At 42.8% G+C, this 55,242-nt stretch overlaps 3 protein-coding genes and 1 long non-coding RNA gene across 13 annotated transcripts; 2 read left to right on the top strand and 2 right to left on the bottom strand.

Moving 5' to 3' along the window:
• The first annotated feature begins 5,324 nt into the window (after positions 1-5,324).
• On the top strand, positions 5,325-19,309 carry LOC140587364 (lamin-B1-like). 4 transcript variants are annotated; one of them, XM_072708626.1, is made up of 12 exons: positions 5,326-6,092; positions 12,322-12,478; positions 13,688-13,813; positions 15,825-15,995; positions 16,653-16,778; positions 16,973-17,193; positions 17,284-17,349; positions 17,577-17,802; positions 17,969-18,073; positions 18,185-18,304; positions 18,404-18,514; positions 18,801-19,309. In XM_072708626.1, the coding sequence occupies exons 1-12, from the start codon at positions 5,731-5,733 to the stop codon at positions 18,840-18,842; spliced, it is 1,833 nt and encodes a 610-aa protein (XP_072564727.1). In that variant the 5' UTR covers positions 5,326-5,730; the 3' UTR covers positions 18,843-19,309. The 4 variants fall into 4 exon arrangements, with proteins under 4 accessions (XP_072564726.1, XP_072564727.1, XP_072564728.1 ...); XM_072708625.1 differs by lacking the exon at positions 18,801-19,309 and having other exon boundaries at positions 5,325-6,092; positions 18,404-18,794; XM_072708628.1 differs by lacking the exon at positions 17,284-17,349 and having other exon boundaries at positions 5,327-6,092.
• Positions 19,310-19,878: 569 nt separating this feature from the next.
• Positions 19,879-50,989, bottom strand: LOC140577539 (E3 ubiquitin-protein ligase MARCHF3-like). 4 transcript variants are annotated; one of them, XM_072708630.1, is made up of 6 exons: positions 50,760-50,966; positions 42,802-42,869; positions 31,379-31,644; positions 25,728-25,929; positions 23,430-23,639; positions 19,879-22,986 (listed from the first exon to the last, which is right to left on the bottom strand). In XM_072708630.1, exons 3-6 carry the CDS (start codon positions 31,585-31,587, stop codon positions 22,828-22,830), a joined length of 780 nt encoding a protein of 259 aa, XP_072564731.1. In that variant the 5' UTR covers positions 31,588-31,644; positions 42,802-42,869; positions 50,760-50,966; the 3' UTR covers positions 19,879-22,827. The 4 variants fall into 4 exon arrangements, with proteins under 4 accessions (XP_072564731.1, XP_072564730.1, XP_072564732.1 ...); XM_072708629.1 differs by lacking the exon at positions 42,802-42,869; XM_072708631.1 differs by lacking the exons at positions 42,802-42,869; positions 50,760-50,966 and adding an exon at positions 50,050-50,070.
• Positions 34,460-42,173, top strand: LOC140587365 (uncharacterized). Its single transcript, XR_011989081.1, has 2 exons — positions 34,460-34,733; positions 34,847-42,173. It is a non-coding gene; the product is annotated as an uncharacterized lncRNA (long non-coding RNA).
• A 170-nt stretch (positions 50,990-51,159) lies between the features above and the next one.
• On the bottom strand, positions 51,160-53,851 carry cunh5orf63 (chromosome unknown C5orf63 homolog). Of its 4 annotated transcripts, none has more exons than XM_023845296.2 (4): positions 53,751-53,851; positions 52,031-52,151; positions 51,831-51,887; positions 51,160-51,391 (listed from the first exon to the last, which is right to left on the bottom strand). In XM_023845296.2, the coding sequence occupies exons 2-4, from the start codon at positions 52,142-52,144 to the stop codon at positions 51,209-51,211; spliced, it is 354 nt and encodes a 117-aa protein (XP_023701064.2). In that variant the 5' UTR covers positions 52,145-52,151; positions 53,751-53,851; the 3' UTR covers positions 51,160-51,208. The 4 variants fall into 4 exon arrangements, with proteins under 4 accessions (XP_023701064.2, XP_023701063.2, XP_023701061.2 ...); XM_023845295.2 differs by lacking the exon at positions 53,751-53,851 and adding an exon at positions 53,404-53,538; XM_023845293.2 differs by lacking the exon at positions 53,751-53,851 and adding an exon at positions 52,673-52,933.
• Positions 53,852-55,242: the final 1,391 nt, after the last annotated feature.

The following is a 55,242-nucleotide window of genomic DNA, read 5'->3' as shown; positions in this document are numbered from 1 at the left end:
TGGAGAGCAAAATACAAAAACAGAGGTGGCGGGATTCAAACACAGGACAGAAGGATACACAGACAACCACATGCTCAACCCATTGAGCCACAAGACCATACAGGTAACAGGGGAGAACAAAGACTAACACAAAGAATGGGATGACCAGCAACACCTGCTGGTCAAACAGGGAAGGGACACGGAAGGACCACAGCAGGGGCTGACCCTGACAGTAGGCAACAGTTTCCAGGTGTCTTGCAGCAGTAGAGAAAAGTTCCGCCTCTAAAAGAAATGTAATCCTGGGCAAGAAAAAAATGCCACAAAAATGCAAATACGACGGGATTGGCCAATGGGATGGCCAGGTTTCAGTCTAGGACGGCCACAGTCACCCCTTGCCACACCCCAGGCCTGCATATGGCAAGGTTTAGCTGTCGGACAGATGGCCTCACATTTGTCTCTACAGTACATTGGTATGCAGAGGAGTTCATGGTCGATTCAATGACTGCAAGGTGCCCAGGTCCTGTGGCTGCAAAACAAGCCCAAATCATCACCCCTCTGCCACTGCGCTTGACAGTTGGTATTATGTGTTTGTGCTGATATGTTGTGTTTGTTTCTCGCCAAACATGGCACTGTGCATTATGGCCAAACATCTCCACTTTAGTCTCATCTATCCAAAGGACATTGTTCCAGAAGTCTTGTGGTTTGTTCAGATGCAACTTTGTAAACCTAAACCATGCTGCCGTGTTCTTTTCTGAGGGAAGAGGCTTTCTCCTGGCAACCCTTCCAAACAAGCCATACTTGTTCAGTATTTTTGTAAATGTACAATCATGAACTCTAATATTTAATATGCTAACTGAGGTCTGTAGAATCTGAGATGTAGCTCTTGGATTTTTTTTGTAGGTTTTCTGAGCATTGCGTGTTCTGACCTTAGGGTGAATTTGCTGGGACGTCCTCTCCTGGGAAGACTGGCAACTGTCTCGAATATTTTTTACTTGTGAATAATCTTTTACACTGTAGAATGATGGACTTCAAATAGTCTGGAAATGGCCTTATAATCCTTCCCAGATTGATGGGCAGCGACAATTGCTTCTCTAAGATCATTGCTGAAGTCTTTCCTCCTTGGCATTGTGGTAACACACACCTGATTGCTCCAGACCAGCAAACTGCCAAAACGTCTGCTGTTATAGAGCTGGTCACACTTGCTGATGATCAATTAATGAAGTGCATTTGATTAGCAGATCCCTGGTTGCTACTTACCCTCTTAATTCCTATGGAAGCAGTAAAGGCACATAATTTTTCACACACCACCTTTGCATTTTGACTTAGTTTTTCAAATAAATATTGACAGGATGTAATATGTCATGTGTCGTTGTTTGTCTGAGGTTGTATTTACCTCATTTTAAGACCTGCAAAGGACCAGATGATTTTTTTATTAAGTCCTGATACGAAAACCTTAGAATTTAAGAGGGGGTGCACTTTCTTTTTCACATGACTGTAAAATATATTAAGTCTAATGTATCCCCCTTCCACCCAGGATTAGTCCTTTGTAGTCAATGTAGCGTATTGTAAATTCTCTTATGTTAAGACGGTAACACAGCATTTCTTTCGACTATTGTGCCATATCTCGTCCCAGTATCAATGACATGTACATGTATTGGCAAACACAAGAGTTTATTTTGAACAATTCAAATTGAAAACCCAAAGTGTGGGGGACGACGATTGTATTGTGCATTAACCTGCTTTGCAGAAAGAGTTGCTGATAAAATTGCATGGTCAGTTTCATAACTTTAGCTCTTGTGATGCGTATGTTCTTTGAGCTGTTCATCAGGTCAGAGCAGCTGAAGAATTCAAAGAATGTGGAATGTTGGTACCGTAACCACAAGTGAGTCTGGGCTCAGTTCTCTGAATTCCTTCTGTTTTGTTGTCTGTTCTGTATATTATTTTATACTGTTGTGAACAGATGTTTGACGCCGCATGGATCATGAAATTATTTTCCTTCTTTTCTTTTCGCTTATTTTTTTCTGCAGGTGGTTGATTAGCCTAATTTTCTTTTGTTTTCATAGATCTGGGAAGCAGGCACGGGGCCAACTACTGTGTAATAACAGCTATAATTTGCCCACTGCTTCTCCAAAAACTACGTGGAAAAATGCAGCAACATGGCATGATTACAAACCTCCCGTGTCTCGTTCACTCCCAGCAGTTTTAAATAAAGCACTATAATAATGCGGTTAGCAAGAAAAGTGCGGCGACATATGCATCTACCCTCCTGCAGCCCTGTTGTTTGTGACCAGCACGTCAACACACTGTCATAACTGGATTCGATGGCTGTATTTTTAGGCAAACAATGCATCCTTATTTTCACTGGTGACATGAGTTATATTAGTATGATGAGTGACATTGGATTACATTTGGATGAACCATATTCACATTTTATTCATTTAGCAGACACTTTTACCCAAAGTGACGTCTGTTTTTCAGACAGTCCCTGGAGTGACTGGGGGTTAAGGGCCTCACTCAGGGGCCCTGCAGTGAAATCACTCTGGATATGACCCTTGGATATGACCCTTGGATATGACCCTTGGATATGACCTAGTCACCTTCTGATCACAAACACAGCATTGCAACCTACTGAACCACATACTGGCATCATATTTATTAATATATATTTTTTTGGCATGAGACAGATATACTAATGCCTGGAGGAAACCGGAATGAACTGGTCTTTTTCCAGAATCTTGAATCATATAGGGCTGGGACTATTTATGAACCATTAACCCAGGAGGTGTGAGGTGACAGCATGGTGCCTCATTGGCATATATATATATATGGATATCCATCCATCCATCCACCCATTTTCTGTAATCACTTATCCTATTCAGGGTCGCAGGGGGTCCAGAGCCTATCCTGGAGGCTACAGGCGCACAGCAGGGAACAGCCCAGGATGGGGGGCCGACCCGTTACAAGGCAAACTCACACACCAATCACTCACACGTGCACACCTACGGGGAATTTAATTCAAACCCAGATCCCAGAGATGTGAGGCCGCAGTGCCAACCACTGCGGCGCTGTGCCACCCCGTTATAAATAAATAAATATATATGTGTGTGTGTGTGTGTTTATATACAATCTTCCCATTATAAAACTGACCAGAGGAGAGAAATGTCACATTCACCTAATTCAAATACCCACAATACCACCCCTGACATGTCCAGAAAGTCTCAGTAATTAAACAGAATAGATATAAACCAAAGATTATAATGTAATAATGAGTTTTTAAAATATTTTTAATTCCCATATGTTTACATTTATTACAGGTCACATATATTTGAAGACCATAATTTGGGGAGAACTGTGGCCTCGCACAATCAGGATTTGGTGGGGGTTAATTCCCATCCAGTGATTTTATTACCCAAATTGCATGCTTTTCCTGTGTTTGTGTGCATTTCCTGCTGCAGTTACTAAATTCCCCTTCATGTGTGCCCTGGCATCCTGTCCAGGGTGTCCTCAGTACTTCCCAGCATCGACACTCTGAAGCAGTACTGCACAAGCTGTTCTAGAAGATGGATGGATGGAAATACAAACAGATAATTCATCAATGAAACAAATCCTGAGTAAAAGATCATGTCAATTAAATAGCAAATATTCCTACAATCTGTAGTTGCATTTTAATCACAACATTCTCACATTTATTCACTTCCTCACCTCTGCAAAACTGTGGTAATTTGTTCATTAACATTTAATCAAGTGATTTCATACCTAAATATACTGGTTAACTCCAGGAAATTAAAACCTTTTTGTCTAGGTCCCACAAGTGCATACACCTCTCACTTCGATGAATATTATTAATTTGCGAGTGACACAGATAAAAACTTTTATTCAGTATAGTTGAAACTGAGGTGGCTCATTGAGAATTAAGTGGTGTTCACTGGTTGTCATCTATTTGCCCTTTATTGTAGAAACATTTAGCTCAGAGGGTACTCATGATTGGGGTGGCATGGTGGTGCAGTAGTTAGCCCTGTTGCCTCACACCTTGGGGACCAGGGTTTGAGTCTGTGCCATGGCTCCATGTGTGTGAAGTTTGCATGTTCTCCTTGTGTTGTCATGAGGCTTTTTCTGGGTACTTCTTTTTCCCCCCACACTCTGAAAACATGCTGAGTCTAATTGGAGTCACCACATGGTGAGTTTGCCCTGTAATGGGTCAGTGCCCTATCCTGCATTGTTCCCTGAATGTGTCTGTACCCTCTGGGATATGCTCTGGATCCCCCATGGCCCTGAATAGGATAAATGGTTTCTGGAAATGGATGGATGAAACTTGTGATCCAAGCTCAGGTCTCATCACAGTAATGTCAAACTTAATTCTTCCCTACACAACAAGTTTGCCATCTTGGTATCACCAAAACAAAAGATTTTGTGTTTTCTTGATCCACATTTTTAGTTAATAGTTAATTGGTAAGTCTAAGCCTTTGTTTTTTTGTGATTTATTCCTTGACGAATTCAAAACAAACTTTATAACACCAGGAAACGTAGTCTTACTACGTTTACCAGGTTCTGGGGGATGCATTGTTTTTTATAAATATTCCTTCACCTTAATTAATATGAAAATGCTTGGAATCAAACTGATCTCTCTGTAGCCTGAAGAGCACATTCTGTCGCAGACTAATCACCCAAATGCAAAACTGCGCGCTTCAGATGCATTCTTACCCACTGACTCTTCTAAAAGCACTTGAGTTATGAACGGACTTTGAACTTATGCCATTTATACAACTGCCATTCGCAGCGTATCTGAAATAGCGGTACATTCTCTGCACAGTTAATCTATTTTTAAACACAGTTCTCTTTACATATTTATTGCCTGCTTTTCCTTATGTTATCCTTCGCCGTATTCCTACCTAAATGATCCTTTGTTGTATTTACTCCTTCTGTATGGAAGCGCATTGCACTCATAAAGGAAAAAATAGATACCATATCTCGTAATGACATTACAATCTCTTTCTTACGAGATATTAAGTCATAACCATTAGATGAGGAGTTTATTTTTTCTTTTATGGACGCAATGCGCTTCCATACTTCTGTGTAACTGGACATAAAATTTCCCTTCACGGACACATGAGTCAAGTTCTATATTGTATTAAATTCAAGGTGGAAAAGTAAGGCGGACATTAGTCGTGCAAATCGAGACCCGCATAGCCCGGGAAAAAAATCACAGCTTTTGACAAACCGCACGTGCGACGGGGGCTTACCCGCAGCGCGTTCCCCCTATTTTGAATTTTGTCCTGAGCCTTGAGGATGCGGCCCGGCGCGGTCTGCCATTGGTCAGTGGCGGCGCGTCGCCGTTACGCTGCGCGAGCGGCCATGTTAGTCAAGCCCTTTCTTTCATTCGGTTGGAAGACAAAGTGATAGACGCTTTCATGAGCTTTACGGTTTTTTTTCTTTCTTCCTCTTCCCCTTAGTTTTTTTCTTAGCATTTTAACTGGCCTGTGTCTGTTTAAATTAGCGGTGTGTTTTTCGAAAAGGTGCTTTTTTCCCTTCTTAGCACCGGCGTAGCTAAATCTCCAATTTACGACGAAGTAGCTTAGCTGAATACACATTTTTTAAGCAGACCTCTCTGTTGGCTTATGTTATTCTCGTCTTAATTCGTTACAGAAAAAACACTATTTTTGTAGAAGATTCAGTGTGGAATTTATATAGGCCTTTTCCCAGGAAAAAAAATATATTGGCCTAGATAATTTGCTACTGCATTTTTTTATTACAATGGCGACCGCAACTTCGACCCCGGCCGGGCAAAGAATAAGCACCCGCTCCACCGTTAGCACCCCGCTTAGCCCCACCAGGATATCCCGGCTGCAGGAGAAGGAAGAGCTGAGCAACCTGAACGACCGCCTGGCCGTCTACATCGACAAAGTGCGCAGCTTGGAGTCGGAGAACAGCGTGCTTCACCTGCAGATAACCGAGAAGGAAGAAGTGCGGAGCCGGGAGTTGTCTGGTCTGAAATCACTGTACGAGACGGAGCTAGCCGACACTAGGAGGTCCCTGGACGACACCGCCAAGGAGCGAGCACGGCTGCAGATCGAGCTGGGGAAGCTCAGGACCGAGCACGAGCAGCTGCTGCACAAGTAGGTCGCAATGCTGGACCGCTGTTTTGCTGAATAAGTCCGTCCCAGCGGTTTATTGTAAGTTATGTATGTATAAGTCTCTCAGGGTAATATGATCTTTAACATTGCCAAAGAGAGGGTTTCAAACGTAGGATTTGCAGTTACTTGGTGCTTGTTTTTCCTAAATTGGTGTTTGAATTTTTAAATAACCAGATAATGAATAATTAAACGGTGTAATTTTGAAGATCATTTTAGGTTTGTTTTCAGGTTTTTTCTGCCGTAAGCTGGTTTAAAGACAACTTAGATCGGTTTTCCAGTTCTCCAAGTGCCACACCTTTTAGATAGTGAAGGGGAGGAGCGCCTACCTTAATTCATTTGCTTTCAGTGGAGTTATGCAACACAGCGTATTTTTTTTACCCATATTGCATTGCAAATGTAGGAGTTTATCTGGCTGTGTTATTGATTCGAGGCTTTTTAAGTTTTGTTTCCTATCTAGGCATGGTGTGATTCCATTTGCTTTGAACACGTGCTTTGCTTTTATTTTAAGTAGTTTTTTTCTTTTGTTCTAAGTTACTGTTTTGTGGTTGTTGCACATAAGAGTCGGTTTTCTGCCTATTTGGAAAGTCTTGAAAAACGATATATCTCATAGTATTTTTGAGAATGTAACTGTAAGAATAAAATGCAAGTTATAGAATTGCCTGGCTTTCTAACTCGTAATATGAATCTGGTCATTCAGTACGAATTTGGTGACTCCTTTAAATCTTTTCCTCTGCATCCCCATACGTGTAAGATAAGCTTTTGGTCTTAAAATGGCTTTGTAAATAAAATCTTCACGTTTTTCATGCTTTTCTGTATGGTGAACCGTTTTCGCCTTCTGCTTTGATGACCCATCATTCAACTTTGGTTTGAATTCCGTTTCTTTTGTGCTTATATAACATATTGCAGTCACCCATTTGCTTACATTTAAACTTACTTTATGTTTTGTCAATCTGAGTGTTGATCTCATTTATTGCTTCTAGAAATACGTCATATATTCTGCATTCCCACTCTCCCATAAGAAAAGTCTTTCATAATACAGTTAAATAACAAATTACCTGGTCTGTTCTTAGCATCTAATGGCATCTAATTTTAGGTATTTGCATCTTATTTTGCAGAAAACATGCATGTGCAGTCATTGCTCACTGCAACTGAACTCCTTGCCAATACAAGACTACATTCTAAGTAAAAAGTAGTGGGTCTGACTGGAGCAGGTCGGTTGTGAAATGACTCTATTTTTAGATGCTAGAATTGCACCCAGCACTAAAAATACAGACTGTCAGAAGTAGCTGTATTGATGGTGCTTGTTAAATCTTCATGGCTGTGTGCTGCCATACAAAGGCAAAATGCCATAATATACATAAAATACATATTTTATTAAAATGAAATTATGACTAAAATTGTGTCTCTTAGGCTTTGTTTTCTCTCTTGACAACATATCTTGTCTACAGGGCAGACAGTTAAAGAACTTTGAAGCCTTTTTTTCCCCAGTTTCAGTGTAGTTGCTGTGTTTCGCCTATGTAGGGCAGTATAGTGTTTATAGAGGAAACAGATGGGCCAGTATTGTGGTGGATGACAGACTTGGTGCAAAGAAACTTCGTCTTCAAGAGCTCAGCCAGGAAATACCAGAGGACCCATGATATATGGCCAGGCGAGTGGGACACTGGAGTCATAATGGACTTTGTTGGATACCAATAGGGTGGAAAGCCCCCAAAACTAAATGAATGTGACTAGTCATATACAGTGGTACCTCAGAACTCGAACTTAATCCGTTCAGAACTCCGGATCGAATCCTAAAAAGTTTGAGTTCTGATCGAATTTTCCCCATAAGAAATAATGGAAAACCAATTAATTGGTTCCCGGTCCCCAAAAATTACACAAAATAGGTTTTTTTTTTTTTTTTTTTTTTTTTTTTTTTTTTTTTTTTTTACCATTTAAACACAAAATGAACCGGATAAAACAAGAAGAGCATATACTGTGCTAAACACATCTAAGCACATTTATCAAAACAGTAATTTGTAAATTAAGAAAATAAATGTATCCAAACAATGTGTCCTGCCCCGATTGTCCGCTCCTTCTGTGTGCCACGCCCCCTTGTTAACCCCATATGGAATCCCCGTGTGATCAGCTGTTTCTGGTTGTTGTCATTAGTCCTCTGTATTTATTCCGCGTTTCAGTTTGTTTCCCCAGTCTGGTCATTGTATTGTCTATCTGCGTTTTGCCTGCCTTACCTGTAATTAAACCCCGATACCCTGACGTCGGCGCCTTTGTCTCCGTTCCGTCCCCGCTGGGCACGACAATATTATTATGATTAAACTTATTAATGGTTTATTATTAATATTAAAATAATTAAGAAATCTTCATTTTTAAATGTATTTTATTATAGAATAATAATTACTGTTACTGTATCATTGTCTAAATGTATTTTTACTGTCAATATATGTATTCAGCTAGTGTGAACATGCACGATGCTATTACAGCAAATGCGAGGCTAAGACTGAAGCATTACCCTTTGTTTCCGCTGAGAGACATGCCGTGTGACTCATTTCCCCGCACGTACAAGTTATCTTAGGTCTGCGTTCACGGTTTGACTTCTGAGATTTAGATCGAGTTCTAGGTAATTTTTTTTCGAACTGGTTGGTTCGACTTTTAAGAAATTCGAGTTATGAGTTCGAGAACTGAGGTACCATTGTATTGGCATTCTCTTTCATATCATGTTCCCAGTTGTGGGTAAGGTCTTTACTTTTACCAAGGATAAGCTTACGAGGCGTATGCATGTGTAAGCCAGTACATCCTTACACAGCTGTGTTTATTGGTTTCTGCCTTGTCTGTCTGTGTCACCTGTCATCCTGCAAACCTAAAATGTTTTTAGAATAAGAAAGCATTTGTGAAATGTTATGGTGACTCAACATGTAACATTTGCTTCCACACGCATGAGAAAGAGCTCAGCGTTTGTGGTAGCATGTGAATTCATGTGCTTTCCAGAAACAACGGCACTTTTAACCAGTAACACTGGCTGAATGAGACCTTGTGAACAGCCATTTGACTGACAGAAGCAGCAAGTATGGTTGTTACACCTGTCTGTAGATTAATATATGGCAGATTTTTTTTTTTGTGGGGTGGAGGGTACCACTGAACTTATGAGTTCCTTTGGAATATACTGTAGAACTTTAAAAAAAAAAAAAATTTAAGAAAGCATTTCAAAGCTGAACTGCAAAGAATTTATTCGTCAGGAAATGCTAAATTCTCACACAAATTTTATGATTTTTCTAAATTGAAATATGGCTGCATGTTGGGGCTTGAATCACACTGGCTGTTTGTTATTGTCTCTGAAACACCAGTTGAATCATATTCACTCAGCCCAGCAAAGTGTGTTTCAGAGGCTTGCTGTCAGCTGTAAGCATGTCATGCGGCATGATGTCGTCTCTGTGCTCGTTATACCTCAGGGAAGGGAATGCATGCTTGTTTGTGGAGTGAAGAGGCAGATATTTCACATGCACATATGCAAACAGTTGGCTATAGCAAGCATTTATGAATGAGAAGGTTGTAGATGTGCAGCTTTTAGTGACTGGAGTGTAGAACTTAGCTCTCTTTTTTTTTTCTTCCTTCCCCTTTTCTTAGTGTAAATCCTTTTAAGACCTTGTTTGACATCCTAGGAGGTGTTCTCAGAACTGGACAGTTGGCTTGCATGGTCAGATGCTGTAGGCTATAGTTGGCTTTGTGGCATAAAGAGATTTTGATTCCTGGTGTGAGTGATTGAGCAGCTGTGTGATGTTGGTGGATGTCAACCTCCTCCCCACGCCATATGTCCAGTCTGCTCCTTGAACAAAATGTCCTTTTGTGTTCTTATAACATTCCATTTAGACACACTGTTCCTTATTGTATAGTTAAAATCTTAAACTCTGTTTTTTCCCGACAAGCATTGATTTTTGAAAGATTTATTTTTAAAAATGAGCTACATAAACTGTGGCTAACTCCTCTGGCCTCACCACCACCTCCACCTTAATATCAGGGTAATTGGGGGCAGTGTGTGGCTCAGCAGGTTCTGATGCCGTGCTTGTGATTGGAAGCTCGCCAGTTCCAGCAGAGTGGTTTCACTGTTCGGCCCTGAGCAATATCCTTCACCCTCCAATTGCTCCAAGGATCGTCTGATCCTGCTTTCTCAAAAAAGTATGCCACTTTGGGTAAAATTGTTTGCCAAGAAAACAAATTGTAAATCTAGTTATCTTTCAGGTTAGTTTTTGCCTAGCAGAATAGTTTCTGTCCAGCTGTCAATTAATTCCAACCCAAATGACTCGAGGCAGCCTGTGAAGTATTTCAGTTAATTTTGACAAGAATGTGTTCCGTTGTGTGTCTTATGGTGCGTTCGATTATTTCTCTCCGAGTCGGAACTCTGATGAAAACGTCACGAAACATCACGAAAAACGTCACTTCCTGTTGGAAACACGCCTCTTTTATGGCATTGATGTCGGACAGAATTTTCTTGTCTGAGTTTCCCCTGTGATGTAGTTTCAACATGGCGGCTTACACACTCAACAGTAATTCTATTTTATAAATCTTTAAAAATGTTTATTTTAAGCGTATTAATACTTATAAATGTAATTGCACGTGTTCGGTTTAGAGAATACCATATTATGACTGTAAACAGTATCCTATCATGCAATATCAGATTTGTTACCAGACTTGTTAGTGTCTTTGGTTTGTTTGTAGTTTGTTTGCCTCTCGAAAAAAGAATATCGCTATGAATGTACTAAAATATTTTATAAAGCTTTTAATGTGATTTGACTGGTTCGTGTTTCTTGTGTGTTTGTCTCTCGGAAAAAATAATCTCACTCCAAAACTAAAATATAAAGCAACAACACGAAGCAGCATGTTCATGGAGGCAGCCATGTTTGTTCAGGGATGTGGTAGCTCGGACGGGAGATTGTCGGACGTGATGTCACTGAACTCGGAATTTGTGAGTTCCGAGAGAAAAACGAACGCACCATTACAGCCGTGTTTGGGTGCAAACCATGTGGATTCTTGAGGTTTTTCTTCCATTCCTGTACTGCCTTTGCCCTGTTAAACTCCTCCCACCCATGTTTGTAGGCTAGGGAGTTATCTCGACCACCCCCCCCCCCCCCCCAAAGTAGGGGCACACAGAGTTACTTCTTTCAGACAGACATTATATCCGAGGGGTAGATGATAATCATTTGCTAATAAGCATTATAACTGTTGTTTAACTGTGGTGAATCCCAAAATGAATCCATTGACTAGATCAGAGATTTGTACAAAACCACAAATCCCTCCGAAGGATGTGGACTGACAGGCAGGAAATGAATCTTCATTACTTTAAGGCAGATTCTTCCCTCCAAAACATGTCATGGTCTCGATCATCTATATTGCTGAATATTTCGCTGGCGGCGTCTTTCTGGTTTCAGTCTACAATAATTTAACTTGGAAGACTTGCTTGTCCGTTGAATTAATTTTTTTCCCCACAAACTGCTACTCCTGAATATTCGTGCCTGGTTCCATAACCAGAATCATGCATTATTGCAGTCGGTTTGATTACGTTTACATTTATTTAGCAGACAAGTTTATCCAAAGAAGGGCGGGTCAGCCAATTCCTGGAGCAATTGGGCGTTAAGGGTCTTGCTCAAGGGGCCAATGGTGACGTCACTCTGTCAACTCTGGGGTGGTGACATTCTGAACACAGGCACAGCATCCTGACCTGCTGGGTCACAAACTGCCACATGTTTGTGTGTCACTGTATTGTCAACTTCATAGTTATGTAAATCTAACTAAATTTGAAGGGTTTTTTTTTTTTGCTACATCATTCAGGATAGGATATGTTTATGGTCCTGCTGATATCATCTGGGCCGAGTGTGTTGTTGTCTTGTCATAGTTGGTTTATTGGGCCACATTGTGTCCTGTTGTGGTAATTTGTTTTCATCTTGGTGGTGGTCAGTGATGCTTTGAGTGTTTTTATAGCTAATAGGGACAGCTTATTATTCTGTTCATCTCCAGATTGTATCTTTGCGTTTAAAAAGTCAATGAGAATGAATAATTAAACTGAATTGTAAGCACTTTTGTAGATATCTTGAATGGATTAATACTTTCAGGGAACTAATGAGGATTCCTTTACCCCTATTAAACTTAAGGCATTTGGTTTTCCTGTTCCTTACTTCCACTGAACCTCTCCAGCATTTTATATCGAACTGTTCTATATGAACAGCTATGCCAAAAGGGATGCTGACCTGGCCAACTCCCAGGCCCGGCTAAAGGAGCTGGAGGCCACGCTCAACTCCAAGGAGGCTGTCCTGGCCACTGCACTGTCTGAGAAGAAGGCCCTGGAGAACAGCCTGGCCGAAGCCCAAGAGCAGCTCCTTGAGGTAGGTGCTTTGCTCATACATCCAGTGTTTTTCTTTTCAACTATGGGTTTAACTTCATTTAAGATCATTTTCCTAATTTCATTATTTGAAAAGCATATTCTGTCTCCAGTAGAGGGTGCTGTGGCCAGTAGTTTATTTTGCAGGCCGTTGTTGGAAAAATGAGCAGGGTTCACAAAAAATGCTACAGAAGTATTAACCATGAGTACATTCCACTTAGATTATCGGGTGACTTTAATATGTCTTTTCTAGGGATGGACGATCCACATGTTTTCAGATCTGATTCCGATAGACAACTGCCAATACCGATCCAGATTCCGATACAAGAGCTGTTTTTACTTTCTTATACTTTATATATAATTTTTTTAAGCTAGTAAATATAGATGGCAAAAAATGTATGACAAAATATTTAATTAGCATACTACAAACATGCATAACGTACTGTTTCTCCTGTTTTTGCAGTTCAATATGAGTATCTTCAAAGCAAGTATACACAAGTGGCGAATGCTTATAATTTTTACACAATTTTTCTCCCATTGGTGTCAGCTCAGTTACACTTTGTTGTGATGGCAGCCCCTCTTGTATCACAAGCTGCAGCTAATTTGCAAAACAGTCCAAGTTAGCGACTCCCAAATCATACATTGCTTTTTTTTTGTCTCGCACAGTTGCTTGCGCTTTAAGTGGGATTGTCCATTAAACGCTATTCCCACCTCTCAAAACTTTATTTTACAAAGATTGCAAATCACTGTACTACTGGTTTCTGTTAAAAGCGTAAAATACTCCTCGTCCGTCATGCCTTATCTTACCCTTCGCAGTACGAGGAGTGTATGCGCATGATGTTACAGCAGGCGGAAGTTACTGTACTCACACCCACTGAGTAGCAACAAAGACTGAGGGACAGCGTTGGCGTTTAAATTTGAACGCCTCAAAAAAACATGTAAAATGGGAAAGAGCCATCGTGCAATTGATTGTACAAATAGCTCCTATTTCTTGTTAAATCTGTCTTTTTAGAGATTGCCAAATCTAAATAAGTAAGTATAGGATGTGGATCGGTCACGCATGGCCGGTATCCGATCCATCAAATAGGTCTGGATCGGCGGCGATCGAATATCGGATCGGTGCATCTCTAGTCTTTTCCTTAACCTCATCATCAGATGGTAGTCGTTTGCAGGTCCTGTCCCTGGTGTTGATCACATATCTGTACTTACATAGTTGGATGCCGGCCTGGCCTCGACCAAGAAGCAACTGGGCGAGGAGACGCTGCTGCGGGTGGACCTGGAGAACCGCTGCCAGAGCCTGACAGAGGAGCTGGAATTCCGCAAGAATATGTTTGAGGAGGTAAGACCCACACATTTGCTTCCTCAGCAAGCGTTTGCCGTTTGTAGTTAAGTTAATGTAACACTGGGCAGAGAACAAAGGTCTTCCATCCTGAAGTACCAGAAGGTTTTATGTTCATTGCTCATGATTTTTTGCACTAATGGGAAATCCCCGAAGAAACTCAGAGAAGTCATTATGAGGGCTCCCCTTTTGACTGCTGAGTGACTTGTGTCTGAACTGCTGAGGTAGGAGGTCATGTTATTGCCATTTACTTTACCCTGATGTGTTTATGGGGCAAGATGCTGGGAGTGCAGCTCCAGATAAGGAATCAGCATGGTGAATGGCTTACAGTCCACACTTCAGCTGTAACAGTCATTAGCTTGCTGCTAGTGGGGCATGAGTAATCTGTTTCCAGTCGGAGAGCAATGTGTGATCATACGTGGTGGAAACGCAGCGTATAGCACTCTTAGCGAATGTCTTGCTCCTGGTGCATATTGGCTGCCAGGCCATTGTGGGGGGTGATGGTGATGTTTAGTTTGATTCATCTCGCATCCTTTCTAGCACCTGATAGTGCACCGGAGGTGGACACAGCAGAGTCTTGTTTTAATTCTGCCAGAAATGGTAGTATTTGATGATAGCTGTAATTAGGTCGGAGAGATACTGATGTATTATGTGACGTTATAGAGTTTTTGGATTATTTTATGCAATTATTTGGATTAATTAACGCAAATCCTTCATTCAATGGTGTAGTGGAGGGTAAATGCACATAAACGCCATTTATGCACCTTTTAAATTTACAAAACAGCATTTACGTTAAGGATATGAATAGTTACCCTCCCTATTTATTGCTGTGCATATAGTTTACCCACCTTAAATTTCTTGTTACCACTACACCACTGTTTCATTTCTTCATGATAGAAATTCATAGTAATATCAAATGTTGTAGTACTCAAGGTCTCGATCTTGTCTTTGAATCAGCCGTATTTGTACTCGTTCTTGTCATGAACTTGGGATTTTATTTCGAGATCAGCCGAGACCACAACTCGGAAAATATTCCTGCTAATGAGCCATTTACTGTCAGATTGGATAACTTCTCACTTCAAGTGCAACCAATGACGTTACTGCCAACCTCGTTACCCATCCCACCCCTTCACACACGCACGTGTGCACATGAACACAGGTGAAGTCGTGGTTGTCTGGGAAAGATGTCAACACAATCGGCTATTATCAAATGTGGCTACATGTACCACAAAGTGTTTACCTTACCATTCCATTAGGGGGGTGCCCCAAGTTAATTTTATTTTATATATAGCGCCAGATCACAACAGAAGTCGTTTAAGGCTACCTTTCCTATAGAACAGGTCTATATCTTGTCCTTTTATTAAACAAACTAAATAGCCTTATCTTATCTTATTTACAGTTCATCACTGTACACAACCAGACACGCTTTGAAACTAAATTTGCCGCCTGCTGTTCACAGGTTTTTCCTCACCAATCGTCTTATTTGCACCATTCAGTCACTAAAGTCTGTGGCGTTTCACGAGAGCGCAAGCTGGTGCATTTTTAGCGTAAAATGCGTAAAAGGCTTTTTCTCTGTAATAAATGTTTACTTTCTTTGTCCGTAATAAATGCAGACACACTCCTTCGCGTGCTCTCTCCCCCCGTCACATATGTGTATCAACATTAACATTTGAGAATTATTTAATAATATTCTTAGTAGCAGCAGCGGTAGTCTGTGCTTTTACATTAAAAACTGGAGTACTGAATATATTATCTAAAGCACCATGCTGGTTGCACTCTATAAAAAAAAAAAAAAGATTTTGTTTTTCATTACATTAATTCAGCAGACACAAAAATTTAATTTTTCTGTACTCTTAATGTAGCATACATTTATTTTTTATGTGGGTTGCTGGAAACAACATTTGTACAAAAACAGCTTGGGTTATTGAAAAATGCTGGAAATCGAATTGGTTCGATTAATCGATTATCAAAATGATCGTTAGTTGCAGCCCTAATGACATCCCCATGACAGGAGATCAAGGACACACGGCGGCGGCACGAGACCCGTCTGGTGGAGGTGGACTCAGGAAGGCAGATGGAGTACGAGTTCAAACTGGCGCAAGCCCTGACCGACATGCGGCAGCAGCATGATGAGCAGGTGAAGCTCTACAAGGAGGAGATGGAGCAGACCTACCATGCCAAGGTGAGGCCCGCAGCACGTTGAATGCATCCAGATGTGTTGCCACCCACTAGGTAAAACAGAGATGGGCATGTCCAGCAAACCTGCGAAATCAGTTTGCGAGTTCATTTGAAGATAGCCTTCTGGTGTTCACAAGCTGCAGAAGGTTCTGTTGAGACATCAAATCTTTTATGACTTTGATAAGGGAAGTCGGAGTGCTCAGTCAATCATAATAAAGTAGCATTCTTGGAAAATTCTGGTCTTTTGTGCAAGCTTCATTGAGGTAAACTGGTACAAGTTCTGACATAAGCAATCAAGCTGCACGATGGATGGATTGAGTGGAACAGTGTTGACTTGCATAGCCTCTACAATGTTCTTTTCGTAAAGGGAAATGGGAGTATCCTTCAGGTTGGGAGCTGTATGCATTTCAGTCTATGGAGCTTGCATGTAAACATGCTCGTCCTGTCTGTTCGCTTTCATAAGGTCTGTACATTCGCAGCTTGGCAGCAGAGAAGAACAACTCGACTGTCGCATCCTGAAATGACTGATTTCCTGTTTTGCGGTTTGCTAAGATCGTCGGCCTGCTCTTGCCATGCCCAGTTCCTCATTTTGATCGTCCATCGCCGGAGTGCACGGTGACGCTTCATCTGTACTGACGGTACCCTAACTTGCAATTTTCAGCTCGAGAATACACGGCTGTCGTCTGAGATGAGCAGCTCTTCGGCCAGCCTGGCCCGGGAGGAGCTGAAGGAGTCTCGTCTGAGAGTGGAGAGCCTTGCTGCCCAGCTGGCCAGCCTGCAGAAGGAGGTGAGGGCTCTTCCAGGCGTGGCCTGTCACCAGGAGTGCCTAAATTTGCACTTCTGTTTATCTGTGCAAGTGCAAGAGTTTGAAGTAGTCTTGCAATACTTTTAATGCAGCTGGTTGTCGAGAGTTGCTACCCCGTAAAGAGCTAGGGTCAGGTTCCAGGTTCCCATCGATTCACAATCTCCCCATCCCTGCAGGCTCGTGGCTGGCAGGACCGTATTAATGAGCTGGAGACGGCGTTGGCTCAGGAGAGGGATGCAGGTCGGCGCACCCTGGCCGAGAAGGAGCGTGAGATCGCCGAGATCCGCGCCAAAATGCAGCAGCAGCTGGACGACTATGAGGAGCTGCTGGATGTCAAGCTGGCACTGGACATGGAGATCAATGCTTACAGGAAGCTGCTGGAGGGCGAGGAGGAGAGGTGATGTGGACGTGCGCCAACACCAGGGCCCCCTTGCTGCCGGGCCCAGAACCATCAGTCTCTTACTTCCCTCGATGTCTTTAAAAGCAGGGGTAGCACAGGGAAGCAGGTAGCGCAGACGTGCTGGTGCAAGTCCCAGGCAGGGCCTACAGCAAGGTACTTTACTGGAAGGGATTAACAATCCCGGGATGGGAATGGTAGCTAGACCGAGTGCTTATTCCCGGCGTTAAAGATCTGAGGGACCATCTGGTGTGGAGAAAGTAAACAATACCTCAAGCTTTTAGGTCGAGTAACTCCTGGATTGTGTCAAAAACATCCTATATGTATAATAGCAGCAGCCTTGTCTGTGTGTGGCTCACTGCTAAGGCCCCCCCCCCCCCCAGGCTGAAGCTATCCCCCAGCCCGTCGTCCCGTGTCACCGTGTCCCGCGCCTCCTCCAGTCGCAGTGTGCGCACCACACGTGGGAAGCGCAAGCGTGTGGATGTGGAGGAGTCGGAGGCGAGCAGCAGCGTCAGCATCGCTCACTCCGCCTCCGCCACAGGGAGCGTTTGCATCGACGAGCTGGACGTGGATGGGAAGTTCATCCGGCTGCACAACACCTCCGAGGAGGTGAGCGCCAAACATGCTTAGCCCAAACAGGTTTCTGTTTTGCCCCTTTCTGCACGCCCACCTCCACAGATGCAGTCGGATAACGTCCTTATCACTGTCACTGGTCTTACCCAGTACCTTGGAACATGAGTGATTTATCCTCAATGTTCTGACGCCTTCCTTGCAGGACCAGCCAATGGTAGGTTACGAATTAACCAGAACCATTGGAGATACCTCAGCTACCTACAAGTTCACTCCTAAATACCTCCTGAGGGCAGGACAGAAAGTCACGGTATGTCAGCGACCGTCTCCTTGCTTTTGAAAGGACCAATTGGCAACACAAATGTTGGCATCTCTATCCTGTGTAGTGGAGGCATCCATGTTATCCTCCATGTCTTATCAGATCTGGGCCTCTAATGCTGGTGTAAGCTCCAGCCCCCCCACTGACCTCATCTGGAAGAACCAGACCTCCTGGGGCACTGGCCAGGACGTTCGGGTGGTTCTGAAGAGCCCCCAAGGCGAGGTACGGCTTGGCTCCGCTCCACTGCCAGAGAGCTGTAGGCTTGGCCGGGTTCCTTCACCTGGTGCTTGGTTATAGTCTTGTGATGCCCTCCCTTCACAGGAAGTGGCCTTCAGAACCACTATTTTCAAGACTGCAGTGCCGGAGGAACGAGAGGATGAAGAAGATGAAGGTGAAGTTGAGGTAATTGAGGAGGACCTCTTTCACCAGCAGGTGAGTAACTCAGGGTGCACATCCTCTCTCTCCCTCCATACCGGAGATGTGGAGTAAAGAAGCCTTACCTCAGTGGGACGGTGGAATAAGGTCAAAAGTGTAATATGTGAAATTCGTATTTCAGATACTTTCTGAGTTTGCGTGATTCATGCACAGGAAATGATATCAGTTATTGACTCCTTGACATTTGAGTCTTTCTGAAACTCAGCTGGGAATCTGCCGGATCGCTGGCACATCACTGACCGGTTTGTGGTGACCATCTGACCAGGGTATCTGTCTTTTCCAGGGAGACCCCCGTGCCACTAAGAGAGGCTGCATCATCATGTGAGCCAGCAGCCGCTGCTCCTCTCACCCGGCGTGCTTTCAGCTGCCAGCCCAAATGGAGCTGAACTAATCTTTTTCTACTGTTTTAGTTCATATTATCAAACGTGTGTGAATCTTTTACTGCAGATTGTAAACCATTTTGATACATTTATTTTTGTGAAAGCAGAACACTCATGACTTGTTTTGTATGAACCAAATCTTGTTTTTAATGGAGGACGTTTTTGTAGGGTTAGGTAATGAAACTGACAGGTCTTTAAAAGCAGGGCAGCTTGCAGAATTATCCTCCAGGTGCTGTGACCTTTTTTTTTTTTTTTTTAAACAACTTCTCTACTTTTTTAAATAGTATTTTAAAGCCTTTATAGAAAGTGATTTTTTTTCCATTAAATGTAGTAGTTTAGATGGGGAGGACATTGCATATGTTGGAATGTAGATTATGCTTTTATGTAAACAATAATAAAGTTTGGAATCATGTTTGAGCCTGTATGATTTTCTTTAAAAAAAAAAAAAAAAACACCCAAGCGGTACTGCTTTTATTAGATAGGGGGCAGCATCTGCTGTCTGATTAGGGGGCGCTTGTGAATAATTTAAAATTGCATCAAAAAGTAACTTAAGTCTGTCTTAACTCATGGCAATCATAATTTAATGTTTAAGGGTGGAGGGTTTGCTATATTTCTGTAATGACAAATGAGTGACCACATGAAATACTTGGATTTCAGTTCTCGTGTGTGTGTGTGTGTGTGCACACACGCACACTCCTGAACAAACTGCTTGTATGATTGAAAACAATATTCTGGAAAAGAATGCAGATAACACACCCAGAATTCAGTGACTTGAGTTTGAGGATATAGAGCACAATGGGTCTCAAAGGGGAACTAGAAAACCCTACTGTTGAACTTGTGCTGAACTTGGTTTTAAAAGCCCATAGGCGGTAGCTTAATTTTTTCTTACTACTAGATATTAAGATTACAAGTTAGTTTAGTTGTATAACATATATATATATATATGTGTGCCATGCAACAGTGTATGAAGGATACCAGAGGTTTGACCAGAGGGTTTATTGTACATTTAGAAGCAGCTCATCAGGGCAAAGCTGAAGGTGTTGCAAAAAAGTCGGCTCTGTGGTCCAAGTACAACTAGGGAATTTAACCCCTAAATAAGAATTTTCTTCTTAATGAACCAAACGGTAGCTGCATCATCAGAAATTTGCCACTGAGGGTAAAAAAATCGATAGCACCTCCAAAAATACCCCGAGGACAACTCCGATTCTCCTTGCCGAAAGAAGAAACACTAGAGTGATATAGATTACAGACATACGATCAAGGCTGACAGAAAGAAGTGTGAAATTAATCAATACAGACACAATAGGGGAAACTCAGATTCGTTCAAAATCCAAACCAGAACACGTACATAGCAAACGAAAGCTGCTGCATACAATCCTTCATTGTGTAAACATTGAAACAAAACGTCCGCACTGAAAGTCTAGTGCTGTATTTTCAAAATGCGATGTTGGTGCCCTTTTGGCTTTATGTCGCTGCATTCACAGCATGAATCTTTCGTACTTTCACGGAGGTTTCCTTAAAATCAGCCGTAAGTGTGCCAGTGTCGCTTCTTTACGATGTGGACGCGTCATTATGTCTTTAAAAATAAACATGTCGATGACATTCAAGTACATTTTACTAGCCCGTCGAGCGGCTAGTAAACAGCTCCAATCATAACACACCGCAACAAATAGTGTTTCATAAAATACTGAGTTTCTGTGGGCAGGTATTCTCCATTATGGCACTTAAAACGCCGCCGCCAAGCTTTGAAGATCACACGGCTAAAAAATGTATTTTTTTTGCGAGGTTAAGGAACTGATCAACGCTGTTTCGGGCATTTGTTAAATTTCTAGCTGGAAAAACTGATATGCCCTCCCCAGTGTCAAATTTACAGCTTTAAAGTGTTTTAATCTGTTTTTAAACAGCGTTCCACTTAAAATTACATGAATTTTAATTCATGGTTTGGGGCAATAAACTCAATCCAACCTTGGGACGTTTACTCTCCATGCATATAATGAATATGTGCAGATTGGTTTTAGTTGGCCTATGCCAGTAATGTGTGTTAATTTAGTGTACTCAGCCAAATTAATATAGAGGAGACCGTGATTTTTTTTATATATATATATATATATACACTCACCTAAAGGATTATTAGGAACACCTGTTCAATTTCTCATTAACGCAATTATCTAATCAACCAATCACATGGCAGTTGCTTCAATGCATTTAGGGGTGTGGTCCTGGTCAAGACAATCTCCTGAACTCCAAACTGAATGTCAGAATGGGAAAGAAAGGTGATTTAAGCAATTTTGAGTGTGGCATGGTTGTTGGTGCCAGATGGGCCGGTCTGAGTATTTCACAATCTGCTCAGTTACTGGGATTTTCACGCACAACCATTTCAAGGGTTTACAAAGAATGGTGTGCAAAGGGAAAAACATCCAGTATGCGGCAGTCCTGTGGGCGAAAATGCCTTGTTGATGCTAGAAGTCAGAGGAGAATGGGCCGACTGATTTAAGCTGATAGAAGAGCAACTTTGACTGAAATAACCACTCGTTACAACTGAGGTATGCAGCAAAGCATTTGTGAAGCCACAACACGCACAACCTTGAGGCGGATGGGCTACAACAGCAGAGGACCCCACCGGGTACCACTCATCTCCACTACAAATAGGAAAAAGAGGCTACAATTTGCACGAGCTCACCAAAATTGGACAGTTGAAGACTGGAAAAATGTTGCCTGGTCTGATGAGTCTCGATTTCTGTTGAGACATTCAAATGGTAGAGTCAGAATTTGGCGTAAACAGAATGAGAACATGGATCCATCATGCCTTGTTACCACTGTGCAGGCTGGTGGTGGTGGTGTAATGGTGTGGGGGATGTTTTCTTGGCACACTTTAGGCCCCTTAGTGCCAATTGGGCATCGTTTAAATGCCACGGCCTACCTGAGCATTGTTTCTGACCATGTCCATCCCTTTATGACCACCATGTACCCATCCTCTGATGGCTACTTCCAGCAGGAATAATGCACCATGTCACAAAGCTCGAATCATTTCAAATTGGTTTCTTGAACATGACAATGAGTTCACTGTACTAAAATGGCCCCCACAGTCATCAGATCTCAACCCAATAGAGCATCTTTGGGATGTGGTGGAACGGGAGCTTCGTGCCCTGGATGTGCATCCAACAAATCTCCATCAACTGCAAGATGCTATCCTATCAATATGGGCCAACATTTCTAAAGAATGCTTTCAGCACCTTGTTGAATCAATGCCACGTAGAATTAAGGCAGTTCTGAAGGCGAAAGGGGGTCAAACACCGTATTAATATGGTGTTCCTAATAATCCTTTAGGTGAGTGTATATATATAGCCTGGACTCATATGTGTGTGTGTGTGTGAGGGGGGGGGTTGTTGGTGTTTTTTTGTGTTTTCCTGTGTTTAGTTTTATTTGGTTTGATGTGGGGGGGGATATATATATATATATATATATATATATATACACACACACATCTGCCTGAAAAAAACTGCTAAGAAAACTGCTGTAATGATCATGAATTTCTTTAACAAAAATTTCTGCCTAGTCTCAGCTTTGGAAATTGAGTTGTTAATATCTGATTTAAAACAAAAAAACAAATTCAATAGAAAATTGTGTTTTTTTCTGTCTTAAATGCACATAAATCTTGGCTTTAGTTGGTAAACTCTGACACTGCAGCCCTTTTGACAGCACAAACACTGAAGGACAATTTGTGTCACTTTACAAATTGCACACGTTACAGCCTCATGGGAATTCGGAGTCCTGTGCTCAGTGCACCAGTCAGGAGAGACAGTCTTCATGCTTCCAGACATATACGTATGCAGATTGACACGTCCTGCTGTGGACAGTCCATTTCACAAAAGTCAGCGTCCTGCATCGTCCATGATAGCTGAAAGTGGATTCACCCCCCTTAGCTGGACCTCATACGAGTGATTCCTTGGAGTGACGCTTTACTGGGGGTGGGCCAACCAGGGACTGCTGTGTCAGGGCCTCACCATGTGACCTGGGCAGCACAAGCACCACTCTCTGATTGGTTTGCCGCCATTCGTTATACAGCCGGCAGTGATACCTGAGTGACACCTGGGGGAAAGAATAATATTGATTCAGGAGTAGCCCTCCGATCCCATAGATGCAGTGTTGCCCAATCGAATTCTTGAGGTGCTGCAGTCAGTCCACATTTTTGCTCTCTCCCAGCTCCCAGCCAATCTAGATCACTGTTCGCCTGGTATGGGTTTATTGGGAATTGGGAGGGAGCAAAAATGTGGACTGTCTGGGGTCCTCGAGGACTGGATTAGGAAAATACTGCCATAGAGGAAGGCCGCCCATCCATAGTCCTAAGGGGGTACAGTCAAACTCTGCTCTTAATGGCTTTGTTGGAGAAATGATCTTTAACAATAAGTCACCTGGTATTTTAGGCGTTACAGGGCTATAATTAATAAGAAGTCATAGTCCTACAAAAGTCAGCCTTTGGGGATCCAGGTTTGAGGTTCAATTTGGTACGTGAAGTGATCTGAGGAACCTACCAGAGTCCAGAAGAGGTAAATGGTAAAGAGAGCGACGGTGAGAGCGATGAGGCCCATGGCCTCCAGCCGGCTGGAGAATTGCAGGTGGTCCACAGCCCCCCGCAGGCAAAGCCAACCCGAGATGGTGGCCAGGGGCGTGATGAGCAGGAAGCAGACCATGTCGCCAAAGAGCGTCCTCCTCTCCTGCTGCAGCCCCGGGTTGCGAATCCACTGCGGGGCAAGTCGGGGACAGGTTGGGCTTTCGCTTGGTGAGGCAAGTCAAGGCTAGTGGGCTTCATTTTCATGCCATGCAGATACAGGTACACAGTGGCTGGAAATAGCTTTTCCCCCAGGACCAAGGTGTAATATAGAAACCGGCAGTGACAGGATGAGGGCTTTCACAGGACTTAAAGTACAAAACACATGACAGTGCGAAACAGGGGGGCTGGACACAATGGCTTATATACATATGTGTTTCTAGATAATAAGAAATACAGCAATCAATGCCAGTCTGGGAAGGGGAGGGGGACCAGTGGTATATTCACACCTGTGATTTCAGATACTCATTCAAGTGCCATACAGCAGGCTTACTGCTCCTCTTCTGAGCATTTCAATCCTAAAACACAATCCTGACTGACAACCAGTCAGCCTGCCCCACACTGAAACTCAAATCTTAAAATTTGGACTGGATTAATTAGGACTTTGTCATCCTGCTCATTTGACTTGCTCTGCCGGCCGCTGGAGTCTGGTCCCTCCCAAGGTTTCTTCCTTCTAGGGAGTTTTTCCTTGCCACTGTCGCCTCTGGCTTACTCACTGGGGGCTTTGGCCAGGGATAATGTAAAGCACTTTCAGACAATGTAATGCTGTGAAAATGCGCTATACTAATAAAATAGAATTGAATTAAAAACCATTCTGGGGCTGCCTTCTTAATAAATATAAGGGTGATCATAATGGCTGATGCATTTGGGCGTTTTTCTTAGGAAGGCCTCGATATGTTCCACAATAATGATGGCGGACACCAGAACCCCAACCTGGCATTTAATCTGATAAGAAGCCAGTGGAATAAAGGGAGTTATCGTATCGCTACTCTGGGCTGATACTGATGTCCTGGGAAATGGCACATAAACAGATTAAGAGTAAAGTGTATCACTGCACTGGGTGTAAAAGTAAGCCTGCAAGCAGCTCTGAGACAGGAAGTTTAGTCGGGAGACTGATCCTGTCTGCGCTTTCATAAATCAAATTACTCCTCTGTGGCCTAATGCACGGAGGATATCTGTGTCCGTTTCTCCTTTATCAAGCGGATGCTCTGGATGGATTCCCAGGCCACCGAGCAACCTTCTAGTGAACAGAGACAGGCTGATTACCAGCAAAGCCAATGCAGAACATTTCTCCCAGTTAATTAAAAATGACACCTTTGACAAATGACCAGTTTTCCCTCAGGATCTTCAGATCCTCAAAACGCAGCTGTCGGATAGTCCTGCAAAGGTCACGGTTCACAGTGGAGCATAAGAGGGACCATGATCCGTACAGAGGGGCCACACAGGGTATTACTTAGTAATACCTCGGTTACTACTGAAGTACAAATCATGAACAAATCCTGAACAAATATAGTCTACTTGAATTAAAAGATTAATCACGGTTAATTAATCATCAGTATTTCACTTATATTATTCATCACTTGTTCCTTCAGTAGTTCCGTAGTAACTCCACTGCTGAGTAAGTCCACTGCTCATGTGACCCCATCTCTGTGTACACACAGAGCTGTGAAGATCAAAGTTCAAAGTGGATGCTATGGCACGCTATGGAATTACGGTGCATTATTTATCCATTGTGAGTGCGGCCGCATCTAGATATGGACAAGAAATGACTGCACTGTGGCAGCGGCAGCCTTCGGTTATACAGCGCCAGTCAAACGTGTGGACGCACCTACCCATAGAAAGGTTTTTGTACTATTCTCTACATTTTAGAATAATTATAAAGACATAAAAACTATAAAATAACATATATGGAATTATGCACTGACCAAAGAAGTATTTTAAATACTTAACTACTGTGTTTAGGTCAGGTGGGCAGGTCATGTGATGCAACACTATCGCTCTCCTTTGTAGGCAGTTTGTCGTGTCCAAACTTTTGACTGGCACTATACTTACAGAAATGGAACCGGGCTGTGGTGAGAATTTGGACATTGAATCAGGAAGGTGTCCTCTGTTTAGGGAGATGCTGCAGCAACGTTAATGGAGAATCCTTCTCCAGTGTGCTATTTTACCACTGGCCACCAGGCGGACAGGTGAGCTGGGGGTAGGGAAGGGCAGTGCTCACCTCCAGCAGAGGCCGCGATTTGCGCTTCACGCTAAACTGGAAGTGGCAGAGCTCGCAGAAGCTGGAGCTGGACGAGGACAGCCAGTGCTCCAGGCAGCTGCGGTGGATGGTGCCCAGGGTGCCGGCGCACTCACAGGGGGACAGCAGCTCCTCCTGGGCACTGCCCTCGTGGCAGATCCTGCACATGGGCCTATCCGCTAGGCTGCAAGAGACAGGGGTGGGAGTGAAGGATGAAAGATTCCAAGCAAAACGAAGCAGTCGGAGAGAGGAAACATGTTTTGAAATGGACAAAAAATGTCATTTTTTACGTATCACATAAATGAAACTTGAAAATGCATCAAGAAGTAATATTTTTGCTTATTCATTCATGTCCATGTGAAACTGCATTAAAATACGAAGTTATTCAAGAATTCCTTCTCACACATCTCTAGCAGACTTGCATTAAAATGAGCATAGTGAAGTTATGGCAGCAGTACGGTGAGTGAAACAAGTCAAAATGAAACACAAGGGACAGAAAGGCATCGTGCAGGAATATCTTGTCCACTCGAAAAAATCAGAGCTACTAATGAAAATGAACATAAGGACGCGGAGCTGTGCTCTGGCAAGGTGCGATTTGGACATAAGGACGCGGAGCTGTGCTCTGGCAAGGTGCGATTTGGACATAAGGACGCGGAGCTGTGCTCTGGCAAGGTGCGATTTGGACATAAGGAGGCGGAGCTGCGCTCTGACAAGGTGTGATTTGGACATAAGGACGCGGAGCTGTGCTCTGGCAAGGTGCGATTTGGACATAAGGACGCGGAGCTGTGCTCTGGCAAGGTGCGATTTGGACATAAGGAGGCGGAGCTGCGCTCTGACAAGGTGCGATTTGGACATAAGGAGGCGGAGCTGTGCTCTGGCAAGGTGCGATTTGGACATAAGGAGGCGGAGCTGTGCTCTGGCAAGGTGCGATTTGGACATAAGGAGGCGGAGCTGTGCTCTGGCAAGGTGCGATTTGGACATAAGGAGGCGGAGCTGCGCTCTGACAAGGTGCGATTTGGACATAAGGACGCGGAGCTGTGCTCTGGCAAGGTGCGATTTGGACATAAGGACGCGGAGCTGTGCTCGGGCAAGGTGCGATTTCGACATAAGGACGCGGAGCTGTGCTCTGGCAAGGTGCGATTTGGACATAAGGAGGTGGAGCTGTGCTCTGGCAAGGTGCGATTTGGACATAAGGACGCGGAGCTGTGCTCTGGCAAGGTGCGATTTGGACATAAGGACGCGGAGCTGTGCTCTGGCAAGGTGCGATTTGGACATAAGAAGGCGGAGCTGTGCTCTGGCAAGGTGCGATTTGGACATAAGGACGCGGAGCTGTGCTCTGGCAAGGTGCGATTTGGACATAAGGACGCGGAGCTGTTCTCTGGCAAGGTGCGATTTGGACATAAGGACGCGGAGCTGCGCTCTGGCAAGGTGCGATTTGGACATAAGGACGCGGAGCTGTGCTCTGGCAAGGTGCGATTTGGACATAAGGACGCGGAGCTGTGCTCGGGCAAGGTGCGATTTGGACATAAGGACGCGGAGCTGTGCTCTGGCAAGGTGTGATTTGGACATAAGAAGGCGGAGCTGTGCTCTGGCAAGGTGCGATTTGGACATAAGAAGGCGGAGCTGTGCTCTGGCAAGGTGCGATTTGGACATAAGGACGCGGAGCTGTGTTCGGGCAAGGTGCGATTTGGACATAAGGACGCGGAGCTGTGCTCTGGCAAGGTGCGATTTGGACATAAGAAGGCGGAGCTGTGCTCTGGCAAGGTGCGATTTGGACATAAGAAGGCGGAGCTGTGCTCTGGCAAGGTGCGATTTGGACATAAGGACGCGGAGCTGTGCTCTGGCAAGGTGCGATTTGGACATAAGGACGCGGAGCTGTGCTCGGGCAAGGTGCGATTTGGACATAAGGAGGCGGAGCTGTGCTCTGGCAAGGTGCGATTTGGACATAAGGACGCGGAGCTGTGCTCGGGCAAGGTGCGATTTGGACATAAGGAGGCGGAGCTGTGCTCTGGCAAGGTGCGATTTGGACATAAGGACGCGGAGCTGTGCTCGGGCAAGGTGCGATTTGGACATAAGGAGGCGGAGCTGTGCTCTGGCAAGGTGCGATTTGGACATAAGGACGCGGAGCTGTGCTCGGGCAAGGTGCGATTTGGACATAAGGAGGCGGAGCTGTGCTCTGGCAAGGTGCGATTTGGACATAATGAGGCGGAGCTGTGCTCTGGCAAGGTGCGATTTGGACATAAGGACGCGGAGCTGTGCTCTGGCAAGGTGCGATTTGGACATAAGGAGGCGGAGCTGTGCTCTGGCAAGGTGCGATTTGGACATAAGGAGGCGGAGCTGTGCTCTGGCAAGGTGCGATTTGGACATAAGGAGGCGGAGCTGTGCTCTGGCAAGGTGCGATTTGGACATAAGGAGGCGGAGCTGCGCTCTGACAAGGTGCGATTTGGACATAAGGACGCGGAGCTGTGCTCTGGCAAGGTGCGATTTGGACATAAGGACGCGGAGCTGTGCTCGGGCAAGGTGCGATTTCGACATAAGGACGCGGAGCTGTGCTCTGGCAAGGTGCGATTTGGACATAAGGAGGTGGAGCTGGGCTCAGCCGGCCTCTGTCTCAATTTATACTTTGGGTTGAGCAGGTGTTAGGAGGATTTATCAAAAGGTAACATCTAAGCAAGGCCAGGTGAAGCCCATCTAATGTCCTTGGTGAGCTTCACTGCCTGAAAGTGAAATTGGCCGGCAAAGTCAGTGCCCCCTCAGAAGACGGCGCCCTAGGTGGCCGCCGATTTTGCCTGGTGGGTTGAGCCCTGTATCTAAGTTTAGAGTGGGATTGCTGCTGTACCCCGAAGACGTGCTGAACCTGAGCTAATTTTAGGCTGCATCAAATGACAAAAACTGTCAGCTACTGTGTATTTGTATTAAAATATACACAACAATACATAAGAGCTGCAGGAGCAAGGAATGAAGCCCACAAGACATACAGAATGAGAGATAACCCAAAATGTGATCTAGTGAAGATAAAAATCACGCATGTCACCGGGAGGCAGCTAAATTTACATTAAAATGTCAGTTTATATCATTATTAGATACAAATGCTGATGCCTGAGGATCTTTCTGGAACTGAATAGATTGCAGAGTCCAGTTTTTTTGCTATTTTTTAAATGCTAATTATGCATTTTGTGCTGACATTCATACACATATACATGACATATTACAAAAGTTAAAATTCACTCAGAATCTGAAATTTTAAAATCATAAAATATTGTTGGGTGGCTCAGTGGGTAACGCTGCTGCCTCACAACTTTGGGGTTTGGGATTTGAAACTTGCCCTGCATGGAGCTTGTCTGCTGGCAGTGCCTGAAGTGGACTGGTACCCACCGGGAGCAGCTCCTCTCAATGTCTGCTGGCATCGAACAACAAGGGAAGCACTAGCACCTGTTTTTCCCCACTTCAATCTCCTGGCATCATGTTGGGTTCCTCCCACAGTCAGTGATGTATGCAGAGGTGGGGCCACATGGGCACCGGCCCCAGCTGAAAGCTAATTGGACGTTGTCCCCTGTCACTCACCGATTCAAAACACATCATGTGCTATGGTCAGCCCCACTGTATGAATTATGGTCTCTCTTACGCTCCACACCTTAATTGCCTCTGGCCCACAGTCCAAAACTAATGAGCTAATGGGCATCTCTAACATGTGTATGTACTGTAAACGACCAGCATCCCATCCAGGGTGTGTATTGCCTGGAAAAGGCTCCAGCAAACCTGACCAGGATCACTGATCAGAAGATAGATGGATGGAAAAATGTTGCTCATTAGGTTCTGCAGAGATAAGCTTACAGTCATTCACTTTGAATGTAGTTACAATGACACGGAATATTTCAATTGTCGGGTCTTTGTGGATTCATAAAGATTGTTATAATCTCATATACTCTATTAACTTGACATTTGTGGAAGGCTTTTTGCTTTCATCTACTATATGGAGAAAAGTAGTGTCATTTATCAGCTTATGTGGTAGATAATCTTCTGAAGTGGATTATTTAGTCTGGTCCTTCGTCTCCGCACTTTGTCCAAAGCGAAACCTGACAAACTCTCGAGCGGTAGATAAGGAACTTGAAGAAGACAACAAAATGTGGGCTTTTGGAAAGGACAATCCAAGACTATCTTCCTCAGAAACAACCAAAAATATCCTTTGCAGAAAGGATTAGATCCATCACCATTGTATTTATGAAGGTACTGACAAAAAACAAATGTTCAGTAAACAAAACTGTGCGCCGCTACATGACCAATGGGAAAAAACATTGGGCCTCATTGTCATTCTTCCCATGTCCCATGAAACTGTGAAAATGTCGACTATACAAACTGCTCTTAATTTCACTTTCTGTTCATGCAAATATACAGTCTGAAGTTAAATGTGTTTTGATTATCTGTGGTATTAATCTGGTGATCTTAGTTACGGTAAAAAGATCAAAAGCATTTCTCAACCATATCTGCAACATGACACATAATTTAGAAAATAATTCAACAAAGTGTGCTTCCGCTGACATTTTCACGAGTTATGCATCTTTTATTTATGACTCTATTCTTTCTGAAGGCATATTTGTGTTGAGTGTCGCCTAGCAATCAGCAGTTGTTGATTTGAGTTCTTGTTGGGATTAAATATTAGTCATTCCCCCTTTTTTTGCATGCCGATCATCTGCTATTTGGCAGCCAGAAAATTTGGTCGATTTTCGCTGTGACACTAAGACTCAGTTGAAATTTGGGAAAAGAGTAAAGACTCAGCCCCTCAGGGTGAAACCGCGCCACAGCTGACTAACAGGCCACCCCCCTGAAAAAGCGATTACACAATGCATCTGACACGGCTTTGCACGGCTTGGCAAGGCAGCCACTATTCTGAAGCCTCCCTTTGTGCGGAAAAGCGAGGGAGAGGTCTGGGCAGGCCCACACAAAAGGCGTCCTCACGCATCACAGAGCACCATGTGACGCACGCCAATCAGATCGGCCACACAGAGGGCCGCGCCCGCATCTTCCCAACCCCCCAGTGTTACTCAGCGGGTTGCCCCCATAATCCTCCGGGGCTGAGCCTGTTTCATCAAATCCACCATCCGGCTATGCCTTTCCAGAAAGGTTTTAATAGGGCACATTTTTTTCTCATTCCCAGTTATTCACCAGCATGGACGGATACCCAATAAACACATGAACGGAAAAGTAGCTAGCATTATAACAAGTAGCACAGCCTGTTCTAATAAACCTTTAATGACGAATATTCCATTTGTAAATGTACACTGCTGACATCACCATAAACAGAATTCCTAACACTGGACTTCGGTTATTAATTTTAATGCAAGTCTTAACTAAGACTCTTTCCAGTTTAGGCTTGAACTTTTTAGAATAAAGTGGGTATGAAAAATGGATGGATGGATGGATGGATGGATTTTGCACAAACAGGAAAGACGGACTTTAAGTTAAATTGTAAATTATCCTGCTTGATTTAACTCAACAAACTTGACTAAGGCAATAAAGATGTCAACATTCTTTAAACTCGCTTTGTTATTCCTCTTCTTTCACAATCACATCTTCGCACGGGAGTTAGGGCGGGGCCTACCACCACCACCGCCACCGCCCTTTCCCTTCCATACCTCGCGGCGAGAGATCCCACTATCAGGGGCAGCGCCTCCTTGGCGGCCCGCTGCATTGCGGGCGGCCTCGGTCCATTCACTAGCGCGCTCCCATCATCCGTCATCTTTCCCAGGAGGGCGGAGTCTGAGCAGTCAGAACGGACTGTGTGGGAGGAGCCTAACCAGTCCGATGGGACCTCGGGAAGTTGGCTGCGCTGGTAGGTTGTCATGGCAGCTGATGGCAATTGCTGGGCTCCGAAGGCACTCAGTCACATGGCATTTCGGATCTGGGGACAAAAAATAAATTCCCTAATTTTTCTATATGACATCATTGGTTGCACAAGTTTTGTTTGTTTTGTTTGAGTTTTGAGCAGTATATGAAATGAGTCATCACCAATGCTAAAACTAAACGCACACTAAACATCAGTACATCATCCAATCATTCCCCTCTTGCAGCCCCCCCCCCTCGCCCCAAGGAACCATTTCCCAGTAGGACCAGACCTGTCACTGTTAAACATCTTGGCGCATGTGCTTTCAAAAACATCCCCGCGGGAAGAAGAAACTGCAGAAACTGCCCTGCTTGAACACGTCAAAATATCAGCACCGTTCTTATATAACCATGTAGCATCATTGGTGCTGATTGTTCCTCTCATACCAAAGATGCTTTGTCAGTTTTACCTTACTGTTATCACCTCTGTCATTTAGTAAATAGGTGTATTAAATAAGGATTTATTGCCTTAACCAGGTAGTTTGTAAGCTTGTTATTATTGTGGTTAAATCCTATAGTTGAGAGAGTGATGTCACCATTGGCCCTTGAGAGGGATCCTTAACTCCAGCTCCAGCAGTCAGTCGAAACCTCTTTCTCTCAAAGATGTGTGACGCTTTGGCTAAATAAATAATAGGTTAACGTATGTTTGATTTTAACTGCCTGCAAATATCCATTGGTGACACATTCGTTGACCCCCAAGACAGCAGCCAATGACACTGTGGTCTGTAGCGTGTTGGAATGGCAGGTAAGGTTTGCCTAAGTATAGGCAGGTGTGACTGGCGGCTGTGACCACAAACAACTTAAAAACAGACCAGAAACACTATTCAGTTTAAATCAGTAGAGTAAAATTAAGAATTGTGATTAACCAACCTAGTTAAATTGAGTGAACTGTACCAACACCACTAAGCACCCTACAACTGTCTAGTAGGAATGTATTCAGAGTTGGGGCAAGTGAACAGAAGCCCCCCAGGGGCTGATATGGAGTCCTCACATCCAACAGGGTTCCGTGGGAATGCGAAGGACTGAGATTCCACCCCTTATGCAGGGTTCAAACCATCATCCATCAACAACCACACTGCATGGGCAATTATGGTTATGTGCAAGTTACTGCAACAGGTAACACATTTTTATATGTATTTGCCAGACTTAGTAGTCATTTATTTGCCTGTACATTTTATGGCTGAAGAACAACCATATTTGTAACCGTTTGTCCAGAGGAGGCACTGAAGGGCACGTGCAGTTTGCCTGAGGAGATAATTGCTCATTCCTATGACACTGTTTGTCATGTGACAATTGCAGCATTTTAGATTGCGCTGTCTCCATTGTGGGTTTTCAAAGCTCCTTGTTTGGCACTTTATAACTTCCACATGATGCAGGAACACCACAAGCATACTGACCAAGTGACACGTCCTTCTATGAGTTCTCTACCTCCTGAGCCTAAACTGTTTTGAAAGGGGTAGGGGGTCAGGTTTCAGTCCCCCTTAAGTTTCTGTCCCCAGCACAGCTCTCTCCCCAGGGGCTTGGGGCATTCCTGTGTCTTGTAATAGAAAGAAAAAAACAATTAATCACTGAATTGTTTTGCTTATTCACAGCAGGAGACCACATGCTAACTGGCTTAGACTAAACACAGCTGTCCTGTGTGGCTATCCGTGTCACAATTCAGCTACTATCCGACACCACAGCACGGCGACCCTCGGTTAACGGCCACAGTAAGAGGCACTATTCACGGAGCACCGACACACAGCCACTACAATGGGCGCGACTTGTGACGGCTCTGCGCCTGTCATTTAACGAACAGCCCCCAGTCAATCCCGCAAAACTCTTTACACCAGCGATGGTGTAAGCATAGTTTCCATTAAATTATTCATTTTAACAAACATTTACAAACAATCCGTGAAACTAAAACGTGGATTTTACTCTTATAAACTACGCCGCGGAATTAACAAATGTCATGTAAAGTTGAGAAATCAAAGGCACGGAAACATTCATGCAATTTGTCTTTCGCAACGCGAGGCATCCTTCATATCGCACACGCGGTTAAGTGGCTTCATTGTAACTGCTAAACATCTTCTAGGGCTCCCCCACAAACATCTCCCTCCCTATGACCCAGGTTTAAACCTTTCATCGCCCCGTAACTCTCCCCGACCGCGGATCAGATTAAGCGGCGCTAAAATTAAAACCGCTATAATCTAGGCTCCTCATAACGAGGTAAACGGAGTGAAAACCGAACCGGGATCGCCTACGCGCCCGCAAATAGCACGCGATTCGGAGCCGGGAGACGGGCAGAGACGCCGCCATCTGCCATACAGGGCGCCGTATTCATAAGTTTGGGCAAGGGGATTTTTTTTAAACACCAGAAGACAAAGTGACAAGACAAGGTCTCATTAATTATTTACACTGCGTATCAGATTGTACACTGCTGCCCTTTATAGAGGGCTGAAAATAAAGGCTCCTGGTACTGCAAGGAAGCCCAGTCCCGCAAGTAAGAGGCCGTGTAAAGTAGGAGGGCGGGGGGGCACTTTCTCATACAGCTGGAATTTATTAACACACGGAGGTCATCGTATCATTAATTATTCAGGCCCTGACAACATATCCGTTATGTATCTTTGCATTTGTCATCACCAGTTTCATACAAAACTCTAGGTCACGTGTTTTGTTTTTTTTCTTCCAAGTAAAACGCATTGTTGCACCTGACGGCATATTTCATTTTGAAATACCAGTTCTGTTCTGAAATACCATTAAAGGTCCCATTACAAATATGCTAATTACACGAAGCATTCCAAAAAATTTTCCCAGTACCAGTCTCACTGGGAGGGCATATGGTGTAGCTGACACTAAGAAGTGTGTTAATTTTGCCATGACAACACTGTTAAAGTGAATTTCCCAAAAGAGAGTTAAAATAATATCATTAATTTTATTTATTGTTTAAAGGAGTTTGTGGTGTTGCCTACATTATTTGAAGTTTTAAAAGTATTTGCATAAGAATGAGCTATTAAGTCACATGACCAACGTGGCTTTGAACCGGAAGTTCTCACGTAAGGGCATTTAGTAATAGACAGTGAATGGCAAGCTACGACTCTTTCTACGACTGGTCAAAGAGGCAACACGGTAATTATTATTTTTGTTTGTTGCATAAATATTTCAGATATGTTTATTTTCTGTATAAAGATGTACATATATGTGTGTGTATTATACCGAAAAACTTTATTTTGCGTCCATAGTTTTCAAGGTGTTCTTTGCAAGAAGAGGATAAAATAAAACGGGAATTTGAACATCAGTATGAAGCGTTGACTCCCTTGTGACCGGCGTAGTTACAGTGAAAACGTGAGCTGAAATCCACCCTGCCGAGGCGTCAGCGTGCAACTCTGCTTTATTTCCACGTGTACGCGGGTTCAGCGTGGAGCTCTGCGTCTTTTCCATGTTGTCCAACGGTTTCAACGTGCAGCGCTGCTTTCTCTCCCGCGAAAGATCACGTTTCAGCGAGCAGATCTGCAACTCAAGAGGTCAGATTTTGTGTTTCCAGTGTGCTTCCTCGGATAAAGTACGGATCTTACCACAAGTAAAGACGAAGTAAATTGAAAATAAAAATGTAAAAAGGTGAAAGAGAATTTAAGAAAAAACCGAGTAGGAGTTACACATTTTGTTGATAAGTACTGTTCTTATTTAGGCTTTGTCATATATGTTGATAATCAAATTGCAAGAGTAGAGTTACATCTGTTTAAATTTACATCCCTGAAGTGGTGAAGTAATTATTTAAGTTATAAGGGTTTTGTATGCTGACTTAAGCAACGTGTTTATTGTCATTTCATTGTCTTCACAAAGTATTTAACTCTTTCAGCTGAAATGTCAGTTCATGGTGATTCATCATTACAATGTAGTGAGTTAAGTAGACAGATTGATTCTCTGCAACAAGAGGTATTAGAGATGAAAGAAATCTTAAAAACAGAGATCAATCCACAAGAGCTGAAAAGAATAAACAATGCTATAAAGGCTCATTATTCTGAAATTGAAAAACTCAGCACAATGCTTAACGAGTCTAATGCAGCCACATCGAATATTGATGTATTAAGGAGATCATCTCGTGATAAACGATTTACACCAAAGATGCAGGAACTAAAGCAACAAGAATGTGCTCAAAGAGAACAAAAGTTCAGCTTACTGTACGAAAAATGGAAAACTCATATTAGAGAGACCCGCACCAAGCTAAAACATGAATGCTCAGAGAGTGTCTTATGTGACATGATGGACTCTGTGGAGAAGTTTGAGTTGGAATTAAAAGTAACATATGACAACTTACGACAACATGCAGCACCATCCCAAGAAATCAGAAGGAAAATTGATGCATGTACGGCCGTAACAGTAGATTTATTAGGACTCATGAGAGTGCGGTTGACTGAGGTTGACTTCAATGCAGAAGCTGAAAGGGCTAGGCTACGTACACTTTTTGACAGGGATTACGCTGAGTCTGTATACGGATCCGCAGTATCCAGAGCAACTGATTGTAGCAAACGGTCTAGCCGTCTCTCAGAATCATCAAGCCTCTCAGCTAAGAGAGCAGAGGCAGTCGCACAATTAGCAGCAAAAAGGGCTGAAATTGAAATGGAAGCTGCTATTGATGCACAACGTCAACAACTAAAAAAGCTGGAAAACCAAAGAGACATTGAGGTAATAGAAGCCAAGCTTAGAGTGTATGCTGAGGAGGAGTCAAAGGAGCACAGGGAGAGATGTACATCAGTATGCAGTGAAGAGATTGCTCCTTGTCCACCTGCCCCCTGCACTGACTGTGAGAGTGTTCCAAAAGGTGAGACAGCTCTAGCTCAAGCGATACAGGAGACAATGGTCCTCACACGACTTCCACTTCCAGAACCCACTATATTCTATGGTGATCCATTGAAGTTTATTGAATGGAGCACAAGCTTCAAAGCACTTATAGAGCGTCGTTGCTCAAATGCAGCAGATAAATTGTTTTATCTGAAAAGGTACATCGGAGGGGAAGCAAAGCTTGCTCTGGAAGGCAGCTTCTATAGAAAGGATGAAGAAGCCTACAAACAAGCCTGGGATAAACTGAATAGAAGGTATGGCCACTCATTTGTTGTGCAGCGCGCATTTAGAGAAAAGCTTAGTAAATGGCCAAGGATTGGTTTTAAAGAGTACATTAAGCTTAGAGAGTATGGGGACTTTCTGCAAGCATGCAGTGATGCCATGCCTCATGTCAAAGGTCTCCAGATACTAAACGATTGTGAAGAAAATCAGAAAATGCTAATCAAGCTTCCAGATTGGGTTACTTCAAGATGGAATCGTTACGTCACAGAACAGCTGGACCAAGGCAGAGATTATCCCAGTTTTAAAGACTTTGCTTCATTTGTCTCCAAAGAAGCGCGTATAGCGTGCAATCCAGTATCATCTCTGTATGCTTTAAAACCCTCTGAAGAAAAGCCAACAAGAGAGACAAAGCGTGCAAAAGCAGATGCATTTGCTATCAACGTAAAGGCCAAGTCTAACGATGTGGATGAAATCAAATTAAAAGACGCTGATAAACTAAAGAAAGAGAACACACAAGTAAACAATCATAATCCTGTGGTGTGTACCTACTGTCGAGAAAACCACTTCATATACAAATGTGGAAAATTAATGGAAAGGTCTGTTGAAGAAAGGAAACGGTTTGTTTATGACAATAAACTATGTTTTGCATGTCTGAGGAAAGGACATATTTCCAAGGACTGTAAAAGAAAAGCCGTATGTGGCATATGTAAAAGGCATCATCCGACCCTATTGCATGAAGATCGCCCCTCAGTGGACAAAACTCCTTCACAGAGTAACCTTCAAGTTGAAGAAAACGCATCTGCATTGTCATGCGCCGTGAATGAAAGCAAGGGTTGCAGTACATCAATGATCGTTCCAGTATGGATCTCGTCACTTAATTCACCTGGAACAGAAACCCTTGCATATGCCTTGTTAGACACACAGAGCAGTAACACATTCATTGATCTGGAGTTCTGTGGAAAGTTCCAGACCACAATGGAACCAGTAAAACTCAGGCTTTCTACAATGATGGGAAGAGACTCTGTTGTGAAGAGTCAGAGAGTCAGTGGACTCAGAGCCAGAGGATATTTCTCAAATATCTTTATCGACCTACCTCCAGCCTATGCCACAGATTTTATACCTCTTGAACGTGCACACATTCCCACCTGTGAAACAGCCAAGGAGTGGGAACACCTTTCAGTCATATCTCATGAAGTGCCTCCGCTGATGGATTGTAGTGTAGGACTTCTAATTGGTTATGACTGCTCTAGAGCTCTGGTGCCACGACAGGTAATCACAGGAGGTGATTATGAGCCCTATGCCATTAAGACAGACTTAGGTTGGAGCATCGTTGGAAGTTCACAACAGAGGGTAAACTCCAAGCAAGTGACAGGTCTGTGCCATCGTATATCTGTCAGAGAGCTACCACCCGTGACCCCGATGGCTGTCATTAAGGCCCTTGAGTCTGACTTTGCAGATACTGGCTCAATGAAAAGGAGTGTATCGCAGGAAGATATTAAATTCCTACACATTCTGAAAGAAGGAATCAAGCAGAATGAGCAGGGCCACCTGGAGATGCCCCTTCCTTTCAGAGCACGTCCTCAGCTACCAGACAACAAGAATCTTGCCCTAGTGCGACTGAAGCATCTGAAGAGGAGATTTGAAAGAGATCCTAAGTTCAAGAAGGATTATGTGAGGTTTATGGATGGTGTCCTCCAAGATGGTGACGCAGAGAAAGCTGACAATCAACCGGAAACGGGAAATGCATGGTATATTCCACATCAGGGTGTTTACCACCCCAAAAAGCCTGACAAAATCAGGGTGGTTTTTGATTGTTCGGCAAAGTACGAGGGTGTTGCCTTAAATGATCATTTGCTGACAGGACCAGATCTTACGAATGGTCTGATTGGAGTGCTCTGTAGATTTCGTAAACACCCGATTGCAGTCATGTGTGACATTGAGAAAATGTTTCACAGGTTTCGTGTTAGCAAAGATGACAGAGATTTTCTAAGATTTCTGTGGTGGGAGAACGGAGATACAAATTCAGAGCCCACAGAATACCGCATGAGAGTACATCTATTTGGCGCAACATCGTCTCCAGGTTGTGCAAATTTTGGCTTGAAATATCTTGTTAGTCAAAATGAGAGTGAGTACCCTTTAGCGGCAGACTTCGTTAGAAAAAATTTCTACGTTGATGATGGCCTCATAAGTCTAGAATCTGTAGGCGAAGCAATTCAACTGGTGAAGGAGGCTCAAGCATTATGTGCTAAAGGAAACCTGCGTCTTCATAAATTTATCTCTAATAATCGAGAAGTGTTGGAGTCTGTTTGTGACTCTGAGCGAGCAACCGGAAAGAAAGACGTAGATCTTAATTATGATGACCTTCCTGTACAGAGAGTGCTAGGAGTGAGATGGAATGTAGAGAGTGACATGTTCTCCTTCACAGTTTCGGTTGATGAGAAACCAGCAACTAGACGTGGAATCCTCTCAGCTGTGGCCTCTGTGTATGACCCATTGGGTTTTTTGGCCCCAGTTCTCCTAACAGGGAAAAGGGTGCTCCAAGAGATGTGTCAAAGGGGTATCAGCTGGGACGAACCATTGCCAGGCAAATTGAAGCCAAGGTGGGAGAGCTGGCTCAATGATTTAGAAAACCTTCAGAATATTCAGATTCCAAGATGCTTTGTACCCCTAAACCTTGGACAGATCCTGAGAGTTGAACTGCATCATTTTTCAGATGCCAGTAGTCATGGTTATGGGCAGTGTTCTTACATTAAATTCATCAGTGAGGATAAAGTACATTGCTCTCTGATCATGGGCAAAGCGAGAGTCGCACCTACAAAGGTAGTCACAATACCGAGACTCGAGTTAACTGCAGCTGTAATCTCTGCTTCTGTGAGCAACCTTTTAAGAGACGAATTAGAGCTCAAGGTTGACAGAGAGTACTTTTGGACTGACTCTCAAGTTGTTTTGGGCTACATCAATAATGAGGCTCGAAGGTTTCATGTCTTTGTAGCAAATAGAGTTCAGAGAATTAGGGAGACCACTGATCCAGCACAGTGGTATTATGTTGAGACAGATGAGAATCCGGCTGACCATGCTTCGAGGGGTCTCAAAGTATCGGAGCTTATCAGCTCCAATTGGCTCACAGGACCCAAGTTCCTATGGGAAAGAGAAGTACCAACAAACAAAGGAACTACAGAGCTGTTGATAGGAGATCCAGAGGTGAAGATTATTGAAGTGCTAAATACAATAGCTGAAAGGGAAGATGGCCTTTTGACCAGGCTGTCACGATTCTCAAGGTGGACCACTGCAGTAAATGTTGTTGCTCGAATTCAACGACTAGCTAAGCGGATCAAGAAGACAGACCCTTTAAATGTGGAAGAAAAGGAGCGAGCTGCTGCTGCAATCATTAGACTTGTTCAACAAAATGTTTTCAAAGAGGAACTGAATATTCTTAGCCAAGAATCTGGAAAGCTCCCATCTAATCACCAGTTGTATCAGCTCGATCCCATCATACAAGATGGCATGCTTAGAGTGGGAGGGAGACTAAGGAGAGCATCTTCACCTCACAACTTTAAGCACCCGATAATTCTTCCCAAAGACTCTGTCTTCACAAATTTGATTATTAGTCACTGTCACAAAAAAATCCAGCATCAAGGCAGAGGTCAAACCCTGAATGAGTTGAGGGTTAGTGGTTACTGGATTATTGGAGGCAGCAGGGCAGTAGCTAAATACATAAGACAGTGTGTTACTTGTAGGAAGGCTCGTAGACCAGCAGAAGGGCAACGGATGGCAGACCTGCCTACCGATCGTGTCGATCCCTCACCGCCTTTCTCTTACTGCGGTATGGATTGCTTTGGTCCCTTTCATACCAAACAAGGTCGTAAAGAGCACAAAAGATATGGACTACTTCTTACGTGCCTTAGCTCCAGAGCAATTCATTTAGAGATGCTAGAAGACATGACAACTGATGCATTGATCAATGCCTTACGTTGTTTTATAGCAATCCGAGGATCTGTTAGACAAATTAGGTCAGATCAAGGATCTAATTTTGTCGGAGCAAAAAATGAATTTGGAAGAGCCCTAAATGAATTGGACAAAGAGAGACTGGCTGTATATTTGACAGAAAGACAATGTGACTTTATTATGAACGTACCAGATTCAAGTCATGTAGGAGGTGTTTGGGAGAGACTAATTAGAACAGTGAGGAACGTGCTAAGCTCAGTTCTTGCCCAAAGTGCTGGGAGACTGGATGATGCTTCCTTGAGGACATTTTTTTACGAAGCTATGTCCATTGTCAATAGCCGTCCACTTACTGTTGACTGTATCAACGACCCAAAAAGTTTAAACCCCTTGACACCTAACCATCTGCTCCAGATGAAGTCTTCTACTTTACTTCCCCCACCAGGAAAGTTTGTTCAGGAAGACTTGTATGCCAAAAGGAGGTGGAGGCGAGTACAGTACCTGTCTGAACAATTTTGGTGTAGATGGAGAAAAGAATATCTCGCCAACATTACTCTTAGACAAAGATGGCATACTCCTAAGAGAAACGTTCAAGTCAGTGACATTGTCATTGTTAAAGATGAAGAGGTTCCTCGCTGTCAGTGGAGACTCGCCAAAGTTATTGATGTCCAGAAAGATGATGACGGACTGGTGCGAAAAGTGACAATACAGATGGGAGAAGCGAAATTAGGCAAAAAGGGTGAACGCCTTACCAAACCAACCATTTTAGAACGTCCTATTCAAAAGTTAGTGGTTCTTGTGGAAAGCAATTGAAAACTCTTTAGAGCTCCAGATATTATTTGATTAGTACTTAATTGAGGGAAGGTTACTGATCCACAAAGATTGAGTTCCATGTTGTTTACATTAAAGTTTATACTTCTGGTCATGTAATCAATACAGTATTTCTGATTTAAGAATTTGTTAAGAGTTATATATGTATATGTTGAAATGTTTACTCCAAATGTGTTTGACTAAGAACTAAGAAATTACCATTGATTTATTTCTGTAAAATTTGTGATGTCAACAGTGTAATTTCAAACGGGTCTTAAATCAAGGTAATTTGGTGGGAGTGTAGCTGACACTAAGAAGTGTGTTAATTTTGCCATGACAACACTGTTAAAGTGAATTTCCCAAAAGAGAGTTAAAATAATATCATTAATTTTATTTATTGTTTAAAGGAGTTTGTGGTGTTGCCTACATTATTTGAAGTTTTAAAAGTATTTGCATAAGAATGAGCTATTAAGTCACATGACCAACGTGGCTTTGAACCGGAAGTTCTCACGTAAGGGCATTTAGTAATAGACAGTGAATGGCAAGCTACGACTCTTTCTACGACTGGTCAAAGAGGCAACACGGTAATTATTATTTTTGTTTGTTGCATAAATATTTCAGATATGTTTATTTTCTGTATAAAGATGTACATATATGTGTGTGTATTATACCGAAAAACTTTATTTTGCGTCCATAGTTTTCAAGGTGTTCTTTGCAAGAAGAGGATAAAATAAAACGGGAATTTGAACATCAGTATGAAGCGTTGACTCCCTTGTGACCGGCGTAGTTACATATGGAGTTTGTGCCAGTGCTTTTAAAAATAACTTAGTGTCTCAGTCAACTATTTAAATCATCAGACTGGTTATGCTGTAGTCCTCTAGTCCTTTTCTCCACAGTAAGGACTCTCCAGGCAGTTACTGATGCACCGATAAGCTTGTTAACACCCATGCTAACGCAGAGCATCAATGTGTGCGTTTAGATAAAAAAAAAAACACGGCTACACCTCTTTCCTGTTATGTAAGAGGAAAAAAACATGCCCTCCCTACCCTCTCAGACATGACATAGCGCAATTCAAATCCTCACTTCCTCTGCACTCATGCATCCATCTGAAACCCATTGCAGGAATCGATTATTTGACCACTTGGGATTGGCCAGCTCATTGTCATGACCACAGATGCCCAAAGCAGATCATATATGATATCTACTACAGTATCTCCTCTGTGGCCTTATGGCTTTTGTTTCTACATGAATTTTTAAAAATAAAAATATATTTTGAAGAGCTCCTGTTCTGTCTGTCTGTGGTGTCTGAAATTCAACATTTTGGGAAGGACAGTATGTATAAATGGATTTAGTAAGATAAAGGATGGCATGACGGCCTCACATCTGCAGAGCTGGCTTGCATGTTCTCCTTGTGCTATACGGGCTTCTGTCAGTTACACCAGATTCCACCTGCAGTCCAAGAACATACAATTAGCTGAACTGGTGTTTGTCAATCGCTCACAGTGCGTGACACCAAACAGAAAAAGCAGTTGCACGATGAATGGATTAACTGAATAAATTGAATATAACTAAGTGCCAAAAAAATAGATAATCTTATTTATTAGAAAATATTCCAGTGGGCTAGTCAGCATTTGACCTCGGGGTACATCACGACATCACTGGAGACAAGTGGTGCAGTGATTGTTATTTAGAGACTCATGGACAAACACCTCTCATCCCACGAGTCGCTCCGACAGACCAAGCCACCTGTTCGACACAGCTGTAGGAGCTCCATGGGTGGGGGAGGGGAGGTCATAGTTTTAGGTTTCAGTCCAAGCACCTTCATCTCCACCAGCCTGTCAGCTTCTTTGCAGGTCTACAGGTCTCCCGCCAAGGCACCGAAGACCATGTTGCTCTTATTTCTGGTGAATCATTGGAAGCTCAGCCAAGCAACCCAGTAGTATTTAAATTGGCTCCTTAACAGTTGTATGCTTGTGATGTGCTATCTGCCCAACTTGTATGTTGCTCTGGGTAATTGCATGCGTCTGCTAACTAAACGCAAACTGTGAGTTTTCTCCACATATGTTTAGGAGAAAGGAGGCCTCCTTCTTCATCCACCGAGACCAGACCATCACTGGGAACAAAATACACCCAGTCAAAAAAAAAATAAAAATACAGACACAGCAACTGCCCGCTGGAGTGACTGAGCCTAATCCCATTTGTCATCCCGCATGGATCCTCAGCACGCAGCTCTGCCGGGAAAATCATTTCTGTCCTTGCCAGGTGGTCATGCTCTAAGCGAAGTCCCTGCTGCTCCTCTGCAGAAGGCAGAGCCACGATAACAGATGTGACTGACGATGTTATGCTGCAGCCATAACAACCAGACCATACCCTACACATCACAAGTCACCCCAGATATGAGTTATTGTTTAGCCTATAAACCCATCACCCAGAACCCAAACCCTAACACACAGACACTTTGTGCTACATGGCCTGAATGACACAGAGTTTGGAATTAAGCCCTCCTAGCTTTCTAGAAATGTATCCATCTTCTAACTACTAATCCTGCTCATGGTTGCAGGGATATAGCTCTGGTGCCTATCCCAGAATGCACAGGGCACAAGGTAGGGGTATACCCTGAACAGGATGCTAGTCCCTCACCTGGCACAAACAGGCACAATCACACTCTTTGGGAAACCAATAAGCCTGCATGTATGTATGTATGTATGTATGTATGTATGTATGTATGTATGAATGTATGTCTATCTACGAGCAGGAACAGAAGGGAGTATCTGGCATTCTCAGCTTAGTGTTTCATCTTTCTGTCTGCTTTAAAATGACTGGCTTGCAACTGAAACTTTACCTTTTAAATGGAGGAAGGATAGAGGACAGATCCTACAAGTTTGAACTAGAACCCAATTTTTCCTGAAACCACTTGTCTTACATGTTGATTATAACCTTCTTAACCACACACACTAGTCAGCCTGCTATAAATAATATTTGAAAACTGAAGGAGGGTTATGTTAGCTGAAAGCCTGAAGACAGGAACATACTGTGAAAGCACTATTTAATTCAGTTAGTTATCTAGAATATATAACTATCTGTAAAGCTAGATGCAGCAATTGAGCTAGCACTAAGAACAAAGCGCTAAAACGATCTGCTAAGATCATGTAACAACAAAGGATCTCGCACCAACCTACAAAACTGCCTTAATCTCAGTAGATTTTTTTGTCCTTCTATGATTCAATCTTCACTCAGTCACACCGAAATGATTCTTAGGCTCCTCGCTAGCAGTTAGCAAAACTTGGGTGCTGCCAGTCATCACTTAAAATCAGGAGGATTCAGTGAAAAGCCAACAAAGGAAGTGAACAGTGTCTGGCTGTTGTTTTAGTTTGGAATTCAGACTATTGCAGTCCCACAGGCCGAAAGTGCACTTTTATATGCAATAAAGCAGCAGTTCTTTCATGAAAAGAAACTGTTTCCTACATAACAAAACAAATAATACAAAATATATTTCCATCCATCCATCCATCCAGTACAGGGCTGTGTGAGAATTCTATATTTATTCCAACTTCAAATGAATCACCATGGACTTTGATTCAGCTCTTCTCAGTCCATCATAACACATTTATAACCTGAGACATTGAAAAAGCAAACAAACACCCCCATCATAAAAAAACAGACAGAGCTCCCCTCTGTTTTTGCAGATGTCCCTGAAGTGGCCTGTGCTGAGGGACATCCAAAAATCCTGCCCTCCTCCAGAAGAAAGCAGCCACATGGATGCTTCACAGGCAAAGGCCTCTGCGAGAGCTAGCTGGGGTTTGCTTTGCGGGCTCCCGTCGCATTCCCCAGTCCTCCACACCGTGGGAAAGGGACCACCAAAACTTAAAATTAGCAACCCCCCCACCCCCGCTCAGCAGACAGGCCATCTCCACGGCCCAAGCCGACCACATAGAGGAGCCTCTTCCCGTTTTTATTCCCGGCCACATGTGCTCAGCGCTGACTCCAGGCTACCCACTGATATTGCTGGGGTGGGTGGGTGGGGGGGGGGGACCACGGACGGACGGGCCTTAGATGCACACACTTGTGGGAATCAGCTGTCCCACAGCGTGGGGCCCCCACAGCTACACTCCCGACGCTGGACAGTACGAGTAAGTCTCCCACACTCCGTTTTAGGGAAAAAACATGAATTATACACATGATCAAGGAACTGAATTAAAAACCCCTTCAATTTACTGAGCTTGAAAGTTCTTATTTTTTCTACCCTTAGGATGAACCGATACCAGAGGAGGGGATCAGATTACAATCAGTTTTACAGGAAAATGATCAACTACCCTAGTATGACTACTCTTTACAAGTCACAACAGTCTCCTACAAAGGGTCCAAACAGAGTCGCTTACAAAGCGGGCCTAATTTTTCCATTTACACAAGAGAAGCTTCACTTAGTCATTACAGTAACCAGTAGCCTTTAATTACATTCTGGGCTCCACATAACAACTCAACCTAATAATGTCTAAATATGATTGCATATGGATCAAATTTTATAGACCATTTCCTACTTTCTTTTTCACTAGAAAATAAGCCTCTCTTTGGGATTTCCCCCCCCCCCCCAAATTAGACCTTCAAATTACTTCCACCTGGAGGATTTTTTTTTTAGGATCAACCATAAACCTTCTGTCAACAAGCTGAAAGAAATTTCTAAGAAAATGTTGATTTCGTGGTACTGATCCCGCTCCAAAGAGGTTTCTCTCTCAGTAGGAACCCGGGCCTGATTCAGTGGCACACGGCAGTGTGTGTTCGGCTTGCGGCCGAGACGTGTGACGAATGTAAACAAAGCAAAGCAATGGCCAGTGGTTTGGGAAAATTCCTTATCTAATGTTTTCACTCAGCGACACCAACCCAAATAAAGGATTAGCTTTCTAGGTAAGCTGACCTTCTCTCTGTCTTTCCTAGTTTATGCTTTTCATTGCAACACAGTATCCATCTTGATCTTCTATGAAACGACTGATTCATAAAACGTGGGCATCAGTGGATTTTTTTGACAAGCATGGGGTATTTCCTTTGCACTCTCATGCTTATCTTCCTCACAGCTGTACCCAAGCATTCCTTCAGCCAATCTGAAGGCAGTGTAGAAGTACTGTTACTGTGCCTCATGAATCCGAAGTCCACACCACAAAGGTCTTCACCATGGTGGTATTCATAGGGGTGATGGATAGAGATGCCCAGCAGGCAGGTTGGGTCACAAAGGACGACCGTGACTGCGCGTGCTGGAGGGGGAGGGTGCCCACACCACTCCGGGCACTCCGCCAAAATCCCAGCAAGGCATCCGACAACTGCCCTGTCCAAATCCAGCTGCCCCGAGGGTTTTAATCAGGTGACAGCGGGAGAGTTTTGGGGCTGTGTTTTTCTCCCCGATAAATGTGGTCTTTTCACCATGCCGTGCTAATCCCCTCTTCACGGGTCCGTCAGTAATTTAAATTGCAGGATTCCAGAGACCTCTGCAATTAATCGTTTTGGAAACAATACCCAATGAACGCAGGACCCGACCTGCCCTCCTGCGTTCCGTGAGTGATTTTATGACATGTATGTCCCCAAGCCAATGAGGCCTTTAACATGTAAAACCACCAATGAAAGTCCACTTTTAAAGCTTCAAAGACATAATAAGAAGCAATTTCCAACTATATGGGAAAAGCGAATTCACTGCCCGGTTGAAATACTGTGATTTCCACTGTGGCACAATCACTTATATTTTAGTTGCCATGCAGCTTCTAGTAGCCCACACCAGCGAAAAGTATCTGCTGCATATTTATTTGTAACATCCCTAGAATCTTGTTATATTGCATCCTGATCAATTCCTAAATGGAATTTCTCTTTGACTTATGGATGTTGTCAATGTTGCAGTTGTTGTAGTACAGTAGCAGGGACAATGTGCTATAAAAATGGTGCCGTCCTTCAGATGAGATATAAAACCAATATCCTGATTCTCCGAGGTCATAAAAGATCCCAGGGCAATTTTCGAAGGGAGTAGGGGTGGTACCCTGATGTCTTGGCTAAAATTGTCCACTGTGGCCTTATCAGATATGACCTCCTAATCATCCCCTATATCAAATCAGTGAAATCTCTCCTAGCTCTTCACCATCATAGCTACTGTGTGGTGAGCATGCTGGTGCAAAATGCCTGCCGTTGCATCATCCAGATGGGTACTACATGGTGGTGGTTGAAGTGACTCTCCAATGGTTCTATAAAGTGCTTTAGGTGTCTTGAAAAGTGTTCCATAAATGTAACATTCATTCATTCTTTCATTCATTCTTCCACAGAGTGATGTGTTTACCAGTTCCATAATGTAACAATTAGCACTCTTAATCAAACAATCTGAGTTCAGATCTCAATGGAATTTTTGTCCTGGTTTTCCAGCTGATCCATGCTTTGGGTCAGGGTGTACCTCAGTAGGTTTGAGGTCTGAGCCTGTATCTTGTAGGTTGTGGGTTCAAATCCTGTGACCAGCAGAATATCCACTGAGCCCTCAACCCCTCCTGGTACAGGGGTGCTGGGTGTTGTCTGACCCTGTACGTTGGCCTCAAACTTGTATGCTGCTTTGGATGAAAGTGTCTCTAAATAAGAAATTAGTGAATCTAAGATAACCTTGGTAAAAGTAAAAGAATGTTTTCAAGGGAGGTTACCGCATGCTTGGAAGATCACCAACCAGTTCTAGCCATTATCTAGCCATCGCTTTGTGTTGTGCTTCTGAACATTGTGATGTATTTACATAGTTTTGCTATTTATTTGCTAAGTTTCACATAGACACGCGAAAAAAAAAATTACTGTAAGATAACAAAAGTTTCATAAACAAAAAACTGCAGTTATATCTGTCAAAGGGTTAATTAACTTATTTGAACTTCATAAATGATCTCCTTTGTGTGCTCCTCAATGTACAGACACAGAAACACATTACGACCTGTTACGTTGTAAGTAAATTGTGTGTCTTACATAAATATATATAAATTGCAAAAGTAGGTGCAGCAATTGCAGACACTTCAAATGATAATAAACCTATATGGAAGGTAAATAATGCAAGTGGACAAAGTGGTGTAACAACTCTAATGTAATCTGCTCTAATGACAGCACTATTTATAGAACCAGAAGACACTGAAAACTGGCGAGGGACCACTGTGGATCATAATGAAACCTCCCCCTGACACAATGGATTGTGCAGAATGTGGAAATACTTAGCGGTGTATCTGAAGAACATTCAACAGATTCAATGGAGTCCACAGCAGATTAAAAATAGCCTCACTGAAATGAAATATCCAAATGAACAAGATGCAGAATGACCTCCTCCTGATTTCAGTGTTTCCTGTTTTCCATCGCCTTACTGAATGCAGGCTATCTTCCAAAGCAGTGGATTTCCACAAAGCATTTCCAGCTTACTATCCTCCGCCAAACCAAGTAGCAACATTTTTTTTCTGCCATCCCACAAGGTTGTAGGTGAAATGTGGATGCTTGGCTGCAGAGATATGAAACCTAACAGGCTTCTGGGAATGCTTGTTTCTCCATAGTAGGGATGAGTTCAAGATCCCGTACAAACCCCTCCTAACTCAAGAACATCATTCAGCAGAAAAACATCTTTACAAAAAAGATTTTTTTAACCCTGAACCACATCTACCCAAACGCAAGAACTGATAATGTCCTTGAAATGAGTCTGCAGAGGACCCTGTATGCTGCTGATAAATGGAAAACTTGAGTGGCTGCCCAACTGTACTGAGCACAGACAGCCTGTGATCATCTGACTGTGAGGTCATTCCCAGAATTTCGGTCTTATTGCGTGAATTCCGAAAGTTAAAAACATGAAATCGGAACACAAAGCCGGCTTTGTGTTACAGATGACGAACACAAATGGCTCATCATCGCTGTCATGGGCTACTGACATGCACGGTATACATCTCTGGGTGATTATATTGTTAACGGAAAGCCAGTCTCTACCAGCCTTGAGTAATCAGTAAACGTTAACACGATCCGCTGGATTCTGACACCCTGCTATACAACACGCTAGACCTATATTACGAGGAAACACTAAGAAACTGGACAGCATTAACATATTATCCCCCAAAACAGATCGTGTTTTACGAGGATACACACGTACGACAGTTATACAAAGAGAGAAGCACTCGATCCAAGAGTGGCACGGCATCAGTTTAAATTTAGCTCCTGAAGTGGGTAAATTTGTTTGCATACAGCAGCAAGGAGCTTAAAGTGTACAGATACAATACATGCACACTGGGCAAAAACTCGGGAAAAAGTTCAAAACAATAGGCTATATACATAGGCAAACGACATTGTGCAATTTGTACATAAATATGAGCTAATATAAGACGCGTATATGTTAGATTTTACATAATAAAACTCCCGTGCTATGCTTTAAAAAAATATTTGCTGCCCTGACATGTCTTGCGGCTGAAAGTAATGGTTGGCACATCGGGAATCACTGTTAAATTTATGTTCTTTGATTACATTAATCATATGAATACTGAAACCAATTTTTCCATTCGTTACCTAAGAACCAACTCATTCAAAGTATTTGACGTAGTACAGCTCCCCATTGATTACATTATTATTAATATTTTTCTTGTTTCACATCTCCTTATAAAATTACCTAAGATCCGTTTCCTTCATTGACAGCAGAATTACCCGTAAGGAGGATGTCTTTAGAGAAACTGGATCATCATTCCGGGAAGCCCCGTACCATTCAGCATTGCTCAGTCCCCCTGCCATCTCATTTCCCATATTTCACACGGTGTCGGACATGCCTTGCTAACAGTGACATCAAGAGAAGCCGCCAGGCTAATAGGGCAGTGAGACAAAAAATAACAGCTGTTTGAAATGACAACTGCATGGCCTTACTAATCAACATACTGGAACAAATCTGTTTAAAAAAATCTACCTCAGCATTAACACGACGTGCACATGGGAACAACAAATAATATCAGTTTAAATTAGCCAGTATTCTCTATTTAAAAAACTACTACAAATTTAATGAGAACTTCACTGTTACCCTTTAGTGTTACCGGTTTTAAGGTCACGGAATTCATTAATACAACTGCCCCCAAAACAGCCATTTTACATGAACAGCATAAATGACATTTGTACAGGCAAAAAAGTGAAATAACAAAGATCCAAATTAACCCTGATATAGTGTTCCTGGCCAAATTATTATGATTATTTTTTATTCCCCGTGAAGTATAAAAGAGGGTCGAAATGCATTGATAATCTTTCTTCTTGGAGCTGGATCTTGGAGAACATTTACAACTCAGTAGGCCTATTCTGTAATTAATGAAAATATAAATGAGCAGATTTTTTGCTTACCTGTGAGTTAGTTCCCTAAAGCAGTTGCTCGGAAATATGCCTCAGCACCGACCATGTGTAATATCACTCACAGATGGGTGGAAAACGCTCCTGCTCTTTTCCTTGCTACCGAGAATAACACGGCAACTTGTCGACTCGGTAAGTCAGCTGTTTAATGTGGGCTTGTCTACCAGTTTAGCGTTTAGCTAGCAGCCAATCAGCTGAACACATAGGAAAACTTATCGCCCACAACAGTGCAGGGGAATACGGTGAATAAGCGAAAATCTCCCAGCCTAAGGTGTGAGTGCGCATCCTAGTGGATATATTTTACATTTTTCAGGCGGTGGACCGGCTTTCCTTGTATTGATGTATAGTTGAATGCAAAGGCTGCAGGCGATCGTAGATAATGCACTAAAGCAAATTTCAAACACAAAAGTTTTATTGTCACGGATTTTAACGCGCATTGCTCTTTACTCAATGCCACTTTGGAGCGTCTTCTCGATTTTCTCCAATCGCTTCTCCAGGATGGCGGTGTTCACTCGATGCATCATGAGAAACTGCCCATTCAGGTGAAAGACAGGGATGTCAAACTTGTACCTGTCGAGCCACACGCTGTTTTCCGGTAAAGTGATGTCCACCTCCTGCAATAGAAACTAACACAATGTTCAGCTGCTTTGGGGAAGAGACACTGAAAGCAAGCAAGCCGGTCAGGTCATCCGAGCAAATAGATCAAAGTTAATTTTTGGAGGCCACGTCAAAACAAAATTTGGTACGCCTAACATTTGAGGGGGACCAAGTAATTTAGTAATTCGGTTACTACTTAAGTACAAATTATGAACAAATACAGTAGCTGTATAAAATAGGCTACATGAACTGTTACGACTGATTAAGGATGAACAGACATGGGATCAGTACGTAACTAACTGGCTAATTATTACATTAAGTGGCCTATGAGTGCACTAGGCCTACTAGACAATTTGTACCCCATCTTGTGAAGTGTTACCGAACATTTCCAACAAACGATAAGACACGGTAATGTTCGTAATCACAATTCTGCGTACAATTTTTAACATTCACGTTTGAATGTCTTACTCTGTGTTTATACGGCTCAAGGTCTTGCTTCGCTTCATCGCATAAAGGACAAGGATCCTATAAACAGAAGTGTTAAAAAGCAAAAACCCACAATTAATGCAAAAACGGACATTTATTTTTTACCCTCGGATTTTTGTGTGAATATACTTCCACTGAATTTATTCCCAGTTTCCGCTGATGTAAAACATCTGTATAATTACCTTGGTGAATAGCGTTAAAACAGGTAACGGTTTCTGTGAACAGGACCTCATTCTGAGGAAAAAGGGACGAAAATACGCAATCTGCTGCAGATGTTTGTGTGTTAACCAGCGCATTTTTAATCTGTGAGGGAGAAATAAACAGAGAGATTGAATTAATTTGAACTGGATACTCCTTGCAGATAGAGTAGTTAATTATTTTCAACAAAAAAAAATGTACCACATGTTTTTGTACCAGAATACAGCGTGTTGCCTCCCTTTGCCAGGTTTTAACTACTGACTTTACATCGCTACACCCTCGCACCACAAAGGACCAAAAATGGAAATATTGCTGTGAAGCTATGTGGAAAGAAGCCGTGGTGTGTTTAAAGAAAAAGATTGGCACTCACACCGATGCTAGACGATAGTATGGAACAAAGACCAAGACAGATTTATACAAAATGTCACTGAATTATTATATTTCAAAAGCATCCGTTATCAATAAGATAAGTTAGCAGCAATTTGATTCAGATTTTGCTTCGACGTCAGAAGACCTTAATAACTGATACATACGTTACGGGGGAAAGTTGCTAAAGTTAAATCACCGTAAGTAGTGACTCCCACTGTTTATCTGCTATAGTGTACGTGCTACAACGTAATACTTACGGATTAATGACAGACACTGACTAGAGCACGTTTATGCCGACTCCCTCCCCCACGCAAATACTTCGCTGCCTATATTATTTTTAGATTTATATTGCGTATTAAGAAATCTATAAATAAGCAATGTTCTAAGTGTAATGGTTTTGAATATCATTGCAAAAACAACCTACGGCAGTATGGTTAATCAGTAAGCCACAGCAGTTAAATCGTCACCCTAATTTTCCAGAAAGCAACCCGACAAAAATCCCTGTACCCGAGCCGGAAGAAAGGTTGCGTTTAAAAAGCAGAAACAGATTGTATTTCCGGTAAATTCCAGAAAAAGATCCTTATGATTCGCTGTTCTGCTGTCAGTCAAACAAAAAGGGACAGGCGGCAGCAGAGAGCGAGTCATATGGAGCGTGTATCGTGTAAATTTATCATATTTTCATATAGTATCCAGTTTTTTCTTTTTTTGCCCTTGGATGAGTTTTCTCCGTTTTTTATACGGTGTTTAGCTTCCAGAGAAGCCTTCTCAATATAATACCTGACAGCTGGTTGTTGTGCTCAGTAGGTTAGACGGACTGATTTTGTCTCCAAGGGAGTAAATTTCTTTGTTAGCCACGTGCCTTTGTCTCAGCGCATTTTTGTGCCAGTTTTTGGTAGCACTTTACTTAAAGCACCCATGTGTAGTGCATTATAGATACATACATTTTTTATTTATTTCGGATCTGTAAATCGGTTCTTAAACACCGCACCTGCTAGGATGTGTGTGGTTATCTGCCAGGACCTGTTTTAGTTGAGATTAGCGAGGTTTGTTAAAAAAAAAAAAAGTTAAGCCCAAATACACATTTATTTTACGTGATGTTACTTTTTTCAGTTGTTTAAATAATGTAAAATTGCAAATTGTTTTTTAAAAAATAGCGCGTGCCTAACGTCACCACTAAACGTTACTGCCAGCGAAGAAGAGTGCTAGCAGTGTTCGACATGGATCGCAAACGGTCAAAAGTGTGGCTTCAGTACACTAAAAAGGAAACGATAAGGCAGCGTGCAACATATTCACAAAATTGACAAGTTGCTCGAAGGGCTGTACATCCAACCTCACCAAACGTTTAAGGCAGCACGAGATCTATCTCAAAAAGTGCACAGTGTTTGATGTCTTGCAGTCTCCGAGTACGAGTAAGCCCTCTTAAGCTAGCGATATCACTACCAATCCGCAATCACGGAGTACTAGCCGCGACACACCATTCACGTTAGCAATAAAAGGAAACATGACCAAAGAAAAAATTGAGGAGTGTCACAGAGCAATAACCGCATTTGTGGTGAAAGGTCTACATCCGTTTTCAGTTGTCGAATCTCCGTCATTTAGGTATGTATATGATAAAAACAAGCTTGTAAATTTTTTATATAATACTACTAACAAAAAATGAAAATTAATGTAATTTATGTTTAATCTATAATTGCAGGGAGATGACCAAAGCCCTAAATCCTAAGTACAGACCTCCCTCCAGAGACAACTTGTCCAATGTATTGATTCCTGCCTGGTACAAAATGGAAAAGGCAAATATTCTATCAGAGCTAAATAATGTTAGCAAAATTTTTTATTTTTTTTTTACCTTTCTGGAATCGAAATAGGGAATCGATAACAAACGGAATCGAATCGGAATCGAAAAAATTCAAACAATACACATCCCTAATTACAGTGGTACCTCAGTTCTCGAACTCATTAGAACTCGAATTTCTTAAAAGTCGAACCAACCAGTTCGAAAAAAAATTACCTAGCACTCGATCTGAATCTCAGAAGTCAAACTGTGAACGCTGATCTAAGATAACTTGTAGGCGCGGGGAAATGAGTCACGCAGCACGTCTCTCAGCGGAAACAAAGGGTAAAGCTTCAGTCTCAGCCTTGCATTAGCTGTGATAGCACCGTGCATGTTTACACTAACTGAATACATATATTTAGGCAGTGAAAATACATTTAGACAATGATAGACAATAAAAGTATTATTATATAATAAAATACATTTTAAAATAAAGATTTCTTATTCATTATTTTAATATTAATAATAAACCATTAATACATTTGATTATAATAATATTGTGCCAAGCGGGACGGAACGGAGACAGACGTCAGGGTATCGGGGAATACGGGTTTAATTACAGGTAAGGCAGGCAAAACGCAGACTGACAATACAATGACCGGACTGGGGAAACAAACTGAAATGCAGACGAAATACAGAGAACTAATGACAACAACCAGAAACAGCTGATCACACGGGGATTCCACATGGGGTTAACGAGGGGGCGTGGCACACGGAAGGAGCTGACGATCTGGGCAGGACACATTATTTGGATACATTTATTTTCTTACTTTACAAATTACTGTTTTGGTAAATGTGCTTAGATGTGTTTAGTACAGTATATGCTCTTCTTGTTTTATCCAGTTCATTTTGTGTTTAAATGGTAAAAAAAAAAAAAAAAACTATTTTGTGTAATTTTTGGGGGCTGGGAACCAATTAATTGGTTTTCCATTATTTCTTATGGGGGAAATTTGATCACAACTCGAACTTTTTAGTATTCAATCCGTAGTTCTGAAC

The sequence above is a fragment of the Paramormyrops kingsleyae genome, unplaced genomic scaffold (assembly GCF_048594095.1).
Source record: "Paramormyrops kingsleyae isolate MSU_618 unplaced genomic scaffold, PKINGS_0.4 ups187, whole genome shotgun sequence".
Lineage (NCBI taxonomy): Eukaryota > Metazoa > Chordata > Actinopteri > Osteoglossiformes > Mormyridae > Paramormyrops > Paramormyrops kingsleyae.
This window is presented reverse-complemented; position numbering and strand designations above follow the sequence as displayed.

Excerpts from the sequence above, each read along its gene's own strand:
- LOC140587364 (XM_072708625.1), top strand. The coding sequence starts at position 5,731 with ATGGCGACCGCAACTTCGACCCCGGCCGGGCAAAGAATAAGCACCCGC. Across the intron at positions 12,479-13,687 it reads CCCAAGAGCAGCTCCTTGAG|TTGGATGCCGGCCTGGCCTC; the intron begins GTAGGTGCTTTG and ends GTACTTACATAG. Across the intron at positions 17,350-17,576 it reads CAGGCAGGGCCTACAGCAAG|GCTGAAGCTATCCCCCAGCC; the intron begins GTACTTTACTGG and ends CCCCCCCCCCAG.
- LOC140577539 (XM_072708630.1), bottom strand. The coding sequence starts at position 31,587 with ATGACAACCTACCAGCGCAGCCAACTTCCCGAGGTCCCATCGGACTGG. Across the intron at positions 25,930-31,378 it reads GTGGGATCTCTCGCCGCGAG|CCTAGCGGATAGGCCCATGT; the intron begins GTATGGAAGGGA and ends TGTCTCTTGCAG. Across the intron at positions 23,640-25,727 it reads AATCGCGGCCTCTGCTGGAG|TGGATTCGCAACCCGGGGCT; the intron begins GTGAGCACTGCC and ends CTTGCCCCGCAG.
- cunh5orf63 (XM_023845296.2), bottom strand. The coding sequence starts at position 52,144 with ATGCGCTGGTTAACACACAAACATCTGCAGCAGATTGCGTATTTTCGT. Across the intron at positions 51,888-52,030 it reads TTTTAACGCTATTCACCAAG|GATCCTTGTCCTTTATGCGA; the intron begins GTAATTATACAG and ends TTCTGTTTATAG. Across the intron at positions 51,392-51,830 it reads TTGAGCCGTATAAACACAGA|TTTCTATTGCAGGAGGTGGA; the intron begins GTAAGACATTCA and ends ACATTGTGTTAG.